A 72089-nucleotide genomic window follows, 5' to 3' on the forward strand; every position below is an offset into this window, starting at 1 on the left:
TTAAAAGACAGTGCAGGAGCTGTCCAATGGCGCAGTTGGTTAGCACACTGTCTAGTTCACTACTGAGTCATATAGACCATGCAGGTCCTGGCTTCAAGTGTTTGAGTTAACTCACCTTAGCTAGGGTAGCAATGGAGATGTTAGAATTGGCCTCAATATCCTGGAGCTAGGGTTACTGTGCAACTGTTGGGTCGTAATGTCCGATGGAAGAATAGCCTACCCAATGCCCATGGAACCAGTCTCTACATTAGTCAAATCTTTCAGGAGAGGAAGGGAAAAATACAAAAGAAAATATAAATAATCTGTAACTTTACCAACTTGATAGAGGAAAACTTGCGGAGCAGGGGGTGGAAAAAGAAGTCTTTACTTGGCCAACAGTTTTAAACTTTTGCCCTGCAAGGATGATTATATTTCAAACCATCTGTTGATGTTGGCCTTGGTCAGCTAATATCTGCTTTCAGCTGGAAAATGAATGAGCAGCAGTGAGGTACGCAGTGCTGTAGACTGGTGGGTCCTATGGGCAGTAAGAGTAGAAAAAGCTTGTTTGCAGTACAGTGGCAAGGGCAGAATCTTGACTTTTGTTCCCAGTGGATATGCTGTGCCTAACATTACAACAGTGACTGCACTTCAAAAATACTTCATTGGCTGTAATGCGCTTTGGGACGTCCTGAGGTCATGAAAGGCGCGATATAAATGCAAGTCTTTCTTACTTAACATGCAGTTCTATTCCAATGGAAGCGAGTAAGGAATAAAGAGATGTACAGGGGAAGAGGGGAATAACGCTGTTCTCCAACGACATTCTACATCAACAAGAACAATAACTTGCATTTATATAGTGCCTTTAACGTAGCAAAACATCCCAAGGCACTTAACAAGAGCGTCACCAATAAAAACATTTTTGACACTGAGCCACAGAAGGAGCTATCAAGATAGATGACTTAAAGCTTGGTCAAAGAGGTAGGTTTTAAGGAGCATCTTAAAGGAGGAGAGAGAGGTGGAGAGGTGGACAAGTTAAGGGAGGGAATTCCAGAGCTTAGGACCAAGGTAGAGGCCATAATTGGAGGAGCGCAGAGATATCGAAGGCTTTTAGGGCTGGAGGAGGTTATAGTGATCGGAAGAGGTGAGGCCATGGAGGGATTTGAAAACAAGGATGAGGATTTTAAAATTGAGGCATATCGAACAGGGAGCCAGTGTAAGTCAGCAAGCACAGGGGTGATGGATGAACAAAACTTGGTGCGAGTTAAGATACAGGCAGCAGAGTTTTGGATGAGCACAAGTTTATGTATGGTGGAAGATGGGAAGTTGGCCAGGAGAGCATTGGAAAAGTCAAGTCTAGAGGTAACAAAGGCATGGACGAAGGTTTCAGCAGCAGATGAGCTGAGGCAGGGTCGGAGTCGGGCGATGTTACGGAGGTGGAAATAGGTGGTCTTGGTAGAGAAACGGATATGTGGTCGGAAGCTCATCTCGGGGGCGAACATGCAAAGGTTGCGGACGGTCTGGCTCAGCTTCAGTTGTCAGGGATGGAAATGGTATTCAGGGAACATAATTTGTGGCAGTGACCAAAGACAATGGTTTCAGTCTTCCCAATATTTAGTTATTCTGTTGCACATATAAGAAGGTTTCCTTGTTTCTTTAAACTTCCATGACATGACAGGCACAGAGTATTAATCTAAACTGCACAATGTGCAACAAATTGAAGCAAATCTATAAGTCAGTGATCTGAGCATCTTTCATTTCAGGATTTGTGAGTACCCATAACTTCTAACTATACAGCAGTGTAACCCAGTCAGTGTAACAACTGCATCCCCTTGCAATCTGAACTGGACATTTGTGTCCTTCATACGTTTGTTTCCTCAATCCTTCCAAAGGCAGACCAAGTGAACCCTTGGAGACATGAGGCCAGATACAAATTGTTAAGCTGCTTTATTGCACAGCACTTGAACATACTGAGCAACAGTGATGATTGAATGCATATGCTCCCATCGCAACAACTTGTTTTTACGTAACAATATAAAATAATGAACTTGCTATGATTCTCCACATCACTGGGTCATCTTAGTAGACTTAAACAGAATAATTCATAATTACCAGCTGCATTTTACCCTTCTCAAAGCTTTTGTTAGGCTTCACTTACTCACAGCTTTCTTTTTAAAAAATCTGACTGCCTGCGTCCCTGTCTCCATCTGTTCATGGTCAAAAAGGACACCCTCTGCCAAGTTCCAAGGACCAGAGGGTTGCCAATACAGTGGATGGGAGCTGTTTATAATAACATAAGAAATAGGAGCAGGAATCATAGAATCATAGAATAGTACAGCACAGAAGGAGGGCATTCAGCCCATCGAGTCTGTGCTAGCTCTTTCAAAGAGCATCCAGTTAGTCCCACTCCCCCGCTCTTTCCCCACATCCCTGCAATGTTTTCTCCTTCAAGTATTTATCCAGTTCTCTTTTGAAGGCTACTATTGAATTTGTATCCACCACGCTATCAGGCAGTGCATTCCAAATCATAACCATTCGTTCCATAAAAAAAGTTTTTCCTCGTGTCGCCTCTGGTTCTTTTGCCAATCACCTTAAATCTGTGCCATCTCGTTAACGACCCTTCAGACACTGCAAACTGTTAAATCCGTGTATCTTAATGTAGTGTGTCCTTCAAGAAATAGACAGAGATTGCAGAGGAATAATCAACAGGTGTTTACTGGATGAGGGTTACTCTAAAACTAACAGTACAGATCCCTACTCAGCGTTATATACAGGTGTGGTCACTGCCGGTACTACAATATACAGGAGCTGTAAAAAGTAGTTCTCCCCTTAAAGGTACATACACTACAATTCCTCCCCTTTTAGATTAACAGTACCATAACATTCATTTAACAATTAACAATTTTAACATGCAACATTAACTGAAAATAGTCCATTTATAAATTCAGTCTTTGGGGCGGCTTCCTGATCCTTTCTGGATAGCGCCTTTCCTGAGTGTCTTGCTCTTGGTGCGGAGGCGATTCTGGCCCCCTGTCGTCGGTTGGTTCATCAGCTTCCGATGCTACTGTTTCTGGGGTAGATGCTACCTGTATGTCGGGTTCATTACCAGGTATGCGAGACATGGGGTTGACTCGTTCCTGTGACTCTAGGATCTGGTCGACATGGCATCTCACAATGTTCTCCCCAACATCCACTGTGTACATTAGTGGCCCCTGCCGTGTGCATATCGTTCCTGGTTGCCATTTCTCTGTTCGGTAGTCGCGTGCCAAGACTGGTTGCCCTACATTGAAGCTCCTTGTCAGCTTCTCATTGATGTGCTGGAATTGCTTATTCTCAACATCTCTTCGTACATTTGGTCTGAGCAAATCCAGACGAGATCTCAACCTTCAGTTAAAGAACATCATGGCCGGGGTCTGGTTGGTGACTGCATGTGTCGCATTTCTGTAGGCTAACAGGAAATTGTCCACCTTATGCTGCAGTGGAATGTCATCATTGCACATGGCCCTTACTGCCTTTTTAAAGGTTTGTACGAACCTCTCAGCCAATCCATTTGTGGCTGGATGATACGGGGCGGATGTGTAATGCCTTACCCCATTCCTTTTCATAAATTTCCGAAACTCTTCGGACACAAACTGTGGTCCGTTATCAGAGCAAATCTGCTCTGGCAAGCTGTTCTTGGCAAATATGGTCCGTAGGACTGCAATCGTTTTCTCCGTGGTGGTGGAGGACATTTTGATCACCTCAGGCCATTTTGAGTGTGCATCCATGGCTATTAAAAACATTGAGTCCATGAATGGACCAGCAAAATCAATATGCAACCATTGCCATGGAGAGGAGGGCCACTCCCATGGGTGTAGAGGGGCATGTGGTGGTGCATTTTGGACCTTCTGGCATCCTGAGCAGTTCTTTGTCAGGTCCTCGATTTGCTGACTGATCCCCGGCCACCACACATAAGCCCTAGCAAGGCTTTTCATTTTCACCCCTCCCAGATGGCCTTCGTGAAGCTCATTGAGCACTCTCTCCCTTAACTTGGTTGGAATTACCACTTGGGATCCACACATCAAGGTCCCCTGGCATACTGACAGCTGTTCTCTTCTGGATGAGAATGCTGGCAACAGTGAGTCGCCATGTGTTGGCCATCCCTTCACCGTCAAGTCATATACCCGAGACAGTGTCGGGTCATTTCGGGTCTCCTTCTCTATATCCGCGTTAGTTACTGGCAAGCGTTCAATTATAGTCGAATAAAATATTTCGACAGGATCCACTGCTGGTGCTTCCTCCGCAGTAGGCAGTGGCAGGCGTGATAGCCCATCAGCGTTTCCATGCTGTTTCGTGCCCTTATACTCTATTTCATATTGGTTCGCCCCTAGAAAAAGGGACCATCTTTGTAGCCACTGCGCAATCATCACCGGAACGCCCTTCTTTGGATTAAAGATGGAGACAAGTGGTTAGTGGTCGGTCAGCAAGGTGAACGTCTGCCCGTGCAGATAGTGGTTGAACTTTTTCACTCCCCACACTAGGCTGAGGGCCTCCCTGTCAATCTGGGCGTAGTTACGCTCGGCTGAGGTTAGTGACCGAGACGCAAAGGCTACTGGCCTCTCCGAGCTGTCCGGGAATTTGTGCGACAGCACCGCTCCAATACCATAGGGTGATGTATCACACGCCAACCGAATTGGTAGTGCTGGGTTGAAATGAGCCAACACCTCTTTTGATGTGATCAATTCTTTGCACTTCTGAAAAGCTCGTTTACATTCGTCATTCCACTTCCATGGTACCCCCGTTTGCAGTAGGGTGTTCAGTGGGTGTAGTACTGTAGACAAATTCGGCAAGAACTTATGGTAGTAGTTCACCAGCCCAAGGAACGACCTCAGTTGTGATACATTTTCTGGTGTTGGAGCCTTGACTACTGCCTCAATCTTTTCAGGGGACTTATGTAACCCCTCTTCATCAATAACGTGGCCACAATACGAGATCTGCTTCTGGAAAAACTCGCATTTGTGGCGATTAGCTCGGAGCCCATATTCCTTCAATCTAGTGAGCACCTGCTCCAGGCTGGCGAGGTGATCACTGTCATTTTTGCCCGTGACCAGGATGTCGTCCAAATAACACTGGGTCCCTGGAATCCCTTGCAGGACTTGATCCATTGCCCTTTGCCAAATAGCCGGAGCTGATGCTACCCCGAGCACCAGCCAGTTGTATTGGTAGAGACCTTTATGAGTGTTGATCGTGAGGTACTGTTTCGAGGCTTCTTCTACCTCCATTTGCAGGTACTCCTGGGCCAGATCAATCTTAGTGAAGCGTTTTCCTCCAGATAGCAAGGCGAAAATATCTTCAATCCGTGGAAGCGGATATTGTACCGTGTGAAGGATTGGGTTCACTGTCACCTTAAAGTCCCCACAGATGCGAACCTTCTTTGGTTCCCCAAGCGTATTACTCAACGACCTCTTCATTACAGGAACGATGGGTGTAGCCCACTTGCTCCAGTCCACTTTGGACAGTACTCCTGAACGTTCCAAACCTTCCAGCTCTGCTTCGACGGCTGGGCGGATTGCATAAGGTACCGGTCTGGCCTTAAAAAACTTTGGGCTTGCATTTTCCTCTATTTTGATCGTCGCTGTTATGCCTTTTAGTGTTCTGAGTCCTTCCTGGAACACTTCATGTGCATCAGTTAGCATTTTTGACAGTCGTCCAGGTGTGACGTCGTCATCCTTTTTGGCATCTACAGTCAGTGCTTGTATGGAATGCCAATCTAGCTGTATCTTCCGGATACATTCACGTCCTAGTAGTGGTGGTCCTCCATCTGGCAATACATATAGGTCCATTTTTGGTGTTTCCTTGCCGTTATATATAACGTTCACCCTTATTTTTCCTTTGGGGTAGACTTTTTGCCACGTGTACGTCTTCAAGACAATCTCTGTATCTCTCAAGGGTATATGTGAGAATAGCCGCTTGTAGTCCCTTCGGTTTATGACTGTTAGGGCTGATCCTGTGTCCAATTCCATTTTCACTTGGACTCCGTCTATCTTGAGCGTGACACAGATAGTTTGGTGATCCTCCATTTTGATTACATTATGTAGTTTCAGACAACCCAGCTCCTTGCTTCCGGAGTCTGTATCACTTTTCTGTTCGTCTGAACTACTCTCCATCACCTTATGTACCTTTTTGTACTTCTCCTGTGGAGATTTCTTGTGCTGGTTTTCTTTCCCGACCTGCAGACTCTTGCTATGTGTCCTACTTTTCCACACTGTCTGCACACTTGGTCCTTGAACCAACAATCCTTATGGTCATGTGTTGTTCTGCCGCAGCGATAACACTTCACTGCTCCATATGACATTTCATTTGTGCCATATTCTTGCGGTCTCCGTTGTAGCTCTGCAGCGCCCCGTGCGGCTGCTTCATGTGATACTGCCATGCTGAAATCCTTGTCCAGCGTAAGATCCTTTTCTGATAGAAGCCGTTTCTGGGTTCCTTCACTTTGAATCCCACACACAAACTTGTCCCTTAAAAATGGCGTCTCCCGCGCTCTCCCTTCTTCTCCGCTGCGGCTCAAAAATGGCGTCTCCCACGCTCTCCCTTCTTCTCCGCTGCGGCTCAAATGGCATCTCCCGCGCTTTCCTTTCTCCCCCATTGACGCTGCTCAGCCCTTGAACACTGGCTGCGCTCTGCGTTTTCCTGCACGCCTCTCTCGTTGACGCCGCTCGGTCCTGAACCCCGGCTGCGCCCCGTACGCTCTACCCTCTCTCTCTTTTTTTTTCCGTCGACGCCGCTCGGTCTTCAACCCCGGCTGCGCCCTGTGCGCTTTACCCTCTCTCTTACCCCATCGACGCTGCTCGGCCTTCCCTTGTGCCGTTGGTCGGCTCCAGCCGCCGCCGTCCGGGAAGGTTCTGCGCCGTACCTGCTGCCAGCCCATCTCGCTGGAGTCTCCGCCGGATGGTCGACGCCCGTGCCCCTGGAATCGGCCTTCTTCTGCAGAGTTGCAGGTCGGTTCGAATCGACTCGTTGCCAATGTTAAATCCGTGTATCTTAATGTAGTGTGTCCTTCAATCAAAAGGCAGAGGCTGCAGAGGAACAATCAACAGGTGTTTACTGGATGAGGGTTACTCTAAAATTAACAGTAAAGATCCCTACTCAGGTTATATACAGGTGTGGTCACTGCCGGTACTACAGTATACAGGAGCTGTAAAAAGTAGTTCTCCCCTTAAAGGTACATACACTACAGAAACAGTTTCTCTTTATTTACTCTATCTAAATCTATTATGATTTTAAACACCTCTATCAAATCTCCTCTTAGACTTCTCTGCTCCAAAGAGAACAACCCCAGCTTCTCTGGTCTATCCAAGTAACTGAAATCCCTCATCCCAGGAACCATTCTAGTAAATCTCTTCTGTACCCTCGCCAAAGCCTTCACATCCTTCCTAAAGTGCGGTGCTCAGAATTGGACAAAATACTCCAGCTGGGCCAAACTAGTGTTTTATATAGTGTTTAGCATAACTTCCTGGCTTTTGTACTCTATGGGCTCGATTTTCATCGGGCCATTGAGGCGGGATTGGAGGCGTGTGGGGGGTTAAAATTGCAAAAACTGGCGGGCGGGCCCAACCCCGCCTCCATCCCGACTCCAAGCAATTTTAATTAAATCGTGTCTACTGGTCCCATCTCCCAAGAGGCGGGATAGGCCATTAAGGCCCTTAACAAGCATTAAATTGCTTCTATAATGCCATTTTGATAGGCCTTGGTGATTTTAACCCTTTTCCAACGTGAAACACGCCTGTTCTGAAACACGACGGTGAAACCTGGCGGGAGCACAATTTGATTGCTGACTATTAGCTGCAGCTCCACCATTAAATAGGATATTTGATCAGCCATCATTTGCAGGTGGCAGGACTTTGTTGTCTCAGTCCTGGGGGAACTTTTAGAACGCATAACCACAGCTGTGGAAGGTTGGAGCCTGACACTCATCTCCAGTGTGACCTCCTGGGAAACCCCTCTCACCACCTTCACTGAGCGCTTCCTCAACTGAGGCATATACCAAGTAATCCTAAGCCCTCAAGTGGAAGTCCCATTCGCGAAATGACACACGCCACAACTACAGCAGTAGCCATCAGATTTTTTATTTACAGTATTCATCTGATGGCTTTTTAACATAAAACATCAAATTTCACCCAAGTGACTACCCTTGTGACTATTTGTGCAGTATCTTTCTCTTACGTGTGCTCCTACGTGGTGCTTCCCCTGTGGCTTCAGCAGATGTGGAGGCCCCTTGCTCACTTTCCTGCTGCTCCTGTCTCGACACCTTTGGCGGGCATCCTCTGGGGTTGCGAACTTGTGAGGGCTCGGCAACAGCCTGCTGCTCCTGCGGCTGTGCAGGGGTTGAGACGCCGATCTCAGATGGGTGTGGGCTCTGGTGGGGCTCTGACCGAGGGCTCTGCAGTGACATGGAAGTGTGAGCGCTTGGAGAGGAGCCCCCACTTCCTTGATGTCTGCCACCAACTTCCCTCTCATGGGTCAGGTCCCCCTCAGCACTTGCAAGTGGCTTGACAGCACCTTGCTGCACATCAGGGGGGCCATGGGGACCCGTATCTGCACTGGCAGTCCAACTCAGAAGGACTTCCATGAAGGTCTGGTTTCTCTGTTCAATAGATGACCATCGCTCCTTCAGAGATGTCATTCTATTCAGAACACTCACCATGTTTTCAGCACTCTGGCGACTTATCACCTCCATGGAGGTTGCTATCCTTTCTATGGTGATGCGTTCATGCACCAATGACTCTGACATGAATCAGTCATTCATGAAAGAAAGACTTATGAAATAATACTAAGCGGCCTACGGGTGGCGCTGTCCAGGGAGAGTATAAATACTCGGGCACGGGCCCAGCTTGGACAGGGCATTCTTAACAGGAACTAGTGAAGGACACTGTTAAGTCTGTGTGTTCTAGTTGTAATTACGAACACAGACTACAAGATTAAAGTTCAACAGGTCTTTACTGGTTGGAGGTCAGGACTATACTAAATACAATCTTACTACACAGTGCTTATATACCGGTGGTCACCACCGGTATTACGTATACAGCAGCCAGAGAAAGTAGTACATCTCTTAAGGTGGAACAGGCTTAAGTTCTCTTAAGGTGGAACAGGTTACATACACCACAATCCTCCCTTTTTAGCTTAACAGTCATATCCCCATTTAACATAACATAATAACATATATAACTTCAGGTATAAACAGTTCAAAGGTTCAGTCTCTCAGGAGGCCTTCTGATTCGGTTTGGATAACGCCTTTCAGTGGTCTCTGATTCCTGTTGCTGAGGTGACTCCTCTAGTTGGTCTCCCATGCATTGGGTGTTAACAACATCAGGTACATTCCCTGCCGAGGTAGATGCTTCAGGTTCATTAACGTCTTCCACAGTTGTCTCTGTCGCAACCATGGGTTCGACCCTTGCTCTCGATTCTACCAGTTGATCCGCATGACGCCTTATCACATTGTTACCAATATCTACTGTGTACATCAGAGGTCCTTGTCTGGCCCGAATTGTTCCGGACTGCCATTTTTCGTTTCCATAGCCCCTTGCCAACACTGGTTGTCCTACGTCGAAACTTCGAGTGGTCTTGTTATTAATATGCCGGAACTGTTTGTTTTCCACTTCCCTCCGCACATTTGGTTTTAACAAGTCCAACCTGGACCGCAACCTCCTGTTATAAAACATCATGGCAGGACTGATGTAAGAAAAAGGAGACTTACCATCAAGTAACTTTAAAGTAAGCTTTAAGTAACTTATAAACACACTATATACAAGAGAGGTCTTTACCATGCCTCTGGTAGAAGCCTCTTACAATACTGAACAGACCAGTATTTATACCAGTCCAACAGGAAGTGAGGTATGTACACAGTTCATAGTTCACAGTTCATAGTTCACAGGAAGTGATGACATAACTTCCCGGAAGTTAGCATTTTTATCACATTCTTCCCTCCTGCAGGATTAGGAGGCTGTGGTCTACCTTTTGGTCCGCAGCCGCCGAACAAGGAAGAGTCGCACCCGTTTGGATTCCCGTCGTAGAGGGTCGCTGGTCCGCTTACATGCGGTTGGCCATTGGTCAGAGTCTGTGTGGCCTGGATTGCCCTGTGAAGGGTCGGGGAGATCATGGCTTCGAGTACGAGCCCCAATAGGTTCAAAGTCGGACTGCCTCTGTTCAGAGGGAGGTGCAGAGCTGGTCTGTGGCGGATCAGTACTTTCATGCGCGGTACTGGGAGGGTCGCAACCTTGAGCACGGGGTTCTACCGGCACCAAGCTAGTTGGTGTCCGATCAGGATCCTGGAGAGGGGTACCCGATAGGTCCCAAGAGTTTCCTGGTGAAATGCCATCACCCGATGTCCCACTAGGTCCTGGTGGGCAGGGAGCCAGATCCCGTAATGATACGGTAGATTCTCGGCCGTCGGAATATCGTATGTTTGCATAGGTGGGGTTGGCATCGGTTAGTTCAACCTCGTCTACGAGAGGGTCATTTTTAGACGTCCGAACGTATCTTCGGAGTAATACAGGTCCAGGAGTAGTTAGCCATGACGGGAGTGATGTCCCATGAGATGAGCGACGCTGGAATCCAAAGAACCGCTCATGAGGTGTAGTATTTGTGGCTGTAGAAAGCAGAGACCGTATAGAGTGCAATGCATCCGGAAGCACTGTTTCCCATTGCTGGTCTGGTAGGCCCCGAGATCTTAAAGCGAGACGTACGGAATTCCAGATGATACCGTTATACCTCTCTACCTGCCCATTTCCGATGGGATGGTATGGTGTTGTTTTGCTTGTAGCAATTCCCCGTTCTGAGAGGTAGTCCTTGAGTTCCCTTGACATAAAGGATGGACCCCGATCTGAGTGAATATAAGCCGGCATGCCACAGAGAGAAAATACCTGCTCAAGGCAGCAGATTACTGTGGACGCCAGCATATTGGAGCAGGGGAAGGCAAACGGAAAACGTGAATATTCGTCGATCATGGTGAGCAAATATGTGTTCCGAGTTGAAGAGGGCACTGGGCCCTTAAAATCGATGCTAAGTCGTTGCATCGGTTGGGTTGCATGTATGAGTATACCAGCTGAGGGGCGGAAGAACTGAGGTTTTAATTCCGCACAAAGCCGGCATTCTGAGCATATTTTCTTTACATCTCCAGTGGAAAAAGGGAGATTCCGTGATCGTACGAAATGTAGCATGCGCGTAACGCCAGGATGACACAAACCATTGTGGACATCCATGAGAGTGGAGGATGACATAGTGGAGCAGAATGCCCGTGTGAGGGTGTCCGGGGCCACATTCTCCTTGCCAGGCCGATAGAGAATGGTATAACCAAAAGAGGCCAGTTCCATCCTCCAAAGTTGTATTTTATTATTCTTAATTTTGGTTCGTTTTCGATTATCGAGCATGAAGGCGACTGATCGTTGGTCCGTGATCAATGTAAAGTGCTGGCGAGCTAGAAAATGGTTCCACTTCCGTACTGCCTCTATGATGGCTGTGGCTTCTTTCTCAACCGGAGGATAATGTAGCTCGGCACCTTGTAAGGTCCTGGACATAAATGCTACAGGACGACCTTCCTGATTCAGAGTAGCCGAGATCGCCACCTCCGAGGCATCACATTCAACCACGAAAGGGAGATTCTCATCAATGGAGTGAAGAGCCGCTTTCTCCAACTGTTTTTTGAGAAGGTTAAAGGCTGCAACAGCCGCTGTTCCCAGTGGAAATGATCTAGCATGCAGCAAGGGTTGGATTTTGTCCGAAAAATGAGGAATCCATTTAGCGTAGTATGCAAACAGACCGAGAGCCCGACGTAAAGAAGCCGGATTCTTAGGTGACGGGAGCTCTTGGAGCGGGCGAAGTCTTTCTGGGTCTGGCTGAATGATACCATTGCCTACGCAGTAGCCAAGGATGTTGATGGTCGGTTGCGACTCAACAGATTTGGATTCATTCAGGGTCAAATTACGGCGATGGAGGGCATCCCGAAATTTTTGGAGGTTGGAGTCGTGTTCCTGTTGATCGTGACCTGCAATGGTAATGTTATCAAGATAGGGAAAAGTGTCCCTTAGGTTTTCCTGCTTAACCAGGCCATCCATTGCCCGTTGAAAGACAGCCACTCCATTAGTAACCCCGAATGGGAGGTGACGAAATTGGTACAGCCGTCCATTAGCCTCAAAGGCTGTGTACTGCTTATCTGAGACCTTCAAGGGTAACTGATGATAGGCACTTTTTAAATCGTAAGTTGAGAACACTTTGTATTCGGCCAGTTTATTAACCATATCATCAATGCGTGGCAATGGGTAGGCGTCCAAGTCGGTATATTGATTGATGGTTTGCGAATAATCGATGCATAGTCGCTGTTTGTGAGGTTTTAGAGGGTTCTTGACAATGACGACTTGAGCCCGCCAGGGCGACGAACATGGTTCAATGATATCCTCTGCTAGAAGTCGAGAGATTTCAGCCGCAATAAAAGATTGGTCTTCCTGATTAAAGCGCCGCGATTTCGTTATTATCGGTTGGCATTGAGGCGGAATACTGGCAAATAATGAGGGTTCATCAAGTGAAGCTGCTGATAATGCACAAAAAGGTAATTTAGATGGTATATTAGAAATAGTAAGTCCGGGTTTGGATCCACCAAACTCAATGGTGAGTTTCTTATGCTGTTTTTGGAAGTCCAGCCCTAAGAGGAGATCACTACATAAGTCTTTGAGCACCGAAAGTCGGGTGGAGGGATACATACGACCATGAAGTGTCATATCAACAACACAAAAGCCGGAGATTCTGGTATTAAGTGATGACTGGGCCATCGCAATTGCCTGGTCCGATGGGAAGACATGTAGTTTCAATTTCGCAACAATCTGTTCCTTAATGAAACTATCAGTACTTCCTGAGTCAATTAAGGCATCTAAGGTATGCCCTTTAATTGAAATTTTTGTGGCTGCCTGAGACAGGTTCTGTGGGCAAGCAGCTGTAATTGGTGTCGTTGCACAGAGAGTGGCTAAAACTCTCGGTGTGCTTCTTCGGGAGAGAGCTCGAGAGGAAGCTTGATAGGTCCTAGCTGGAGCATCTTGATAGGCCCTAATTGGGGCAGTTCGGTAGGTCTTAGCTGGATTGGCCCTCGTAGAGGCCCTTGATAGGCAAACTTTAGCAAAGTGTCCTTTTTTCCCGCAATAACTGCAGATTGCATTGCGAGCAGGGCAGGTTTTCCTAGGGTGAAAAGCATCTCCACAAAAGAAGCATTCCTTCCTAGATTGCCAAGAGGCTGCTAAAGTGGGGTCGTCCTCCTCTTCTTCATCAGAATTATCAGAATTAGATTCCCCCATGATAGGGTTCACCTGAGACCGCTTGAATTGTCTGGTTGCAGCTACAGCAGCAGATCGAGATCTGGGCAGCTGATAGAGGTCTGCATTTCTCTTTGCCAAATCCAGTGAACAAGCTAGGTCAAAAGCTTTTTGTAGCTCAAGTGTTTTACTTTCTAGTAGACGCTGGCGTATAAATGGAGAGGCAATCCCGCAGATGAAAGCATCACGAATCATTTCTTGGCGGTACAGCTCAGCTGAGGCTGCCTGAAAGTTACAATCTACGCTGAGCCTGCGAAGTTCTTGCAGGAATTCGTCAATTGATTCCCCTGGCCCTTGTCGGGCTGTGGCCAGTAGATGTCTAGCATAGACCTCATTTGGGGTCTTCGCATACAGTTTCTTAAGTGCCCGAATCACCTCTTCGTAATTATCCCAGTCATCAACATATTCGAACACTTTTGGGGTCACATAATTGACAAGTATCTTCAATTTAGCAGGAGCATCCACTTTACATTCATCCAGAAAATTCTCAAAAGTACGATACCAATGCTTCCATACCCTGCCAGCTGCTGGTGTATTCGGGTCCAAGTCCAGACGAATAGGTCTAAGGATTTTCTCCATGATGGGTGGTTCCCTGGATCCTTAACTTCCGAGTTTGTCTGAAGGTCTAGTATTTGTCAGTGTAAATACTAAGTTACTTAAATTGATGTAAGAAAAAGGAGACTTACCATCAAGTAACTTTAAAGTAAGCTTTAAGTAACTTATAAACACACTATATACAAGAGAGGTCTTTACCATGCCTCTGGTAGAAGCCTCTTACAATACTGAACAGACCAGTATTTATACCAGTCCAACAGGAAGTGAGGTATGTACACAGTTCATAGTTCACAGTTCATAGTTCACAGGAAGTGATGACATAACTTCCCGGAAGTTAGCATTTTTATCACAAGGACTTTGGTTAGTCACTGCATGAGCGGCGTTTCGATATGCCATTAGGAAATTGTCCACCTTGTGCTGTAGCGGAATCTGATCATCGTTCATGGCCTTTATTGCCTTTTTGAATGTTTGGACAAATCTCTCGGCCAACCCGTTTGTCGCCGGATGATATGGGGCAGAGGTATAATGTTTCACCCCATTCTTCTTTAAGAATTTTTGGAATTCTTCCGACACGAACTGTGGTCCGTTGTCTGAACAGATCTGTTTTGGCAATCCGTTTCTTGCGAATATTGTTCTTAACACCGCAATTGTCTTTTCTGAAGTAGTGGTATTCATCTTGATCACTTCTGGCCATTTGGAATGTGCGTCCACCGCAATTAGGAACATGGAGTCCATGAATGGACCAGCAAAGTCAATATGTACGCGTTGCCATGGGGCTGAAGGCCATTCCCATGGGTGTAGTGGTGCGATCAGAGGTGCATTTTGCACTTTTTGGCACCCAGCGCAGCTTTTCGTCAACTCCTCTATCTGTTGGTCAATACCCGGCCACCATACATAAGCCCTAGCAAGACTTTTCATCTTAACTCCCCCCAGATGACCTTCATGCAGTTCCTTTAGAACTCTTTCCCTTAACTTGGGAGGAATAATCACTCTTGTCCCGTACATCAAAGTACCATGGCAGACGGACAGCTGGTCTCGCCTTGCCGAGAATGTCGGTAACAGAGGATCACCACGTGTTGGCCATCCTTTCACTGTCACCTCGTAGACTCTGGACAGTGTCGGGTCATTCCTGGTTTCTCTTTCAATACTTGCATTGGTGACTGGTAAACACTCGATGATGGTCGAATGAAATAACTCAACAGGGTCAACTTTTGTCGTTTCTTCTTCTTCAGGTAGTGGCAGGCGCGACAGCCCATCAGCATTGCCATGCTGCTTCGTACCTTTGAATTCTATTTGATATTGTTGTGCCCCTAGGAAAAGGGACCATCTCTGGAGACGCTGTGCTGTCATCACTGAAACACCCTTCTTAGGGTTAAAAATGGATACCAACGGCTGATGGTCTGTCAGAAGAGTGAATTTTTGGCCCTGCAGGTAATGATTAAACTTCTTCACTCCCCATACAAGGCTGAGAGCCTCCCTATCGATCTGCGCATAGTTGCGCTCAGCGGAGGTCAATGATCTGGATGCAAACGCGACTGGCCTTTCCGTGCCATTTGGCAACTTGTGTGAGAGTATTGCCCCAATACCATATGGAGAAGCATCACAAGCCAACCGAATAGGCAGTGTCGGGTTGAAGTGAGCCAACACTTCCTCTGAGGTGATCAATTCTTTGCTTTTGCGAAATGCCTTCTTACAGTTTTCGCTCCATTCCCATGGTACCCCCTTCTGTAAAAGAGCGTTTAGCGGGTGCAGTACCGTGGATAGATTTGGTAGAAATTTATGGTAATAGTTAATCAATCCTAGAAACGACCTCAACTGAGAGACATTATCCAGAGCGGGAGCCTTTACAACTGCCTCTATCTTGTCAGGAGACTTATGAAGCCCCTCCCGGTCAATGACATGACCACAGTACGAGATCCGCTTCTGGAAGAACTCACATTTCTGCCGATTAACTCTAAGTCCATACTCTTTCAGTCTGTTGAGCACCAGTTCCAAGTTTGCGAGGTGTTCTTCATCACCATCACCTGTAATCAGAATATCGTCCAGGTAACATTGTGTGCCTGGAATTCCCTGTAATACCTGCTCCATGGCCCTCTGCCAAATTGCTGGAGCCGATGCCACTCCAAAAACCAGCCTATTGTACCGGTACAAACCTCGATGTGTGTTGATCGTGAGGTATTGGCGTGACTCTTCTTCAACCTCCATCTGCAAGTACGCCTGCGCCAGGTCTATCTTGGTGAAGTGTTTCCCGCCAGACAACGAAGCAAAAATATCCTCAATCCGCGGAAGCGGATACTGCACCGTGTGAAGCACCGGATTAACTGTGATTTTGAAATCTCCACAGATGCGAACCTTCCTTGGTTCTCCTGGCTTGTTGCTCGAAGGACGTTTCATAACGGGAACAATGGGCGTAGCCCACTCACTCCAATCTACCTTAGACAGTACACCTGAACGTTCTAGCGCTTCCAGTTCCGCTTCTACAGTAGGTCGTATTGCATAGGGTGCCGGTCTGGCTTTAAAAAATCCAGAGTTGGAGCAGTCAGCAGCCAGGCCCTCCAGGCCCAGAGCTGGTCCAGGCCATCCCCCAAGGGCATCTGCAGTCTCAGTTTCTGACAATCAGCAGCCTTCCCCCAGCCTTGCTGAAGCCACTGGGGTCCCATTGTGGAGGAGCTGCAGGGTGGGAAGGGGCGAATCTCGCAAGTGAAGCAGATCACCCTCAAAGGGCAAAAAGTAGGAGGTGTGGCAAAATGCTGTTAAATGTTTTATTGAAGGCCGAGGATCGTGGTCATTTTTTGGTTACTGTTTTGTTCATTGTCTCCAGGTTGTGAGAGCCAGTTATGTGTCTGACTGCTTTTTTGGGGGTTTCTCTCTATTACTTTGTCATGCGGGAAGGGCACACAGTTTGTTAAATAAAGAAGTGTCTTTATTCAGATTGTGCATGTTTGCTCATTGAACTATTTGTTGCCTTGACCGGCTTAGGGGTTGCGGAATGATTCCATTCATGTTCTTTCAATGGCAGAAGCCATTCCCTCAGAGGGGGCCTAGAACCGACTTGCAATAAGCCGCTGATGGACGGCCCTTGCACTTTGTGCCTCCCTCCCATCTTGGTGCTCCTCCTCCTCCTCCTCCTCCTCTGCTGGTGCTCCAATGTCTGGTGGCAGTGGCTGATTCCTGAGGATTGCCAGGTTATGCAGCATGCAGCACACTACAATGAAATGGGAGACTCGCTCAGGTGAGTACTGAAGGGCTCCCCCAGAATGGTCCAGACAGCGGAACCATTGCTTGAGCACGCCGATTGTGTGCTCAATTATGTTCCTGGTCGCTTGATGGCTCTCATTGTATCGTTCTTCACCAGGGGTGCTGGGTGCATGGAGCGGGGTCATCAGCCAGGTGCACAGAGAATAGCCCTTGTCCCCGAGAAGCCAGCCTCCTGGGTGAGCCGGGGCCTCGAAAAGGTCTGCCACAGAAGTGTGGCGCAGGATGAAGGCGTCGTGGCTGCTGCCTGGAAAGCGGGCATTGACAGCGAGTATCAGCTGTCTGTGGTCACACACCAACTGGATGTTCAACGAATGGAACCCCTTCCGGTTGCAGTAATCCTCGGCATTCTCTTGCGGCGCCCGCAAAGCCACATGCGTGCAGTCAATGGCGCTCTGGACCATGGGGAAGCCCACTATTCTTGCAAATCCCATTGCACGCTCTTGCTGCTTGTCCGGGGTCATGGGGAAGGAAATGTACTGATGTCTCCTTTTAAAGAGGGCATTCGTGACTTGACGGATGCAGCAATGCATCGCGAACTGGGAGATAGTGGCAATGTCCCCGGTAGCGGATTGGAAGGAGCCGGTGGCATAGAAGTTGAGAGCCACTGTGACCTTCACTGCCACCGACAGAGACGTCCTGCTCCTCAGTTGAGGCTGCAGATCTAGCTGAAGCAGGTGGCAGAGCTCAGTGACCACCTCCCTGCTGAATTGCAGCCTCCGAAAACACTGCTCCTCAGACATGTTGAGGTATGAGAACTGTTGGCGGAAAACCCTGGGATGGTAAGGTCTCGTGTGCTGACACCTGTTGGCCCTCCTCCATCTGGCCATGATTGGCACTCTCTCTCGGCATCTCTGAGTCCTCTCAAAGTAATGGAGAAGCCCAATGTATCCACCCATTGCAGCCCCCATAGTATGTGGCCACTCAAGGTTATGCCAGTGAAAAAGCAAACCAACTACAAAGTTCTGGTCAGAAGCCAAAAGTACCTCAGCGAGCGCTGACTCAATGCAGAAAGCTCTCTCCCTTTGTCTCTCTGAAAATCTCTCTCTCTCTCACAGAAGGAGTGGTCCAAAAATGGCTACCACAAAGAAGCGAGGAAGAGCCCCCTTTAAATAGCGCCGCCCCCCCCCCCCACAGCGACTGGGAACCGTTCCAGTCAACCAGTCGCTGGGAGCACCAGGCGGAAAGGAGGGGGGCGCCACTGAATTTCCGGTTCGGGGTGCCCCAAGGGCATTGCACCATGAAATGACATCAGGATCTGCGCGTGCAGCTGAGCGGGCGTTGCGGTTTTGCGCCGCCGCTAAATGTCCGCTCAATTTCGCAAGAGGCGCAGGTCTCACCGTGCCCGGGCGCTAGCCGCCTCGCACCCCACTTATCACCCTCTTAAGGTGTTAACGGGTGGCGCAAACAACTGAATTTCTCCCCCTCTGAGTTTAACTGAAACAATGGGGGTCATGATCAACTTCCTGACATGAATGGAAGATACACAAGTCCCGAGCAGGCAATCAGCCAACCGCCCATGAACAGTAATAGAAATCACATTGAATATGTGTTACAAAAAGCGAGAGAGGAGATAAGGAGTTATCTTCAATCTCACAACTCTGTACACCTCCGGTGATTGGATTACAGGTTGACGAGGTGTGAATGTCGGACAGTTCAGCAAACTGACAACCGTAACTGGTTGGGTGAGGCCCCGCATGGGGCCAGATGACTAAAAGAACTATAAGAAGGAACACACCATAGCTCTCTCTCTCTCTCTCTCTCTCTTTGAAGCTCTCTCGCTTGGTAGCTCTCTCTCTCGGAAGCTAGACCTGACTACAGCAACTGCCAGGTGTAAGAAGAAAGGGAAGACGGTCATCTCCAACTCCCAGCCTGCAATCGACGTCGGCCACGACCAGCCGGATGGGCGATTGTAAGTATCAGTTGACTCTACAAGGGGTTTGCACTGCATAGGCAGCTGCAGTCAGATAACGGAGGACGGGGACAGGTCATCTCCGATCCAGGCCTACAATCCCCAATGGTAGCGACCAGCCGTATGGGTGCTTGTAAGTTTCAGCTAAATCTCAACAGGGTTTTGTCTGTGTTTTGTTGGTTTTAATAAACTAACAGTTTTGGGTTGAACCTAAACCTTTGTGTCGTCTACCATTTTGTTCCTGTAAAACCCAGAGTCAAAGAACCCTTGTAAGGATGAGGAAACCAAATACCTTACAACCGTCTGACTCGGGGCCGCTCCAGCCTCACAGCAGTAAGCCCAGGAGAAACATTGCCGCAGCCGCAGTGGCAAGAGGGCAGTCGGTCATTGCCCACCAGTTTTGTGGTGCTACCGCCCTGTTTCCACTAGGCAGGAGGGCTGAAAACTCACCTCATTGCTTCCAATGAGGCTAAATTTACCCACAAGACCACAACCTCCTGAGATCATAGCTTCACACACAACTGCTATAATGAAGCTAATACAGGCTTGTACTGGAAGGCAATGTCATGTCTACAGATTATTATGAGGCTCTTGTGTGGAGGCAGCTCCTTCAATCAGAAAGCAATCATTCTTGGCAGGGAAACAGATGGCAGCTTGCCTTGAAAACATAATTGAGTACAAGAATTTAAAACAACCGCATATTTAGAAGTTTAAAATTATTGTTGGAGACGCAACACCACTTTAAAGTGTAACCTCAAATTCCCATGGTGACTTATTTGGTTAATGCACCTCTCAGTATGAAACTGAGCCACAAGAGCAAAATGTCACCATTTGTGCTGTTAGTTGATCTGAGCCAGGATAGCAGTAGTAGGGTTGGATTGGCCTAAGTGCCTCCTGGACTAGGGAAGGGGAGGAAATCACCTCGGGTTCCCACTCTTGCTCACAATCCAGTGACTTCTGTTGGTAAATTCTTGTGAATAAATGTCACACAAGGTCAGGATCAGCCTCAGCTGTGTGACCCCCCAGTTGAACAGCCTGTCAACACTCACCATCTACACTCACACATGAAGAACAAACACTTGAGTATGAACAGGAGTCACTTAATGCCTGTGAAAGGAATATGGACTTTCAGGAGAGATGGGGAGATATTTTAAAAAAAAACTCCCTCATGCACAGGAACTATAAAATATGAGTTGAACTCTATTCTAAGGAGGGGACTCTTTGATAGACTACATGCAGTCTGTTCCAGTAGTACTCTTAAAAATTGTCAAATTTATGATGGTGAATAAAAGAGACTAAAAGATCATCAAAAGTTTGCTCACGAGTGGAAACACTAACTGATAACCATTAGGTGCTCTTTTATATCACAGTGTTTCTGAACAGAAACTGGTTTACATTTTATTAAGAGAACTGTAACATGTTGACAGTCACCAGTAGTTCAGATGCACTTCATGGAATGGGGCCTCTCCCCTCCTCCCATTTGCTGACTCTAGTGAATAAAGGACACATGATGCTCTTCCGTATAAAACTTCAGATATATTGCACATGTTCTTCATTTTCCCATCTTCGTTGGCCATTCACCAAGTTCACATCCTCTGAAAAATTCTTGTGCTAAACATCAAACTGATAGCATCAGTTGTAAAATATCAAATCAAATGTGTCCAACCCAAGTACAGATACCATGCAGCAGACTGTAACTGACTGTAAAAACTTTTATAGATATGTGAAGAGAAAAAGATTGGTGAAGTCAAGCATAGGTCCCTTGCAGTCAGAATCAGGGGAATTTATAATGGGGAACAAAGAAATGGCAGACAAATTAAATACATACTTTGGTTCTGTCTTCACAAAGGAGGACACAAATAACCTCGCAGATATGTCGGGAAACATAGGGTCAAATGAGAGGAAGGAACTGAAAGAAATCAGTATTTGTAGAACAATGGTGTTAGGGAAATTGATGGGATTGAAGGCCGATAAATCCCCAGGGCCTGATAATCTACATCCTAGGTGATATACCTATCAATTCATCCAATGAAAAGCGACGAGTTAAGGTAGTAACTATAGGTTTTTATTGGCTAAATAACAGAGCCCACCCTCGTGGGTGATCGGGTCCAACAAGGAGGAATACCAGCCAGTCGACCACCTTTATACCTGGGCAAGCAGGCGGAGTCATGGGCGGAGTCAGCTGTGGTCAGCCCAGGTATAACAGCGTGACAAGAGGTGACCTTGTGTAGTGATACAACAGTGTAAACAGTGATAACCATAGTGTAACGATATAAACAGTGATAACCATAGTGTAACGATAGTGAACGATAAAAGTGGTTTACCACATTCACCCCTTGTTTAGATTTGAGTCCGGCGGGGTGAAGTGTGCTACCAGTTCGGGTATGTCAGTCTGTCCGGAGGCCTCGTAAGTCTCTCTGATCGGCGCAGCAGCGGCGGCGGTGATGCAGTATCCGATGTTAATGCTGGTGTCTGCGTGGTCGGCGAAGGCTCGTGGGGTTCCGGCATGCCGTCTACCTGGGGTGGATTTGGGGGGGTGGTGGGGGGTAACGGTGGTGTCTCAGGGGTGCCCGAGGGTGCAAGGTCTCGTAAGGAGACTGTGTCCTCCCGCCCGTCTGGGTATGCCACATAGGCGTACTGGGGGTTGGCGTGCAGGAGGTCCACCCTCTCGACCAGGGGGTCCGTTTTATGGGCCCTCACGTGCTTTCGCAGCAAGACGGGCCCCGGAGAAGTCAGCCATGTTGGTAGCGAGGTTCCCGTAGTCGACTTCCTGGGGAAAACAAACATTCGTTCATGGGGGGTGGCGTTAATGGCCGTGCAAAGCAGTGACCGGATGGAATGCAGCGCTGCCGGGAGGACTTCCTGCCAGCGAGAGGTTGGCAGGCCCTTAGACTTTAAGGCTAAGAGAACGGCCTTCCAGACAGTCGCGTTCTCTCTTTCCACCTGGCCGTTCCCTCGGGGGTTGTAGCTGGTGGTCCTGCTTGCAGCAATGCCTCTCGCTAGTAGGAACTGGCGAAGTTCCTCGCTCATGAAGGATGAGCCCCGGTCGCTATGTATATAGTTCGGGAACCCGAACAAGGCGAAGAGGTCGTTCAGGCATTTGATGACCGTGGTACTGGTCATGTCTGGGCAGGGGAAGGCAAAGGGGAAACGGGAGTACTCATCAACGATGTTGAGGAAGTACACATTACGGTCAGAGGACGGGAGGGGCCCCTTAAAATCGATGCTCAAGCGCTCGAAGGGGCGGGTGGCCTTGATCAGGCTTGCTCTGTCCGGTCTAAAGAAATGCGGTTTGCATTCGGCACAGGTTTGGCAGTTCCTGGTCATGGTCCTGACCTCCTCGATGGAGTAGGGCAGGTTGCGGGCCTTAATGAAGTGGTAAAGTCTGGTGACCCCGGGGTGGCAGAGGTCGTTGTGGAGGGTCTGCAGTCTATCAATTTGCGCGTTGGCGCATGTACTTCGTGATAGAGCATCTGGGGGTTCGTTCAGTTTACCAGGTCGGTACAAGATATCATAATCATAGGTGGAGAGCTCGATTCTCCACCTCAAGATCTTGTCATTCTTGATTTTGCCCCTCAGCTTGTTATTAAACATAAAAGCGACTGAACGCTGGTCGGTGAGGAGGGTAAATCGTTTGCCTGCCAGGTAATGCCTCCAGCGTCGTACTGCCTCCACGATCGCCTGGGCCTCCTTCTCGACCGAAGAGTGTCGGATCTCAGGGCACTGGAGGGTCCTTGAGAAGAAGGCCACAGGTCTCCCCGCCTGGCTAAGGGTTGCTGCTAGGGCGAAGTCGGGTGCATCGCTCTCCACTTGGAAAGGGATAGACTCATCCACCGCGTGCATTGTGGCCTTAGCAATGTCTCCCTTTATGAGGGAGAAGGCTGCGCACGCTTCTGCCGTCAGGGGGAAGGAGGTGGACTTCATGAGGGGTCTGGCTTTGTCCGCATAATTCGGCACCCATTGGGCATAGTAGGCGAAGAGCCCCAGGGTTCTCTTCAGCGCCTTTGGACAGTGGGGGAGGGGTAGCTCCATGAGGGGGCGCATTCTTTCGGGGTCGGGGCCGATGACCCCGTTCTCTACTACGCAGCCGAGGATGGCAAGACGCGAGGTGTTAAACACACATTTCTCCTTATTGTAAGTGAGGTTCAGCCGTTCGGCCGTACGGAGGAATTTCTCCAGATTAACATCGTGGTCCTGCCGGTCGCGGCCGCAGATGGTGACGTTATCTAGATAAGGGAACATGGCCTGCAGCCCGTTCTGGTCAACCATCCGGTCCATCTCCCTTTGGAAGACCGAAACCCCGTTGGTGACGCCGAAGGGAACCCTAAGGAAGTGGTAGAGGCGGCCATTCGCCTCGAAGGCGGTATACTGGTGGTCCTCAGGGCGGATAGGGAGTTGGTGATAGGCCGACTTAAGGTCGATGGTGGAGAATACCCGGTACTGTGCAATCTGATTGACCATATCAGATATGTGGGGAAGGGGATATGCATCCAGCTGGGTGTACCGGTTTATGGTTTGGCTGTAGTCGATGACCAGGCGGTTTTTATTGCTGGTCTTAACGACTACGACCTGGGCACGCCAGGGGCTGTTGCTCCTCTCGATGATGCCCTCCTTCAGGAGACGCTGCACCTCAGAGCTAATAAAAGCTCTGTCCCCGGCGCTGTACCGCCTGCTCTTGGTGGCGACGGGTTTACAGTCGCGGGTGAGGTTAGCGAACAGGGAGGGGGGCGAGACCTTGAGGGTGGATAGGCCGCAGGTGGTATGCGGTGGGCGGTTTAAAGGCTGCTGGTTGTCGACTGTGAGTGGGGGGAGGGGTCCACCGTATGCCAAAGTGACACTTTGAAGGTGGGATTGGAAGTCCAGCCCTAGTAGGGCGGCAGCGCAGAGCTGGGGCAGGACGAGGAGTTTAAAATTTTTATACTCCGTGCCCCTAACCGACAGGGTCACAACACAGTAGCCGCTGATGTCTGTAGAATGGGACCTCGACGCCATCGAGATCCGGTTGCGCGTGGGCCGGACAGTGAGGGAGTAGTGGCTCACCGTGTCTGGATGGATGAAACTCTCCGTGCTTCCGCTGTCGAACAGGCAGGTCATGGCGTGGCCGTTTACTTTGATGTCCATCATGCACTTGGACAGGTGATGCAGGCGAGCTTGGTCCAGTGTGACGAAGGCTAGTGTATGGCTGAGCGAGCTGCTGTAGTCTGCGGGTGAGGCGGTGGTCGGGTCTGGAGGCAAGGTGGCGGTCGAGTGTGGTGGACAAAATGGCGGCGCCCACGAGGTTGAATAAAATGGCGGAGAAGATGGCCGCCCCCACAACTCACATGAGGCACTGCTGGTGTCGGTGGCCTTGATCAAAGATGGCCGCCCCCACGACTCACACAAGGGGATACTGGCATCTGTGGCCTTGATGAAAGATGGCCGCCCCCACAACTCGCATGAGACACTGCTGGCATCTGTGGCTCTCCCCCTGCAGGCCTTAGCGAAGTGGCCTTTCTTGTGGCAATCGGAGCAAGTCGCGTTTCTTGCAGGGCAGCGCGTCCTCGGGTGTTTCGCCTGGCCACAGAAGAAGCAGCCGGCGGCCCGATCGCGGGGCTCCGATGTTGCAGCCGGTACCGGGGGTGGCGGTCCCGATCGGTTCTGGGACGCCGACGCTGAGGTAGGTCCCAGAGGTGGCGGTGCGAGGGGTATTGCGGCCGGGGTCGGGCTGGAGTCCCAGGGTCGCGCAGCACAGTACCTGGAATACGCCTCGAGGTCCCGATGGGCCACTTCCAGAGAGCGAGCGAGGGCTGCAGTTGTATTCAGGTCGAGGTCCTTTGATTCGAGCAGTCTTTGCCGTGAGTAGTCGGACCGAAGGCCTTTCACGAAGGCATCGTGGATATTCCCTTCAGTATTTTCTGCAGCCGTTACAGCTTTAAAGTCACAGTCCCTGCCGAGTGTTTGTAGCGCCCGTAAAAATTCATCTACAGACTCTCCTGGCTGTTGCGAGCGGGATCTTAGGAGATGTCTGGCATACATAGAGTTTACCGGGCTCCGGTACTGCTCTTTCAGCAGGTTGAGGGCGTCCTCGTATGTAGTAAGGTCCTGGATGATTGCAAATACTTTAGGGCTCACTTGGGCGGTCAGAACTCTTAGTTTGGATCCCGGAGGCACGCCGGATTCTCCCAGGTAGGATTCAAAACAGCTCAGCCAGTGTTTGAAGTCGATGGCTGAGTTCGCTGCCTGTGGATTTAGATCCAGGTACGGCGGTCGGAGGGCTCGCAGCCAGGCCGGCTGCTGTGGCTGTTGTAGCTGGCCGTTTGGCTGGTCGTTTGGCTGCTCCGATCCACTCATTTCAAAATTTAGCCAATAAAATTGATATACCTATCAATTCATCCAATGAAAAGCGACGAGTTAAGGTAGTAACTATAGGTTTTTATTGGCTAAATAACAGAGCCCACCCTCGTGGGTGATCGGGTCCAACAAGGAGGAATACCAGCCAGTCGACCACCTTTATACCTGGGCAAGCAGGCGGAGGTCATGGGCGAAGTCAGCTGTGGTCATCCCAGGTATAACAGCATGACAAGAGGTGACCTTGTGTAGTGATACAACAGTGTAAACAGTGATAACCATAGTGTAACGATATAAACAGTGATAACCATAGTGTAACGATAGTGAACGATAAAAGTGGTTTACCACACTAGGGTACTTAAGGAAGTGGCCCTAGAAATAGTAGATGCATTGCTGATCATCTTCCAAAATTCGATGGACTCTGGAAGAGTTCCCATGGATTGGAGGGTAGCTAATGTTACCCCACTATTCAAAAAAGGTGGTAGAGAGAAAACGGGGAATTATAGACCGGTAAGCCTGACATCGGTAGTGGGGAAATGATAGAGTCCATTATAAAAGATGTAATAGCAGAGCACTTGGAAAACAGTGACAGGATCGGACAAAGTCAACATGGATTTACAAAAGGTAAATCGTGCTTGACTAATCTACTGGAATTTTTTGAGGATGTAACTGGTAGAATAGATAAGGGAGAACCAGTGGATGTGGTGTATTTGGACTTTCAGAAGGCTTTCGATAAGGTCCCGCATAAGAGATTAGCGTGTAAAGTTAAGGCACATGGGATTGGAGGTAAGGTACTGACTTGGATAAAGAACTGGTTGGCAGGCAGGGAGCAAAGAGTTGGAATAAACGGGTCTTTTTCCGAGTGGCAGGCAGTAACTAGTGGGGTACCGTAGGGATCGGTCCTAGGACACCAGCTATTCACAATATATATTAATGATCTAGACAAGGGAACTAGATGTAATATCTCCAAGTTTGCAGACGACACAAAGCTGGGTGGGTGTGTGCACTTTGAGGAGGATGCCGAGAAACTCCAGTATGATTTGGACAGCTTGCGTGATTGGGCAGAGGGCAGAAGCATAGCAGATGCAGTATAATGTGGATAACTGTGAGGTTATCCACTTTGGTGGCAAAAACAGGAAGGCAGATTATTATCTGAACGGGAGAAGGGGAAGTGCAACGAGACCTGGGTGTCCTTGTGCACCAGTCACTGAAGGTAAGCATGCAGGTGCAGCAGGCGGTTAAGAAGGCAAATGGTACGTTGGCCTTCGTAACAAGAGGGTTCGAATACAAGAACAAGGATGTCTTGCTGCAGTTGTACAGGGCCTTGGTGAGACCACGCCTTGAGTATTGTGTGCAGTTTTGGTCACCTTATCTGAGGAAGGATGTTCTTGCCATGGAGGGAGTGCAGCGAAGATTCACCAAACTGATACCTGGGATGGCAGGAATGACGTATGAGGAGAGATTGGGTTGATTGGGCTTATAGTTGCTGGAGTTTAGAAGAATGAGAGGGGATCTCATTGAAACTTATAAAATTCTAACAGGACTGGACAGACTGGATGCAGGAGGGATATTCCCGATGGCCGGGGAGTCCAGAACCAGGGGTCACAGTCTAAGGATAAGGGGTAAGCCATTTAGGACAAAGATGAGGAGGAATTTCTTCACCCAGAGAGTGGTGAACCTGTGGAATTCTCTACCACAGAAGGCAGTGGAGGCCAATGCATTAAATATATTCAAGAAGGAGTTGGATATATTTCCTAAGGCTAAAGTGATCAAGGGATATGGGGAGAAGGCAGGGACAGGGTACTGAATTTGGAAGATCAGCCATGATCTCATTGAATGGCGGAGGAGGCTCGAGGGGCTGAATGACCTACTCCTGTTCCTATCTTCTATGTTTCTATGTTGGGACTGTTCAATTTTACTTCAAGCATTGAGTAAACAATTGAATATCATTGATCTGTACATTATAGGCTTAACACAGCAGTAAACAACTGCTAAAAACACCCACTCAGCCAAGTATCAGAGGTGGATCAAATTAAGTTGATACTGCATAACAACATCCTTGAATATGCATTCGATACCAGCACTATAAGTCACACTTAGACTAGGATTTAATAGCACGAGAAGATTTTAAAAAAGAGATGTGAAATATATTTACTTATAACATCCAACAGAATTTGCAATTAAAATGTGTGTCTAAACCTGGAGAGGAGTGCGAGTGCAACGTAAAAGTTGAGAAAATTATTTAAAGTTACAAGCCAAGGACTTTGAACAAGAATATATTAATGATAGCGAAACCCACAGAATAAAAGATCACCATATGTGGCTTAAGTTTCCAGAAACTTCAATAGTTGCAACAAACTATTGAACAAACTGCAAATTTCCAATTTGTTTATGAAATGCAAATCAATAGCTGGCAGAATTGGAAAATATACTGGACAAAAAAAAGTGATTAAAGGAAAACTACAGTATTCAGTCAAATAATTAGAGAAACATTACAAACAAGACAAATCTTTCATATACTTGATTGAGTTTTTTGATGAGGTAACAGAGAGGGTTGATGAGGGCAATGCGGTTGATGTGGTGTACATGGACTTCCAAAAGGCCACATAAAGTGCCACATAATGGGCTTGCCAGAAAAGTTGAAGCCCATGGAATAAAAGGGACAGTGGCAGCATGGATACGGAATTGGCTAAGTGACAGGAAACAGAGAGTAGTGGTGAATGGTTGTTTATCAGACTGGAGGAAGGTACACAATGGGGTTCCCCAGGGGTCGTACTAAGACCACTGCTTTTTTTGATATATGTTAATGACTTAGACTTGGGTGTACAGGGCACAATTTCAAAATTTGCAGATGACACAAAACTTGGAAGTATAGTGAACAGTGAGGAGAATAGACTTCAAGAGGACATAGACAGGCTGGTGGAATGGGCGGACACATGGCAGATGAAATTTAACACAGAATAGTACGGTGATACATTTTGGTAGGAAGAATGAGGAGAGGAAATATAAACTAAAGGGCACAATTCTAAAGAGGGTGCATGAACAGAGAGACCTGGGGGTATGTGTGCACAAATCATTGAAGGTGGCAGGGCAGCTTGAGAAAGCAATTAAAAAAGCATCCTGGGCTTAATAAACAGAGGCATAGAGTACAAAAGCAAGGAAGTTATGATGAACATTTATAAAACACTGGTTCGGCCTCAACTGGAGTACTGTGTCCAATTCTGGGCACCACACTTTAGGAAGGATGTGAAGGCCTAAGCGAGGGTGCAGAAAAAATTTCCAAGAATGGCTCCAGGGATGAAGGACTTCAGTTACGTGGATAGACTGGAAAAGCTGGGGTTGTTCTCCTTAGAGCAAAGTGAGAGGAGATTTGATAGAGGTGTTCAAAATCATGAGGGATCTAGACAGAATCGATGGAGAGAACCTGTTCCCATTGGCGGCAGGGTCGAGAACCAGAGGATACAGATTTAAGATGATTGGCAGAAGAACCAAAGGCGACATGAGGAAAAAAAATTTAATGTAACGAGTGGTTAGGATCTGGAATGTACTGCCTGAAAGGGTGGTGGAGGCAGATTTAACTGTGGCTTTCAAAAGGAAATTGGATAAGTACCTGAAGGAAAAAAATTTGCAGGGCTACGGGGAAAGGGCGGTGGAGTGGGACTAGCTGAAGTGCTCTTGCAGAGAGCCAGCACGGGCTCGACGGGCTGAATGGTCTCCGTCTGTGCTGTAACCAGTATATGATTCTATTCTATGATTCTACTTCAAAATATTATATACATAAACCTATAGTTAACTTCACTACAATACTTGGTAAAGCAAAATATTAAAAACATTAATAAATAAGTTACTTCTTTATACTGTGTACCATCTTACAATTCACTGTTGACTACTTTCAAAATATGTACATAACTAATAAAGGAATGAAGATTAAACAGTGCACTCCATTATAATGTTATTTGTGTTCTTAATGTATTTAATACCTGATCAGCTTAAAGACTTTGAAGGACTCATCACTTGAAAAGTCTGCCGCAGGATATCAGCAACAGGAAGACTGGACATAGGTTTCAACAAACTTTTCAAACTGTTCCTTCAAAAGAACAAGGCGTTCTGAAAGCCAACATCCTGGACCTGCGAGGTTTCATTACTTTGGTTCAATAAACAATTTAGTCAGCCTACTATTCCTAATCAAACTGCATGTTACTGTGTAGTGACATCTCTAACTGTACCATGTCTTGAACATTTTGAATTGTCTGATAAATAAATCAATAACATATTGATGGGCATTCAGATGACATCATAAACCATAAGACTGAAGTTTGAATCAGCATCGGGTTTAAAAATGAGCTGATTGATTTATTTGGAGTAATGAAGCAGTGTAGCTCCAACAACACTCAAGAAGCTCGACACCATCCAGGACAAAGCAGCCCGCTTGATTGGCACCCCATCCACCACCTTAAACATTCACTCCCTCCACCACCGGCGTACCTTGGCTGCAGTGTATACCATCTACAAGACGCACTGCAGCAACACGCCAAGGCTTCTTCGGCAGTACCTCCCAAACCCGTGACTGTAACATTTGTAGGAATTATTAACGGGGATGGGGTTATTGTCTCTGGCCAGTCAGAAGCCTCTGAGCTGCTCCAGAGCCCCGTGCGGTTTCGAAGTGCTCCCCTTTCCTGGTTCTGACCGCCGGACTTATTCGGTAGCGATGTAGACAGAAACGAGACTCGTGGTTGGGTGCAAAACAGACCAGTATTTATTGAAACAAAAAGAAAACAACTTAAAATAATGAATACAACACACCTGTGCTCGATACAGCACTTTTACTTAACACAGTACACTTATTGTCCACTACAGCACTCTTTTGCTTAGTGCAACACTGTTACTTAACAGGGGAGGAGAAAACGGACACAACGAGGGAAAATTGACTAAAATCGCAATTTAACAAAATCCCCCTTAATTCCCACCCGTGAATACCTATCTAAGTTGCCTTGTGATGGGCCAGAAAAACTATGCTGGCCAGTGAAATGCCTGCTCCATACCCCTGCAGTCTTAGATTCTTCACCACCCTGAAATGGAGATACCCCAGTATTTAAAAGTAACTGCTGGTATTCCACTCCCTTGGGCGGGCTCCTGAGTTGTAGATAGGGCACGGAGGTGAGGCTGCAGAGAGAGAGCGAGATGGCTTCCTGAGAAGCTATCTTATACCCCATTTGGGGCTGAAATCTTCCTGCCCAAATCTGGATGTATCTGGGCTAAACAAAAGGGATCCAAACTGCCCCCATTGACTGTGATGGGGTTTGGATGAATTACCCATTCGTTTAAACTGGATTGAATAAAGCTGTCTCAGTTTGAAAAAAAAATGTCTGTTTCCTTAATTGCTGGGTAAACAGCCCTTGGATGTTAGTGTAAACAAAGCCATTGTCCTGTGGTCAGTGCAACCGCAATTCATTGACAGCTTTAAGTGGTTAAGCCTTTGTGTCAACATTGTAGACTTCCTGTAAACAAACATCGATTGTCCTGCGGTGAAACTCCCTAAACTGCCTTTGATTGACAGTTTAAATACCTCATTGCTTCAGAGGCTGGGGTTTTTTCTAAAACCTTTGTCAGCCATCTTTGATTTTCCTTTCCATATGCACACAGGCTGTGTTGTGTCTTTTGCCACGAGGCCGGACAGCCATCTTTGATTTTCCCTTTTCACAGACACCCAGGTTGCCTTTCAAGTCCTTTTTGTCAGCCTGTGCTTTGAAGAGAGACTGTCTTTTGTCTTCTGCCACGAGGTCTGACGGCCATTTTGATCCCTGGATTTTTAAAGGTATATTCTACCCAGGTATTCTTTAATCAAAAATAAATCTTCGGAGCTGTAGAAAATTTCAAAATTATTGCGAAATCCTACACATTTGCATATTGAATTATCATTGGCCCGCAGGAATCTGTAAGGAATACCTATTATATTCACATGTGATCACATGCTGAGTTGTCATTGGCCTGCAGGCATCTATAAGGACTACTATTGTTTTGGAAGACCCAGGCTAGGGGTCGTAACTCCATCTTGTCCCCACTGTGCTGTATGATTGAGATCACAGACCTGATGCTTCATAAAAGAGTTTAAACTGTAATACTCCGTTGTCCTGCAATTTATTATTTTTGTACAAAGTGCGCAAAACAAGACACACATTACTTGGTAAAGCAAAATATTAAAAACATTAATAAATAAGTTACTTCTTTATACTGTGTACCATCTTACAATTCTCTGTTGACTACTTTCAAAATATGTACATAACTAATAAAGGAATGAAGATTAAACAGTGCACGCCATTATAATGTTATTTGTGTTCTTAATGTATTTAATACCTGATCAGCTTAAAGACTTTGATGGACTCATCACTTGAAAAGTCTGCCGCAGGATATCAGCAACAGGAAGACTGGACATAGGTTTCAACAAACTTTGCAAACTGTTCCTTCAAAAGAACAAGGCGTTCTGAAAGCCAACATCCTGGACCTGCGAGGTTTCATTACTTTGGTGCAATAAACAATTTAGTCAGCCTACTATTCCTAACCAAACTGCATGTTACTGTGTAGTGTCATCTCTAACTGTACCATGTCTTGAACATTTTGAATTGCCTGATAAATAAATCAATAACATATTGATGGGCATTCAGATGACATCATAAACCATAAGGCTGAAGTTTGAATCAGCATCAGGTTTAAAAATGAGCTGATTGATTTATTTGGAGTAATGAAGCAGTGTAGCTCCAACAACACTCAAGTAGCTCGACACCATCCAGGACAAAGCAGCCCGTTTGATTGGCACCCCATCCACCACCTTAAACATTCACTCCCTCCACCACCGGCGTACCGTGGCTGCAGTGTGTACCATCTACAAGATGCACTGCAGCAACTCGCCAAGGCTTCTTCGGCAGCACCTCCCAAACCCGCGACCTCTACCACCTAGAAGGACAAGGGCAGCAGGCATATGGGGACAGCACCACCTCCAAGCTCCCCTCCAAGTCATGCACCATCCTGACTTGGAAGGATATCACCATTCCTTCATCATCGCTGGGTCAAAATCCTGGAACTCACTCTGTTAAGGCAATCCAGAACAAGGAGATATAATGTTAGAATTTGAGTTAAGCCAGTTAAAAGTGAATCCAGAAAAAAACTTCACAGAAAAGGTTGTCAGAATGTGGAACATGCTGTCCCAGATGGCCACAGATGTAAAGTGAATTCAGGTGTTTAAAAGGGAGATAGAGACTTACATGAAAAGTAAGGCCATTAAGGAATATGGGAAAAAGGCAGCGAATTGTAATTTAAAAAGAAAGAGCTGCCATGACTGACAGAAATAGTGGAGCAGACTCAATGGGATTAATGGAATATTCATGTTTCAAAGTTACTGAACCCCAAGGTGTTCAATGTCGTTCCAATTCCCTTCACTTTTTAAAAAATTTATATATACTGGCAGGTAAGAAGGAATAACAATTGTGATTATCCACCTATTGATTGGGACAGAGAGGGAGTAATTGGTGAAAAAAGAATTAAATTCCTAAAATATGTATGTACTGGCCGCACTAGACGTGCTCCTATCTAGTTATCCAGCAAGTTAAACATTTATTCAAAATAATTCTTCATGAAGCCGTTTGCTGTTTGAAGCCTTTACTTGAACCATTTTTGTGAAACTGTAAACAAAGACAAAGTATGTTTTGTATATAAACTGAGTACTATACATTCGATATTACATAAGATATAACATATTTACAACAGTAGAATAGACTAATTGTATAACTAACTAACATTTGGACTAACTTCTGTAACTATCAAATATTAACCTATTATAAACATAGTGTTATCAAAATACTACTCTGACAACATTGCTATTATGCTAACAAACAAAGATACTCACAGATATTGTGCTTGGCCTAACATATGTAATCAGATTACATTGGATTGTGAAACCCTCATGGAATCCTCCATTACTGCCAGGTTCTTCCTGGAATTCTACTTCCTGGGATTCTACTTCCTGGGTTGCACAGGAAGAAAGGTACGAAGGTCAAATGACATAGAAACATAGAAACATAGAAGATAGGAGCAGGAGTAGGCCATTCGGCCCTTCGAGCCTGCTCCGCCATTCAATGAGATCATGGCTGATCATCCAAATTCAGTACCCTGTCCCTGCCTTCTCCCCATATCCCTTGATCCCTTTAGCCTCAAGAAATATATCCAACTCTTTCTTGAATATATTTAATGAACTGGCCTCCACCGCCCTCTGTGGCAGAGAATTCCACAGGTTCACCACTCTCTGGGTGAAGAAGTTCCTCCTCATTTCAGTCCTAAATGGCTTACCCCTTATCCTTAGACTATGACCCCTGGTTCTGGATTCCCCGGCCATCATAAACATCCTTCCTGCATCTAGTCTGTCCAGACCTGACAGAATTTTATAGGTTTCGATGAGATCCCCTCTCAATCTTCTAAACTCCAGTGAGTATAAGCCCAATCGACACAATCTCTCCTCATACGTCATTCCTGCCATCCCAGGTATCAGCCTGGTGAATCTTCGCTGCACTCCCTCCATGGCAAGAACGTCCTTCCTCAGGTAAGGTGACCAAAACTGCACACAATACTCAAGGTGCGGTCTCACCAAGGCCCTGTACAACTATAGCAAGACATCCTTGTTCCTGTGCCTCACACAGGAAGAAAGGAACAAAGGTCAAATGACCTCTGTTTCATACGAACACTGCTAACACATAACCACCACCAGAGGGTGCTATCTGCACATAAAATAATCCATCAGTCCAGAACACTCCCCGTCTGGGGTCGTTAACGACTCCACATAGTCCGAACTCTACTTGTCACTGGAGTCCACTGGCGACAAAAGAAGAACCACCTCAGAGACAGTCCATCGGTGTCGACGATAGGATGCAGCTTCTGTAGACTGCTGTGAGGGGGTAGGTTGCGTTCTGCTATGCACAGTTCCAATCTGGGTATGGTGAGGTCTGGCTGAGGCGCCAACTTGCCTCTATCAAAGATGAAGCCTACTTTGCTTTGTCCATCTTGAGTGGTGACCTTCAGATAAGCCACACTTGCAATGGCCTTAGCGGATGCGCCTGCAAAGACGCAAAGCTCTTTGAATTGGGCATTTAAGGGAGAGAAAGACGAATAGCAGCGAGGTATTCGGATCTCCTGTAAGTCTTCGAGTGAGTCTCTCCATCTGTCCCACTCTGCTTCCATCTCTTCAGGGAGAGGTGAATCCCACTCTTCAGCACATGTGGAGAGTTCCCTGAGGAGCAGCCTGCCTTGTATGGTGACAGGGGCTAAGAAGCCGAGAGGGTCCTATAGGCTGTTGACTGTAGAGAGCACTCCTCTACATGTGAAGGGTTTCTTGACGTCTAAGACTTGGAACGTGAACGTGTCTGTTGCTATGTTCCACGACACCCCTAGGCTACGCTGTAAGGGGAGGTCATCAGTGAAGAGGTCTAGGTCCTTGACGTCCTTAGCACGATCTTCAGGGGGGAATGCCTCCATCACTGCTGGTCTGTTAGAGGCTATCTTATGCAGCCTGAGGTTGGATAGTGCAAGTAGTTCCTGGGCTCGTCCGAGGGTACTGATGGCCTCTGCTTCGGTCGGGAATGACTTCAATGCATCGTCGACATAGAACTCTTGTTCGATGAACCCTCTCACATAACTGCCAAAGTCGTCGTCTTCTTCCTTGGCAGCCCTCCTTAGTCCGTATATGGCGACAGCAGGGGATGGGCTATTCCCAAAGACATGGACACGCATTCTGTAGTCCACAATGTCTCTATTGGGGTCATTGTCCCGATACCACAGGAAGCGGAGGAAGTCTCTGTGGTCTTTGTAGTGTCCGCGGATCAACAACACACGGACTGCAGGAGAACAATAATAACAGGTATTTACTGAACAGAGGGTACGCTGAAACTGAAAGTACAGAAGCCTGCTATGGCTTTATATACAGGTGTGGTCACTGCCGGTACTACAGTATAAAATCAGTTCCCTCTTAAAGGTACATACACAACAATTCCTCCCCTTTTAGATAAACAGTACATAACATTAATTTAACAATTAAATAATAACTAATTACAATTACAATTTTCTCTGTACTATATGCATCAACTGAAATAATCATTTATAAATTCAGTCTTTGAGGAGGCTTCCTGATCCTGACTGGATAGCGCCTTTCTCGAGTATCCTGTTCTTGCGGCGGAGTCAATTCTGGCTCATTGCCATTGGTTGGTTCCTCAGCTTCCAATACCACTGATTCTGAGGTAGACGCAATCTGTACTTCGGGTTCATTACCAGGTGCACATGCTCGTGGTATGGTTTTGGCTTGTTCCTGTGACTCTAGAATCTGGTCAGCATGGTGTCTCACGATGCTCTCTCCGACGTCCACTGTGTACATTAGTGGTCCCTGCTGTGTGCATATCGTTCCTGGCTGCCATTTTTCTGTTCGGTAGTCGCGGGCCAAGACTGGTTGCCCTATCTTGAAGCTCCTGGTTGGCTTCTCATTGATGTGCTGGAATTGCTTATCCTCAACATCTCGTCTTATGTTTGGTTTGAGCAAATCCAGGCGACATCTTAGCCTTCGGTTGAAGAACATTATGGCTGGAGCTTGGTTGGTGACTGCATGTGTCGCATTCCGGTAAGCAAACAAGAAATTATCCACCTTGTGTTGTAGTGGTATGTCGTCGTTATACATCGCCTTTATTGCCTTTTTAAAGGTCTGAACAAACCTCTCAGCCAATCCATTTGTGGCTGGATGATATGGGGCAGATGTGTAATGTTTTACCCCATTATTCCTCAGAAACCTCCGGAAATCCTCGGACACAAACTGTGGCCCATTGTTGGAGCAAATCTGTTCTGGCAAGCCATTCCTGGCGAAGATGGTCCGTAGGACTGCAATAGTTTTCTCCGTGGTGGTGGAGGACATTTTGATGACCTCTGGCCATTTCGAATGGGCATCCACGGCGATTAAAAACATTGAGTCCATAAATGGACCGGCAAAATCAATGTGTACCCATAGCCATTGAGATGAGGGCCACTCCCATGGGTGTAGCGGGGCCTGTGGTGGAGCGTTTTGAACCTTCTGGCATCCTGTGCATCTCTTGGTCATATCCTCAATTTCTTTATCGATTCCCGGCCACCACACAAACGCCCTGGCTAGGCTCTTCATTTTTACCCCTCCCAGATGACCCTCATGAAGCTCATTGAACACTCTATCTCTTAACTTGGGTGGAATTACCACTCGGGATCCACACATCAAGGTCCCCCGGCACACTGACAGCTGTTCTCTCCTTGGCGAGAATGCTGGCAACAGTGAGTCGCCATGTGCTGGCCATCCCTTCACCGTCAAATCATAGACCCGAGAGAGTGTCGGGTCATTTCGGGTTTCCTTCTCTATACTTGAGTTTGTAACAGGTAGACATTCGAATATGGACGAATGGAATATCTCAACAGGGTCCACTGCAGGTGCTTCCTCCACCGTAGGCAACGGTAGGCGCGACAGCCCATCAGCGTTTCCATGCTGTTTCGTACCCTTGTACTCTATGTCGTATTGATGTGCCCCTATAAAAAGGGACCATCTTTGCAGCCGTTGCGCCGTCATCACCGGAACGCCCTTCTTTGGGTTAAAAATGGAGACCAGAGGCTGATGATCAGTCAGTAGGGTGAATTTCTGCCCGTGCAGATAGTGATTGAACTTCTTCACCCCCCACACCAGGCTGAGGGCCTCCCTGTCAATCTGAGCATAGTTACGCTCGGCTGAGGTTAACGAGCGCGATGCAAAGGCTATTGGCCTCTCTGAACCGTCAAGGAATTTGTGTGACAGCACCGCTCCAATGCCGTAGGGAGACGCATCACATGCCAACCGAATCGGTAGTGTTGGATTGTAGTGGGCCAATACTTCTTTTGAAGTGATTAGGCATTTACATTTCTGAAAGGCACGCTTACACTCATCACTCCATTTCTATGTTACTCCAGTTTGCAGCAGGGCGTTCAGTGGGTGCAGAATTGTAGATAAATTCGGCAAGAACTTATGATAGTAGTTCACAAACCCGAGGAACGACCTCAGTTGCGACACATTTTCCGGTGCTGGAGCCTTGACTACTGCCTCAATCATTTCTGGGGACTTATGTAACCCCTCCTCATCAATCATGTGGCCACAATACGAGATTTGTCTCCTGAAAAACTCGCATTTGGGGCGGTTGACTCGTAGCCCATATTCTTGTAATCTAGTGAGCACCTGCTCCAGGTTGGCAAGGTATTCACTGTCATTTTCGCCCGTAACCAGTATGTCGTCCAAATAACACTGGGTCCCCAGGATCCCTTGCAGGACTTGTTCCATCGCCCTCTGCCAAATAGCCGGGGCTGATGCTACCCCGAATACCAGTCGGTTGTACTGGTAAAGAACTTTGTGTGTGTTTATCGTGAGGTATTTCCTAGATGCTTCTTCCACCTCCATTTGTAGATACGCTTGGGCCAGATCAATCTTCGTAAAGCGTTTCCCTCCAGATAGTGAGGCGAAAATATCTTCTATCCGTGGAAGTGGATATTGTATTGTGTGCAGGACTGGGTTCACAGTTACCTTAAAGTCCCCACAGATGCGAACCTTCTTCGGCTCCCCAGGCGTGCTGCTCAATGATATCTTCATTACAGGAACGATGGGTGTGGCCCACTCGCTCCAGTCCACCTTGGACAGCACACCCGAACGCTCCAGACTCTCCAGCTCTGCTTCAACGGCTGGGCGGATCGCGTACGGTACCGGTCTGGCCTTAAAAAATTTTGGGTTTGCGTTATCTTCGATTTTTATCGTTGCCGTTACTCCATTTAGAGTCCCAAGTCCTTGTTAGAACACCTCTTTTGCGTCAGTTAGAATTTTTGACAGTCGTCCAGGTGTGACGTCATCATCCTTTTTGTCAGTCACAGTTAGCGCCTGAATGGAATGCCAATCCAATTGTATTTTTCGGATCCATTCACGTCCCAATAATGGTGGTCCTCCATCTTGTAGTATATGTAGATACAGTTTCTGAGTTTCCTTGCCGTTGTATTTAACTGGCACCCTTATTTTTCCTCGGGGTAGACATTTTGCCCCGTGTATGTCTTCAATACAATGGACGTGTCCTTCAAGGGCATGTGTGAGAATAGCCGCTCATAGTCTCGTCGATTCATGACAGTTAGGGCTGATCCTGTGTCCAATTCCATCTTTACTTGGGACCCTTCTATCATGAGGGTGACCCAAATGGTTCGGTGATCCTCCTTTGCGATCACGTTGTGTAACTTTAGACAACTTAGTCTCCTGCTCCCGGAGTCATTATCACTCTCCTGATCTTCTGAACTACTGTCTGTCATTTTTTTTACTTTCTTGTACTTTTCCTTAGTAGTTCTTTTAGTGTTGGTTTTCTTTCCCGACCTGCAGACTCTTGCTATATGTCCCACTTTCCCACATTGCCTGCATACTTTGTCCTTAAACCAGCAGTCCTTCTGATCATGGGTTGTTCTGCCGCAGCGATAGCACTTTTCTGCTCCATATGCCATTTCGTTAGCGCTGTATTCTTGTGGTTTCTGTTGTATTTCCGCAGCTCCCCGTGCTGCTGCTTCGTAGGATACTGCCACGCTGAAAGCCTGTTCTAGCTTCAGGTCCTTTTCTGAAAGTAGTCGTTTCTGGGTTCCTTCACTCTGGAGCCCGCAGACAAACTTATCCCTTAAGGTGTCTGCCAGTCCTGCTCCGAACTGGCAGTGCTTCGATAACTTGCGTAGTTCCGTAAGATAGTCAGCATTGCTCTCATCTTTGTGCTGGTTTCTTTTATGGAACTTGAATCTTTCTGCTATCAGCAGCGGTGTAGGGTTTAGGTGTTCCTGTAAGATATTAACAATCTCTTCAAAACTTTTCTCCATTGGTTTAGCTGGGGTAATTAAATTCCGCAATAGGCCGTACGTTCTCGCGCCCATCAAATTTAATAATACCGACACCTTCTTTCCATCGGCCACCTCATTTGCCCTGCATTACACTTCAATTCTTTCCACATACATGGTCCAGTCTTCTATTTCGTTGTCGAAAGCAGTGATACTGCCACTCTTCGGCATCTTGGGTGGTTTAAAATGGCGCCTCCCGCGCTTTTCCTTCTTCCCCAATGGATTAAAATGGCACCTCCCGCGCTTTTCCTTCTTCCCCAATGGAATAAAATGGCGCCTCCCGCACTTTTCCTTCTTCCCCTTGCTGCCAACGCTGCTCCTAGCGTTCTACAGGGTAATGGTGGTGCCCCGCGGCTTTGGCGCGTCTCTCTTTTCCTTCCCCTCATTTTATTTTCTCTACGCTGCCCGGTTCTTGAGCACCGACCGCGCCCTGTGCGCTCCACCCTCTCTCTCTCTCTCTCTCTTTTCCTTCCGACGACGCTGTACGGCCCCTTTGCCGAGCCGCTCGATCGAGCTCGAGCCCGCCGCAGTCCAGAAGGGTCAGCGCACTACCTGCTACCAGCACGATTTGCTGGAACACCTTGACTGGGGAGCCAAGCCCAGCTCTCCACAGCCTCCCCTGCAATTGTCCAAACTCCGATGGATCACTGGGCGGTTGCCCATGGTCGACGCCCGTTGCTCTGACTTCGACCTCCAAGAAGCTTCTTTTCAGGGAAAGCTCCCTGTGAGGTGATGCAGTACTGCAGGTGAGTTCGAACCTGCTCGTCGCCAGTGTAGTGTCCGCGTATCAATAACACATGGACTGCAGGAGAACAATAATAACAGGTATTTACTGAACAGAGGGTATGCTGAAACTGAAAGTACAGAAGCCTGCTATGGCTTTATATACAGGTGTGGTCACTGCCGGTACTACAGTATAAAATCAGTTCTCTCTTAAAGGTACATACACAACAGTCTTCTCTCACCATGAAGCAATGAAACATGTGCTGGATATCGGCAGTGATGGCGACGGGCTCTTTCCTGAATCTCATCACCACTCCCAAGAGGCTGTTGTTAAGATCGGGCCCTGTGAGGAGTACGTCGTTGAGAGAGACTCCCTGAAATGGTGTACTGGAGTCAAACACCACGCGGATCTGTTCCGGCTTTTTGGGGTGATAGACTCCGAAGGAAGGGAGGTACCAACACTCTTGGCCTTCCTGGAGTGGAGGAGCTATCTCTGCATGATCGTTGACAAGCATTTTCTTGACAAATTCTAGGAAGTGTGCTTTCATCTTTTCAGATTCCTGGTGACATCCTGCAGGGTACACATTAACGAGGCATATCTTGGAGCATGCTCTTGCACTCACTCCTTCTCCACACACCTCGGTGCACCTGGATGTAAATCTCCGGACCAGCAGCTCCCTCTCTCTCCCCGCCATGCTCTGAAGCGGGAGGAGACGTCTCTGACTTCCAAGGAGCTGGGCCTGTGTGTAGTGCTGAAACGTGCCGATCACTTTCGCCTTCTGTGCATTTTGCATATACCTTGCAGTTCTTGGCGAGATGGCTCGTGGACGAGCAGCACTTGAAACATATAGAGTTCTCTTTGAGGTATTGTTTCCGATCTTCCAGGGACATCTCCCTGAAGCCTCTGCACTTCTTTAAAGGATGGGGCTTGTTGTGGATAGGGCATTGTTTGCTGATATCCTCAGGTTTCTTCTGAATCTTTGTGTGCTCAGTTGAGGACACTTGCATTTTGTGGACAGATATTGGTGTCCTTCCATGTCTGTCGAACTTGTCTCTTCTGGCAAGTGCTGGGTGGGAGTAGAAGAAGTTGAAGCTGGGGTCGTTCCTGGCTTTGGCCTCTTTACGGATGAATTTAACGAACGCAGAGAATGGTGGGAACGCCACGTTGTGCTTTAGCTTGAACTTTGATCCAAACGTTATCCACTTCTCCTGCAGGTTAAATGGAAGCTTCTCAATGATGGGACTTACCCCTCTGGAAGTGTCCAAGTACGATAGACCGGTAGGTAGCCATCCTGCTTTGCGGCTTCGAGTTCCGACAGCAGATCTCCAAGGTCGCGGAGCTTCTGGGGTTCCTTACTCGTCAACCTCGGAAAGTTCTCCAACCTGTCAAAGAGAGCCCTTTCAATGGCTTCGGGCGAGCCGTAGCTTTCTTCCAGCCTCGCCCAAGCCTTCTTCAACCCCTCTGGCAGCTGTCCCACATTGGCCGCTTTTATCCTGCAGGCCTGTCCGGCGGACTCTGGGCCGAGCCATTTGATAAGGAGGCCGAGCTCTTCTCCTGCCGACAGGTCTAAGCTCGATATGGCATCGTGGAAGCAGGACTTCCAAGCCGGATAATTCTCCGGCCTGTCATCAAACTTGATTAACCCCGAAGTCACCAGCTGGGTGCGTGCAAGGTATTTGGCAAGGTCGTAGGTGCTGGGACCTGTGCCAGGGTGGCCTTGGCTAGGGGCTCTGTTGGGGGTCTCAAGGAACTGAGAGGGGATTTGCCTCTGACTTTCTCTATTCAGCGTCCTATTCCTCTGCACCGTGTCTTCCGTTCTGCTGGGGGAGACTCTGCGGCTTGAGGCACGCCGTCTGCTTTGACCTTTATTGGCCACTTGTGGCATGTTATACGAAGTGCTTGCATCTGTAGAGATGTGCGGGCCTTCATCCCTTTCTCCTGTAAACTGTATGTCGGCATGGTCGCTCTCGTAATCTATGGTGCGCTGTCGTGGACTCTGCTACGGAACGGGAATTAAAGGTTTGTAAGCTGTCTTGGGAACAGCTCCCTCCAAAATTGCCTCGAATACTTGTGTCTCGGCTAATGCAGCATCTATCTCTTTTTGTTGCTGCAGAGCATCTAATGTGGCTTGGAGTCGGGCCTGTTCAGCTTGTCGTTCAACCTGGTGACGAGCCAGGTCAGCTTGGTATCGGGCCTGTTCAGCCTGGAGTTCAGCTTGGAGACAGGCCTGTCTTACTTTTATTTCTATTTCACTGTCCGCATGCGCAGCTCTGGCTTGAGATGCTACTAGCTTAGCCCGTGCTTTGGTGATGGCTATGCTTACTCTAGAACCACCCGATGACCGTGAACCAACTTGCGATCTATAGTAACCGGAGCTTATAGACCGATTGTCACGTTCTACAGTTTCGTCTGCCTGTTTAAGGTCTTCTACTTGCTGCAAAGCATTTTCGTTATTATCTTCTGACATGTTGATGTGAGGTAGGTGTGCTCTATGAGGTTAAGGCTTACACTGGGTTCCTCCTGCTCCGCTCTTCACAGCTAGCCGTATTGCTATCTTTTCACTGATATCTTTTCACTGATATCTTTTCACTGTACTGGCCGTGCTAGACATGCTCCTATCTAGTTATCCAGCAAGTTAAACACTTATTCAAAATAATTCTTCGTGAAGCCGTTTGCTGTTTGAAGCCTTTACTTGAACAACTTTTGTGAAACTGTAAACAAAGACAAAGTATGTTTTGTACATAAACTGAGTACTATACATTCGATATTACATAAGATATAACATATTTACAACAGTAGAATAGACTAATTGTATAACTAACTAACATTTGGACTAACTTCTGTAACTATCAAATATTAACCTTTTATAAACATAGTGTTATCAAAATACTACTCTGACAACATTGCTATTATGCAACAAACAAAGATACTCACTGATATTGTGCTTGGCCTAACATATGTAATCAGATTACATTGGATTGTGAAACCCTCATGGAATCCTCCATTACTGCCAGGTTCTTCCTGGAATTCTACTTCCTGGGATTCTACTTCCTGGGTTACATAGGAAGAAAGGTACGAAGGTCAAATGACCTCACACAGGAAGAAAGGAACAAAGGTCAAATGACCTCTGTTTCATACAAACACTGCTAACACATAACCACCACCAGAGGGTGCTATCTGCACATAAAATAGTCCATCGGTCCAGAACAATGTACAAGACTCATTTCACAAGGGCAGAAGTACTGCTAGATCTAGTTATATGTAATGAAACAGATTAGGTAACTGAGCTTAATGTGGGTGATCACCTTAGAAGTGGTGAAAAAGTTTAAGATCCAACTGTAAAGGGAAAAAGCCAGCACAAAATCTAGAATTCAAAATTGGACTAGGGCAGGTTTTGGAAAGATGAGTACTATACTAACTAATGTGAGGCAGATGGAGAAATTGGCACAAATGACTGTAAACCAACAGTTAGATTTTTTTTTTTTAAAAGGTTGCAAAGGTACAAAGTACAATCCATTAAAAAGGAAACTGTTAATAGTTTTAGCCGTGGCTCAGTTGGTAGCATCCTCACCTCTGTCAGAAGGTTGTGGGTTCAGAGACTTGAGCACATAAATCTAGACTGACACTCCAGTGCAGTACTGAGGGAGTGCTGTACTGTCGCAGGTGCCGTCTTTCGGATGAGAGGTTAAACCGAGGTCCCGTCTGCTCTCTCAGGTTGATGTAAAAGATCCTATGGCACTATCTTGAAGAGGAGCAGGGGAGTTATCCTCGTTGTCCTAGTCAATATTTATCCCTAAAACAGATTATCTGGTCATTATCACATTGCTGTTTGTGGGAGCAAATTGGCTGCCGTGTTTCTTACATTACAACAGCGACTACACTGCAAAAAGTACTGTAAAGCGCTTTGGGACGTCCGGCGGTCGTGAAAGGTACTATATAAATGCAAGTTTTTCTTTCTTTAGGATGTCATTGATAAATAAAGAGGTTGGAAATCAATTAAAATGGAAGAAGAGGGCCTATAAGGACTATAAGAGTAATAATAAGAAAATTACAGGAGAATATGAGAAAATAAGAAAAGAGCATCAGAGCAGGATAAGGAAAGAGAAGAGGGAGTATGAGGAAAAATTTCAAGAAACATCAGAAGGAACTATAGTATTATACAAGTATATCAGTAAAAAGAAAATAGTTAAAAGTGAAGTGGGACCTCAGAGAGGAGAGGATTGTCAATTTGTAGATGCTGATCTTTGGTCTTTACTAAAGAAAAGGATATTAGAGGAGGTGAATTTTGAAGTGGTTGAGAATGAGATGAGCAATATGATGATGGATGAAAGGAAATTGATAGATAATTTAGTTAGGCTAAAGGAAGACAAAGCGCCAGAGTCCAACTGGATATATTCTAAAATCCTAAAGTAAATGAGGGAGGAACTTGGGGAGGCCCTAGAGGTTGGCCCAGAAATTCGGGTTGGGGGCTTCCCGCGGGTGCAAGCCCCCGACCTGCACTTACCTTGCGCGCCGGCCGTTGAGCTGTGGGCCCCCGCGGAATTCCGATCCAGGGCCTGGTCCAGCTGCCGGCGCGCAGTGCTTGCATGTCCCAGGGACGCAGTTAGTGCGATGCGTCCCCTGGGATCACGTGGGCCATGGGCAGCCAATCGGAGGAGGGAAAAGCCCATTCATAAGATTGACAGGAAGACCTGTCCAAACTTATAAATACTACGGCCCCAAAATAGCAGTAAACCTTCAAATAAATGTTTTAAAAAATCACTCTTTTTAAATAAACTATAAATTACATTAATAATTATTTTAAACAATAATTTAAATTTTTGAAAAAAATAATTTTATATTCTAACGGGGCTAAAAATAAACTTACCTTGCTTTAAAGTATTTAAAAATAACAAACCTGTGGAAAAAATGTTTTAATTTTAATTAATTGACCACTTACCTTGTAAAAAGCAGGCCTTACGCCTGCTTTTTACATTTCTAAATCCTACAGGCTTACCCTCGCGTGAAAACCTGCAAAAAAAACGTAAGATGATGCGCACGCGCAGCCTCCCCTGCGCGCGCATTCGACCTCTGAACCCCTTCGTTCAGAGGATCGGAAGTGCCGGTTTCCCGCGCATGCGCAGTGCATGCAGAAAGCCGGCACTTCCATTCGGCCTACGGGTGAGTACCCCGTGCGTACTCACCCGTGGAGACCCGAATTTCTGGGCCATTATATTTCAGGGATCAATTGGGTGTGGATGTGTGCTGAAGGACTGGAGATTTGTCAATGTAGTACCCATTCTTAAAAAGGGAGACAAAGCTAATCTGGATAATTACTGGCCAATTAGGTTAACAACTGTAGTCAGAAATGTTTTAGTGTCTTTATTAAGGCTGAGATTACCACATATCTAGATAAAGAGAAAATGGTTAGAAGGAGCCAGCACAGATTTCAAAAGGGACATTTTGTGCTCGACAACCTTTATATGGGGAAATGAGGGAAATGCAGTGGATGTAGTGTACGAACACATTAAGATAGTCTTTGACAATATATCACATGGTAGATTACTAGAGATGTGTAAGAGGTATGGAATAAGGGGGAGGATAGCAAACTGGATTAAAAATTGGTTAGAAGGGATAAAACAGAGTAGGAGTTAAGGGCAGTTTTTCAGAGCCGTTGGCAGTGGGTAGTGGTGTCCCACAGGGTTCATTCTCTTCACCGTGTTGAAATTTGCAGATGATACCAAGGTAGGAGGTATTGTTAATTCTTTAGAAGACCAAAGCAAACTGTGAAGGGATATTGATAAATGAGTAATTGGATAAAAAGATGGACTTCAATGTCAGTTAGTGCAAGGTGTTGCATTTCGGCAAAACAATAACAGTAATTATACTCTGAATGGAAGTAGGCTCAGTAATGTGAAAGAGCAGAGAGCTTTGAACTTTTGAAATCTATGTAATTCTATGTATTCGATGACTCACTGTGAGAAACCATAGGTGATGCATAGAGAGCGGCGGCGGCGGCGGACCTGCGAGGAGTGAGGCAGCGGCGGTGTTAAAAACAGCGGTGAGGCTCAGGTAGGCTTCAGAGCAGCGGCGGTGGTAAAAGCGGCGGCGAGGCTCAGGTAGGCCTCAGAGTGGCAGTGGTGAGGCTCAGGTAGGCCTCAGAGTGGCAGCGGTGATAAAAGCGGTGGCAAGGCACAGGTAGGCTTACCAATCTCAGAGCTCCGAGCTCAGAGGGAGGGAGAGAAGTAAAAAGTAATCGAAGTGTGATGTCACAAGAAAGTAGATAAGTGATTGGTTGGTGAGTATTTCTTTCTTTTTTAAACTTAAACTCTGTGGTTTATAGTTTCTAAGCTCTCTGTGGTGTAGCGGGGACTGTTGGTAAACTAGGGCCCTTAAGTATATCATTTAACTGTAGTATAATTGGTGGGATTGATTTGATTTCATTTAATTTGAATCAATTAAAGGGTAAGTCACGGCAGGAGAGCTCGGCCCCGTGGTATGCTCCTCCTGCGCTATGTGGGAATTCAGGGACACTTCCTGTGTCCCTGACGACCATATGTGCAGGAAGTGTATCCAGCTGCAGCTACTGGCAGCCCGCATTGCGGCGCTGGAGCTGCGATTGGATACATACTGGACCATTCGCAATGCTGAGGATGTCGTGGATATAACGTTTAAGCAGTTGGTCACACCACAGGTAAAGGTTGCACAGGCAGAAAGGGAATGGGTGACCAACAGGCAGAGTAGTAGGTGCAGGCAGATAGTGCAGGAGTCCCCTGTGGACATCCCCCACTCAAACTTTTAATACTGTTGAGGGGGATGGCTTATCAGGGGAAAGCAGCAGCAGCCAACTTCCTGGCATCAGGGGTGCTTCTGCTACACAGGACGGGAGGAAAAAGAGGAGTAGAGCTATAGTAATAGGGGATTCTATTGCAAGGGGAAAAGATAGGCATTTCTGAGGCCGCAAACGAGACTCCAGGATGGTGTGTTGCCTCCCTGGTGCAAGGGTCAAGGATGTCTCAGAGCGGCTGCAGAACATTTTGGAAGGGGAGGGTGAACAGCCAGTTGTGGTGGAGCATAAAGGTACCAACGACATAGGTAAAAAATGGGATGACGTCCTAAAAGCTGAATATAGGGAGTTAGGAGGTAAATTAAAAAATAGGACCTCAAAGGTAGTAATCTCAGGATTGCTACCAGTGCCACATGCTAGTCAGAGTAGAAATAGAAGGATATTTCAGATGAATACGTGGCTAGAGGAATGGTGCAAGGGGGAGGGATTCAAATTCCTGGGACATTGGAACCGGTTCTGGGGGAGGTGGGACCAGTACAAACCGGATGGCTTGCACCTGGGCACGACCGGGACCGATGTCCTAGGGGGAGTGTTTGCTAGTGCTCTGGGGGAGGGTTTAAACTAAAAAGGCAGGGGGTTGGGAACCTGAGCAGGGAGACAGAGGAAAGGGAAACAAGGATAAAAGCAAAAGATAGGAAGGAGAAAAAAAAAAGCGGCAGTCAGAGAAATCTACGGTTTAAATCAAACATGGCCACAGTAAATACAATTTCTAATAGGTCTAAGAGCGTTAAAAAAAAAGCCTGAAGGCTTTGTGTCTTAATGTGAGGAGCATTCGTAATAAGATGGATGAATTAGCTGCGCAAATAGAGGTAAACGAATATGATTTGATTGGGATTATGGAAACATGGCTCCAAGGTGGCCAAGGCTGGGAACTCAACATCCAGGGGTATTCAATATTCAGGAAAGATAGGCAAAAAGGAAAGGGGGGTGGGGTAGCATTGCTGGTTAAAGAGGGGATTAACACAATTGTAAGGAAGGATATTAGCTCTGATGATGTGGAATCTGTATGGGTAGAACTGAGAAATACCATGGGGCAGCAAATGTTAGTGGGAGTGGTATATAGACCTCCAAACAGTAATGCGGAGGTTGGGGATGGCATTAAAAGGGAAATTAGAGAAGCGTGCAACAAGGGCACAGCAGTTATCATGGGTGACTTTAATCTACATATAGATTGGGCTAACCAAATTAGTAACAATGCTGTGGAGGAGGAATTCCTGGAGTGTTTATGGGATGGTTTCCTGGACCAATATGTCAAGGAACCAACTAGAGATCAGGCCATCTTAGACTGGGTATTATGTAATGAGAAAGGATTAATTATCAATCTTGCTGTACGAGGCTCCTTGGGTCAGAGCGATCATAATATGATAGAATTCTTCATTAAGATGGAGAGTGAAGTAGTTGACTCAGAGACTGGGGTCCTGAATTTAAATAAAGGAAACTACGATGGTATGAGGCGCGAGTTGGGTAGGATTGATTGGGGAATGTCACTCAAAGGGTTGACGGTGGATAGGCAATGGCAAACATTCAAAGACGGCATGGATGAACTACAGAATTTGTTCATCCCAGTTTGGCATAAAAATAAAACAAAAAAGGTGACTCAACCGTGGCTAACAAGGGAAATTAGGGATAGCATAAGATCCAAGGAGAGGACATATAAATTGGCCAGAAAAAGCAGTAAACCTGAGGATTGGGAGCAGTTTAGGATTCAACAAAGGAGGACAAAGGGATTAACTAAGAAGGGGACAATAGAGTATGAGAGTAAGCTTGCAGGAAACATAAAAAGTGACTGTAAAAGCTTTTATAGATATGTGAAGAGAAAAAGATTGGTGCAGTCAAGCGTAGGTCGCTTGCAGTCAGAAGCAGGGGAATTTATAATGGGGAACAAAGAAATGGCAGACAAATTAAATACATATTATGGTTCTGTCTTCACAATGGAGGACACAAATAGCTTCCCAGAGATGTCGGGGAACATAGGGTCTGATGAAAGGAAGGAACTGAAAGAAATCAGTATTTGTAGGGAAATGGTGTTAGGGAAATTGACGGGATTTAAGGCCGATAAATCCCCAGGGCCTGATAATCTGCATCCTAGGGTACTTAAGGAAGTGGCCATAGAAATAGTAGATGCATTGCTGATCATCTTCCAACATTCGATGGAATCTGGAACAGTACCCATGGATTGAAGGATAGCTAATGTTACCCCACTATTTAAAAAAGGTGGTAGAGAGAAAACGGGGAATTACAGACCGGTAAGCCTGACATTGGTAGTGGGGAAAATGCTAGAGTCCATTATAAAAGATGTAATAGCAGAACACTTGGAAAACAGTGACAGGATCGGACAAAGTCAACATGGATTTACAAAAGGTAAATCGTGCTTGACTAATCTACTGGAATTTTTTGAGGATGTAACTGGTAAAATAGATAAGGGAGAACCAGTGGATGTGGTGTATTTGGACTTTCAAAAGGCTTTCGATAAGGTCCCGCATAAGAGATTAGCGTGTAAAGTTAAAGCACATGGGACTGGGGGGGAAGGTTTTGACTTGGATAGAGAACTGGTTGGCAGACAGAAAGCAAAGAGTTGGAATAAACGGGTCTTTTTCCGACTGGCAGGCAGTGACTAGTGGGGTACCGCAGGGATCGGTCCTTGGACCCCAGCTATTTACAATATATATTAATGATCTCGATGAGGGAACTAGATGTAATATCTCCAAGTTTGCAGACGACACAAAGCTGGGTGGGTGTGTGTGCTGTGAAAATGCCTAGAAACTCCAGGATGATTTGGACAGGTTGGGTGATTGGGCAGAAGCATGGCAGATGCAATATAATGTGAATAAATGCGAGATTATCCACTTTGGTGTCAAAAACAGGAAGGCAGATTATTATCTGAATGGCAATAGATTGGGAGAAGGGGAAGTGCAACGAGACCTGGGTGTCCTTGTGCACCAGTCACTGAAGGTAAGTATGCAAGTGCAGCAGGTGGTTAAGAAGGCAAATGGTATGTTGGCCTTCGTAGCGAGAGGGTTTGAGTACAGGAACAAGGATGTCTTGCTGCAGTTGTACAGGGCCTTGGTGAGACCACATCTTGAGTATTGTGTACAGTTTTGGTCGCCTTATCTGAGGAAGGATGTTCTTGCCATGGAGGGAGTTCAGCGAAGATTCACCAGGCTGATACCTGGGATGGCAGGAATGATGTATGAGGAGAGATTGGGTCGATTGGGCTTATACTTGCTGGAGTTCAGAAGAATGAGAGGGGATCTCATTGAAACTTATAACATTCTGACAGGACTGGACAGACTAGATGCAGGAAGGATGTTCCCGATGGTCGGCGAGTCCAGAACCAGGGGTCACAGTCTAAGGATAAGGGGTAAGCCATTTAGGACAGAAATGAGGAGGAATTTCTTCACCCAGAGAGTGGTGAACCTGTGGAATTCTCTACCACAGAAGGCAGTAGAGGCCAATTCATTGAATATATTCAAGAAGGAGTTGGATATATTTCTTAAGGCTAAAGGGATCAAGGGATATGGGGAGAAGGCAGGGACAGGGTACTGAATTTCGATGATCAACCATGATCTCATTGAATGGCAGAGCAGGCTCGAGGGGCCGAATGGCCTACTCCTGCTCCTATCTTCTATGTTTCTATGTTTCTTCTATGAAATTTATAGAGGTTACAACACAGAAACAGGCCACTTGAATACGCTGCTGTAAGCTATGTAACATACAATATATTATCAGGGCCATTTTTTTATGATGATTGAATTAGTTGTGTTTGCATAAAATATTATTGTAGGAGTTTTAGTGATATTTAAACTCAAGTTCCATGATTATGCACCTCTATGTAGAAGCCAAACGATTGATTTCAGGGTTGGGATCATGCAAGGATATCTTGGACCTTCCCAACCCTGAGCTTGCCTCTTCCTCACAGCATCGGCATCTCCTGTAATCCCACTCCCCCACCAACCCCCCTCCACCCCCAAAGCACTGCCATTATGCCGAGGACCATTCCCTTGTGTCTCTGTCCTAATTTCTGCTCCTGCCCACCAGCCCTGACGTCACTCACACCGGTTTTGGGTGGGAGATAATGGCCCAGATATTCCAATCCCTACGGGTGTGTACGCGCTGTGTACCCACCTGTAGAGACATCGGAAATGCCGGTTTCAGGCATGCACAGTGCATGCGCTGAAAACCGGCATTTCCGATCTGTCAAGAATCCTCTTGACAGATCCTCTGGCTGCCCTGGAGAAAGGCCTCTGCGGGCGGATAGTTCCGCTTTTTGGAGACCCTCCGCCCGCAGAAAACCCTTACAATCCTTGCGCCTGGTAAAAGCAGGCGTAAGGCCTGCCTTTGCCAGGATAAGAGTATAAAAAAGTTTTTTTTTTTAATTTCACTGATTTATCATTTTAAAATACTTTTTCAAATGGTAAGTTTATTTTTAGCCCCGTAAAAAACTTTAATTATTTTTTTCAAAAAATTAAATTTTTGTTTAAAATACTTAATTTATTGTAATTTTAAGTCATTTTAAAAATGTGATTTTTTAAAAGAATTTATTTAAAGTTTTACTATGTTTTGGGGGTGATCTCCATTCATATATTTGACAGGTCTTCCTATCAAATGTATGAAGGGAGATTCCTTTCTGTGATTGGCTCCCCATGGCCCACATGATCCCAGGGACGCTGCAAACTACATGCGCCTCTGGGATATGTGGGCCCTGCACACTTCAAGTTTGGAGAGGCCCAGGAGCGGAAGCGTTTACATCCCGGGAGCACTCAGGTAAGGGCGTAGATTTTCCAGATTGCAGGCCCCCGCCCATGCGATCGGAAATTACGGGCCAAAGCTGGGAGTTAAAATGACCCAGCCCTCACGCCGAACTCTCCACGGGGTTTCTCTCCTACCCTACACTGCATCTGCCCTTGGAGTTAAAATCAATCCTTTTAAATCAGAGGGCTAGATTACTAGCAAATTGGAGCGCTTTTCCTCAGCAGTGATTATATGGAAACCTGCATTATTTAAAATAGGTGCTGTGGAGTATTTTAAATGATACAGGCTCCCCAGTGCTGCAAAAGGCCTTTCACCAAATTCCACCGCCCCCCCCTCCCCCCCCCACCCAACACCTTTGTGACTGGATGCCCCCTGCAACATAGACCGAGCCAGGGACTCAGCTTTTAGGAGTGCAGGCAAAGACCATGGGACTCAAGTTTGGGGACCGATCATGACTGCAGGTACGGCGAAGGATGTGTGTCTGGCAGGTAGCAGTGGGGGGCGGGGTGGGGGCAGTGATATCTGGGACATGGTGCCAATAGGGCCTGATTTCAGCCGAACGCAGTCAAGTGACGCCGTGGACAACAGCAGCATTTATCTTGGAGAAGTAATTAACTAACAGCATGCTTGGATATTAAACTTGGAGAACACAGTCAGACATAAGTGAAACAGATAGGCAAGTTTAATCATGGCAGAAAAGTGACAGACAGTCATGATGGAAATAGGTGTGCTAGGAAAGTGTTCCAGAAATAAAAGTGACTCACAGAAAGTGCACACAGTTTTATGCCTTTTTAAAGTTATCAGTGGTTGTCTTGTTTATTGTTTTGCTAGCAAAGTTGGTGCAGATCATGCCACCAAATCATACAATTTGAACTGAAGAAATAATAGATTTTATTTCTGCTGCATTTTATGAGAGTAGAGTATCCTGTATATGTCGCAGTCTTAACATATATAACTAGCTGGAGTGCCCGGCGGTTCCGAGGGTTTTTTGAGGGCATATAAATGAGTTTGTCTGTCTGTCTGTCTGTCTGTGTGGGAAGGAGAGAGAGAGAGAGAGGGAAAGAGAGAGAGAGAGGGAAGAGGAGAGAGAGAGATGGAAGAGGAGAGAGAGGGAAGGAGAGAGAGAGAGAGAGGGAAGGAGACAGAGAGAGAGAGGGAAGGAGAGAGAGACAGAGAGGGAAGGAGAGAGAGAGAGGGAAGGAGAGAGAGACAGAGAGAGAGAGGGAAGGAGAGAGACGGAAGGAGACAGAGAGAGAGAGAGAGAGAGGGAAGTAGAGAGAGAGAGAGAGAGAGAGAGAGAGGGAAGGAGAGAGTGAGGGAAGGAGATAGAGAAGAGAGGAAGACACCCCGGGGAAGGGGCTGGACTCAGAGCCCGGCGGGTGAAGAAGGGCGGCCGCCATTTTGTGAGGTCGGCGGGAAGTTTGAAATGCGGCGGCTGAAGGAAGGAAGGAAGAAGGCGAGCTCTCCCTCCCTCTCCCACCCCTTCACACTTTCCCTCCCTCACCCTGTCTCTCTCCCTCCCCCTCTCTCTCCCTGCCGCTCTCTCTCTCCCCTCTCTCTCTCTCCCCCTCTCTCTCCCTGCCCCTCTCTCCCTGCCCCTCTCTCTCTCCCTGCCCCTCTCTCTCTCCCTGCCCCTCTCTCTCTCCCTCCCTCACCCTCTCTCTCCCTGCCGCTCTCTCTCTCCCCTCTCTCTCTCCCCCTCCTCTCTCTCCCTGCCCCTCTCTCTCCCTGCCCCTCTCTCTCTTCCTCCCTCCCTGCTCTCTCTCTCTCTCCCTCCCTCTCCCTCCAACTCACCTCGGTACCAGAACGGAGTCAGTCCTGTTGTGTCTGTGTATAATAAGACACAGACTGCAGGAGAATGGTACAACAGGTGTTTACTCAAAGTGGCTCACATGGGAACTGATCTGTACAGATTACTACTCAGTGCTATATACAGGTGTGGTCACTGCCGGTACTGCAGTATACATGAGCTGTAAAAGATAGTTCCCCCCTTAAAGGTATATACATTACAATTCCTCCCCTTTTAGATTAACAGTACCATAACACTCATTAAACAATTAAATATCAAACTAATTACAATTAACACTTATAACATGCAACATTAGCTGAAAATAGTCTATTTATATATTCAGTCTTTGGGGAGGCTTCCTGATTCTTTCTGGATAGCGCCTTTCCCGAGTGTCTTGCTCTTGGTGCGGAGACGATTCTGGCCCCCTGTCGTCGGTTGGTTCATCAGCTTCCGATGCTACTGTTTCTGGGGTAGATGCGACCTGTACGTCGGGTTCATCACCAGGTACGTATGGGCGAGGCATGGGGTTGACTTGTTCCTGTGACTCTAGGATCTGGTCAGCATGGCGTCTCATGATGCTCTCCCCAACGTCCACTGTGTACATTAGTGGCCCCTGCCGTGTGCATATCGTTCCTGGATGCCATTTTTCTGTTCGGCAGTCGCAGGCCAAGACTGGTTGCCCTACATTGAAGCTCCTTGTTGGCTTCTCATAGATGTGCTGGAATTGCTTACTCTCAACATCTCTTCGTACGTTTGGTCTGAGCAAATCCAGGCTAGATCTTAACCTTCGGTTAAAGAACATCATGGCTGGGGCCTGGTTGGTGACTGCATGTGTCGCATTCCGGTAGGCGAACAGGAAATTGTCCACCTTGTGCTGCAGCGGAATGTTGTCATTGTACATAGCCTTTATTGCCTTCGTAAAGGTTTCTACGAACCTCTCAGCCAATCCATTTGTGGCTGGATGATACGGGGCGGATGTGTAATGCCTTACCCCATTCTTTTTCAAGAACCTCCAGAACTCTTCGGACACAAACTGTGGTCCGTTGTCAGAGCAAATCTGTTCTGGCAAGCCATTCCTGGCAAAAAATGATCCGTAGGACTGCAACATTTTCTCCGTGGTGGTGGAGGACATTTTGATGACCTCAGGCCATTTCAAGTGCGCATCCACGGCTATTAAAAACATTGAGTCCATGAATGGACCAGCAAAATCAATATGCACCTGTTGCCATGGAGATGAGGGCCACTCCCATGGGTGTAGAGGGGCCTGTGGTGGTGCATTTTGGACTTTCTGGCATCCTGAGCAGCTCTTGGTCAGGTCCTCGATTTGTTTATCGATTCCCGGCCACCACACATAAGCCCTGGCTAGGCTTTTCATTTTAACCCCTCCCAGATGACCCTCATGAAGCTCATTGAGCACTCTATCCCTTAACTTGGGTGGAATTACCACTCGGGATCCACACATCAAGGTCCCCCGGCACACTGACAGCTGTTCTCTCCTTGTCGAGAATGCTGGCAACAGTGAGTCACCATGTGCTGGCCATCCCTTCTGTGGTAAACCACTTTTATCGTTCACTATCGTTACACTATAGTTATCACTGTTATATCGTTACTCTATGGTTATCACTGTTCACACTGTTGTATCACTATACGAGGTCGCCTCTTGTCACGCTGCTATACCTGGGCTGACCACTGCTGACTCCGCCCATGACTCCACCTACCTGCCCAGGTATAAAGGTAGTCGACTGGCTGGCATTCCTCCTTGTTGTATCCGATCACCCACGAGGGTGGGCTCTGTTATTTAGCCAATAAAAACCTATAGTTACTTTCTTAACTCGTCGCTTTTCATTGGATGAATTGATAGGTATATCAATTTTATTGGCTAAATTTTAAAATGTCGACAACTGAGCAGTCAAACGACCAGCCAAGCGACCAGCCAGACGCCCAGCTACAACAGCCACCGCAGCCGGCCTGGCTGCGAGCCCTCAGACCACCGTACCTGAATCTAAACCCACAGGCAGCAAACTCAGCCCTCGACTTCGAACACTGGCTGAGCTGCTTCGAAGCCTACCTGGGAGAATCCGGCGTGCCTCAGAAATCCATGCTAAGAGTTCTGAATGCCCAAGTGAGCCCGAAAGTATTCGCACTCATCCGGGACCTTAAAACATACGAGGACGCCATCAACCGGCTGAAAAGACAGTACCAAACCCCGGTAAATTCCATGTATGCCAGACACCTCCTAAGATCCCACCCGCAACAGCCAGGAGAGCCCGTGGAGGAATTTTTACGGGTGCTACAAGCACTCGGCAGAGACTGTAACTTTAAAGCGGTAACGGCGGCAGAAAATACTGAAGACAATGTCCGCGATGCCTCCGTGAAAGGCCTGCGGTCCGACTACTCACGGCAAAGACTACTGGAAGCAAGGGACCTCGACCTGGACAAAGCTGCAGCCCTCGCTCTCTCTCTAGAGGTGGCCCATCGGGACCTCGAGGCATACTCAAGGTACTGTAACTCGCGACCCTGGGACTTGGGACCGACCCCGACCTCGATACCCCCCGCAGCAACCCCCCTGGGACCTACCTCAGCGTCGGCGTTCCGGACCCAATCGAGACCGCCACCCCCGGTACCGGCTCCGACATCGGACCCCCGCGATCGGGCCGTCGGCTGCTTCTTCTGCGGCCAGGCGAAACACCCGAGGTCGCGCTGCTCAGCCAGGAACTCTACCTGCTCAAACTGCAGGAAGAAAGGCCACTTCGCTAAGGCCTGCAGAGGTGGATCATCAGAGGCCAGCGGTGCCTCATGCGAGCTGTGGGGGCGGCCATCTTCCTTCAAGGCAACAGAGGCCAGCATCCCCACATGTGAGTCATGGGGCGGCCATCTTTGATACAGGCAACCGACACCAGCAGTGCCTCATGTGAGTTATGGGGGCAGCCATCTTCTCCGCCATTTTGTCCAACCTCGTGGGAGACGCCATTTTACCCACCACGCCCGACCGCCACCGTGCCTCTAGACCCGACTACCGCCTCAACCGCAGACTACAACAACTCGCTCAGCTGTACACTAGCCTCCGTCACACTGGACCAGGCCCGCCCGCATCACCTGTCCAAGTCGATGATGGACATCAAAGTAAACGGCCACGCCACGACCTGCCTGTTCGACAGCGGAAGCACGGAGAGCTTCATCCACCCAGACACGGTGAGCCACTACTCCCTCCCTGTCCTGCCAACGCGCAACCGGATCTCGATGGCATCGAGGTCACACGCCACAGACATCAGCGGCTACTGTGTTGTGACCCTGTCGGTTAAGGGTACGGAGTATAAAAATTTTAAACTCCTCGTCCTGCCCCAGCTATGCGCTGCCGTCCTACTAGGCCTAGACTTCCAATCCCACCTCCAAAGCGTCACGCTAGCATACGGCGGACCCCTCCCCCCACTCACAGTCGACAACCAGCAGATTTTAAACCGCCCACCGCGTAACACCTGCGGCCTATCCACCCTCAAGGTCCCGCCACCTTCCCTGTTCGCTAACCTCACCCCCGACTGCAAACCCGTCGCTACCAAGAGCAGACGGTACAGCGCCGGGGACAGAGCTTTCATTAGCTCTGAGGTGCAGCGTCTCCTGAAGGAGGGCATCATCGAGGGGAGCACCAGCCCCTGGCGTGCCCAGGTCGTGGTCGTTAAGACCGGCAATAAAAACCGCCTGGTCATCGACTACAGCCAGACCATAAACAGGTACACCCAGCTGGACGCATACCCCCTTCCCCGCATATCTGATATGGTCAATCAGATTGCGCAGTACCGGGTATTCTCCGCCATCGACCTTAAGTCGGCCTATCACCAACTCCCTATCCGCCCTGAGGACCACCAGTATACAGCCTTCGAGGCGAACGGCCGCCTCTACCACTTCCTTAGGTTTCCCTTCGGCGTCACCAACGGGGTTTCGGTCTTCCAAAGGGAGATGGACCGGATGGTTGACCAGAACGGGCTGCACGCCACGTTCCCCTATCTAGATAACGTCACCATCTGCGGCCGCGACCGGCAGGACCACGATGTTAATCTGGAGAGATTCCTCCGTACGGCCCAACGGCTGAACCTCACCTACAATAAGGCTAAATGTGTGTTTAACACCTCGCACCTTGCCATCCTCGGCTGTGTAGTAGAGAACGGAGTCATCGGGCCCGACCCCGAAAGAATGCGCCCCCTCATGGAGCTACCCCTCCCCCACTGTCCAAAGGCACTGAAGAGAACCCTGGGGCTCTTCGCCTACTATGCCCAATGGGTGCCCAATTATGCGGACAAAGCCAGACCCCTCATGAAGTCCACATCCTTCCCCCTTACGGAGGAAGCGTGCGCAGCCTTCTCCCTCATTAAGGGAGACATTGCCAAGGCCACTATGCATGCAGTGGATGAGTCCATCCCCTTCCAAGTCGAGAGCGATGCATCCGACTTCGCCCTAGCCGCCACCCTTAACCAGGAGGGGAGACCGGTGGCCTTCTTCTCAAGGACCCTACAGGGCCCTGAGATCCAACACTCGTCGGTCAAGAAGGAGGCCCAGGCGATTGTGGAGGCGGTACGACGCTGGAGGCACTACCTGGCAGGCAAACGATTTACCCTCCTTACCGACCAACGTTCGGTCGCTTTTATGTTTAATAACAAGCTGAGGGGCAAAATCAAGAATGACAAGATCCTGAGGTGGAGAATCGAGCTCTCCACCTACGATTATGATATCTTGTACCGGCCAGGTAAGCTGAACGAACCCCCCGATGCTCTGTCACGAATTACATGCGCCAGCGCGCAAAGTGATAGACTTCAGACCCTCCACAACGACCTCTGCCACCCCGGGGTCACCAGACTTTACCACTTCATTAAGGCCCGCAACCTGCCCTACTCCATCGAGGAGGTCAGGACCATGACCAGGAACTGCCAGACCTGTGCCGAGTGCAAACCGCACTTCTTTAGGCCGGACAGAGCAAGCCTGATCAAGGCCACCCGCCCCTTCGAGCGCCTGAGCATCGACTTTAAGGGGCCCCTCCCGTCCTCTGACCGTAATGTGTACTTCCTCAACATTGTTGATGAGTACTCCCATTTCCCCTTTGCCTTCCCCTGCCCAGACATGACCAGTACCACGGTCATTAAATGCCTGAACGACCTCTTCGCCTTGTTCGGGTTCCCAAACTATATACATAGTGACCGGGGCTCCTCCTTCATGAGCGAGGAACTCCGTCAGTTCCTACTAGCGAGAGGTATTGCTGCAAGCAGGACCACCAGCTACAACCCCCGAGGGAACGGCCAGGTAGAAAGAGAAAACGCGATGGTATGGAAGGCCGTCCTCTTAGCCTTAAAGTCTAAGGGCCTCCCAACCTCCCGCTGGCAGGAAGTCCTCCCGGCAGCGCTGCATTCCACCCGGTCACTACTTTGCACTGCCATCAACGCCACCCCCCATGAACGAATGTTTGCTTTCCCCAGGAAGTCGACTACGGGAACCACGCTACCAACCTGGCTGACCTCTCCGGGGCCCGTCTTGCTGCGAAAGCACGTGAGGGCCCATAAAACGGATCCCCTGGTCGAGAGGGTGGACCTCCTGCACGCCAACCCCCAGTACGCCTATGTGGCATACCCAGACGGGCGGGAGGACACAGTTTCCTTACGAGACCTCGCACCCTCGGGCACACCGGAGACACCACCTTCACCCCCCCCCACCACCCCCCCAATTCCAGACCAGGTAGACGGCATGCCGGAACCCCACGAGCCTTCGCCGACCATGCAGACACCAGCATTAACACCGGATAATGCAACACCGCCGCTGCGACGATCAGGAAGGCTTACGAGGCCTCCGGACAGACTGACATACCAGAACTGGTAGTACACTTCACCCCGCCGGACTCAAATCTAAACAAGGGGTGAATGTGGTAAACCACTTTTATCGTTCACTACCGTTACACTATAGTTATCACTGTTATATCGTTACTCTATGGTTATCACTGTTCACACTGTTGTATCACTATACGAGGTCGCCTCTTGTCACGCTGCTATACCTGGGCTGACCACTGCTGACTCCGCCCATGACTCCACCTACCTGCCCAGGTATAAAGGTAGTCGACTGGCTGGCATTCCTCCTTGTTGTATCCGATCACCCACGAGGGTGGGCTCTGTTATTTAGCCAATAAAAACCGATAGTTACTTTCTTAACTCGTCGCTTTTCATTGGATGAATTGATAGGTATATCACCTTCACCATCAAATCATATACCCGAGACAGTGTCGGGACATTTCGGGTTTCCTTTTCGATACAAGCGTTAGTTACCGGTAGGTATTCAACGACAGTCGAATGGAATATTTCGACAGGATCCACTGATGGTGCTTCCTCCGCAGTAGGCAGTGGCAGGCGTGATAGCCCATCAGCATTTCCATGCTGTTTCATGCCCTTATATTCAATCTCATAGTGGTGCGCCCCTAGAAAAAGTGACCATCTTTGTAGTCGTTGCACAGTCATCACCGGAACGCCCTTCTTCGGATTAAAAATGGAGACAAGAGGCTGGTGATCAGTCAGCAAGGTGAATTTCTGCCCATGCAGATAGTGATTGAACTTTTTCACTCCCCACACTAGGCTGAGGGCCTCCCTGTCAATCTGGGCGTAGTTATGCTCGGCTGAGGTTAGTGATCGTGACGCAAAGGCTATTGGCTTCTCTGAGCCGTCCGAGAATTTGTGCGACAGCACCGCTCCAATGCCGTAGGGTGACGCATCACATGCCAACCGAATTGGTAATGCTGGGTTGTAATGGGCCAATACCTCTTTCGATGTGATTAGTGTTTTGCTCTTCTGGAAAGCTCGTCTACATTCGTCACTCCACTTCCATGGCACCCCAGTTTGCAGTAGGGTGTTCAGTGGGTGTAGTATTGTAGACAAATTTGGCAAGAACTTATGGTAGTAGTTTACCAGCCCGAGGAACGACCTCAGTTGTGACACATTTTCCGGTGCTGGAGCCTTGACTACTGCCTCAATCTTCTCTGGGGACTTATGTAACCCCTCTTTATTGATAACGTGGCCACAATACGAGATCTGTTTTCTAAAAAACTCGCATTTGGGGCGGTTAGCTCGGAGCCCATATTCCTGCAATCTAGTGAGCACCTGCTCCAGGTTGGCAAGTTGATCACTGTCATTTTCGCCCGTGACCAGGATGTCGTCCAAATAACACTGGGTCCGTGGGATCCCTTGCAGGACTTGTTCCATTGCCCTCTGCCAAATAGCCGGAGCTGATGCTACCCCGAATACCAGCCTGTTGTATTGGTGTTGGGTGTTGATTGTGAGGTATTTTTTTTGATGCTTCTTCTACCTCCATTTGCCGATACGCCTGGGCCAGATCAATCTTAGTGAAGCGTTTCCCTCCAGATAGCGAGGCGAAAATATCTTCAATCCGCGGAAGTGGATATTGTACGGTGTGAAGGACCGGGTTCACTGTTACCTTAAAGCCCCCACAGATGCGAACCTTCCTTGGTTCCCCAGGCGTGCTGCTCAACGACCTTTTCATCACAGGGACGATGGGTGAAGCCCACTCACTTCAGTCTACCTTGGACAGTACACCTGAACGTTCCAGACTCTCCAGCTCTGCTTCGACGGCTGGGCGGATCGCATAAGGTACCGGTCTGGCCTTAAAAACTTTTGGGCTTGCGTTTTCTTCAATTTTAATCGTCGCTGTCATGCCTTTTAGTGTTCCGAGTCCATGCTGGAACACTTCCTTCACGTCAGTTAGGATCTTTGACAGTCGCCCAGGTGTGATGTCATCATCCTTTTTGTCAGCCACAGTCAGTGCCTGTATGGAATGCCAATCCTGTTGTATTTTCCGGATCCATTCACGTCCCACTAATGGTGGTCCTCCATCTTGTAATACATACAGGTCTAGTTTTGGTGTTTCCTTACCGTTATATATAACGGTCACCCTTATTTTTCCTTTGAGGTAGACTTTTTGCCCCGTGTACGTCTTCAAAATAATTTTTGTGTCTCTCAAGGGTATGTGTGGGAATAGCCGCTCGTAGTCCCATCGGTTTATGACTGTTAGGGCTGATCCTGTGTCCAATTCCATCTTTATCTGGACTCCTGCTATCTTGAGAGTGACCCAAATGGTTCGGTGATCCTCCATTGTGATCACATTATGCAGTTTCAGACAACTCAGTTCTCTGTTTTCGGAGTCGTTATCACTCTTTTGTTCATCTGAACTATTCTCCGTCATCTTATGTACCTTCTTGTACTTTTCTTTGGTAGGTTTCTTATTGCTGGTTTTCTTTCCCGACCTGCAGACTCGTGCTATGTGTCCTACTTTTCCACACTGTCTGCACACTTTGTCTTTGAACCAGCAATCATTCTGGTCGTGTGTTGTTCTGCCGCAGCGATAGCACTTCTCTGTTCCATATGACATTTTGTTTGTGCCATATTCTTGCGGTCTCTGTTGTATCTCTGCAGCGCCCCGTGCTGCTGCTTCATATGATACCGCAATGCTGAAAGCCTTTTCCAGCGTAAGGTCCTTTTCAGATAAAAGCCGTTTCTGGGTTCCTTCACTTTGAAGCCCACACACAAACTTGTCCCTTAAGGTATCTGTCAGTCCCGCTCCAAACTGGCAGTGTTTCGATAGTTTGCGCAGTTCTGTTAAATAATCAGCATTGCTTTCATCCTTATGCTGGTTCCGTTTGTGAAACTTGAATCTTTCTGCTATCAGCCGTGATATAGAATTAATTGGTGCCTGAGCGAACTAAGTAATATACAAAGTCGACGCGTACCCAACTTAACTCTCTGCTTTAAATAAACCGGACACGGACACCAATCAAAGGAGAACAGTATTTATTATACTACAGAGCTCTGGGAGAAGCGTTAACACCTTATGGATGTGATCGCCAAACTTCTCAATTTTGCAATAGCAGCCGTGCTCCTTTTATACCATTTAAAAACAGGAAAGATACCATATTACATTTGACCAATCGGGCACTTTAGCATTCTTTAACTTTGGCCAATCCAATAGCTTAGCAACCCTTAATCACATTCTATCAAAAACAAGTTGATCATATTATTATACCGTTAGCAAACAACTTAATTATATTACTGTTCTGTGCAAGTGACATCACACGTTTGGTGTAAGCATATCAAGTCAGCTGCCTGTTGTGCCAGTGTCTGCAAAATGTTAATGAATGTCCAGAATTTCAGCAGGCACTACGGTGCCATTTTAAAATTTCCTCCAACAGCCCTCCTTTTGGTCCTGGAGCACGATCCTCTTGCTCCCAGATGACCATCGTTCTTCGTTTCTTCACAGGGTTGGTTTACAACCACTGACTCGTCTCGTGAGAACCGGCCGTTCCAGCCACGTCATCATACGTTTCTTCTTCTTCACCCATATTTCTGGGCAGGAGGTCGGTGTATTCTTTGACAGAAGCTACTGGCAGCACAGCTTTCACAGCAGTTTGACAGCACATTTTAATGATACTCAATGCACAGCACAGCAGTATACATATCACAACCATGATCAATATCATTTGCACTAGCCACGCACCCCAGCCTGATCCTCCCAGTAACCAATCAAACCATCTGCCTCCAATATTGGATTGATGGAGCAAAGCTACTTGTTTTTGAATATGGTCCGCTAGGTTGGTAATATTTTCAGAACTGCCTGGGATGTATGTATAGCATTCTGCTCCGATCATGGCACGTGTACCTCCCTGTGCAGCTAGTAGGTAATCTAGTGCCATTCTATTTTGTAGGGCGACAGTTCTTAGGGCTACCATTTCGGCACTCATCTCTCTCAGGGATTCAGCCGTGTCATTGGCTACTCCCTCAATTATGGTTGCCAATAACCATATTTCTTGAGAAGTAAACATTATTCCAGCCGTGGGGAGCATAGCTCCTAGTACCATCTGCCAGGTGGGAAGTTCTCTTTTAGTATGACTATGCTTGTGGTGGTCTTTCAATTCCTTTATGTGGTGTATATATGGTACTACATACCCCAAATAGCATGATCCTGCCCAATTCTCTGGTAGCCAGGGGTATGCTCTATGACTGCATATGAAGTATGTCCCATTATAGGCTGTCATTATCTGTCCCGGTTGTTCGGGGTTTATGTTGGCGCAGAAGACGGTAAAACCCATCTGGTTGTCAGTATTTGTTCGCCTGGTCCCATTCCATGGTTTATTATTGGTCAAATTCATCAAATTGGTGGTATTGAACCATCAGCTTTCCATGGAATTTCCTGCATTATATGTGGTAAAATTTTGTATACAATGACCTTTCCCCACATCAATTCTGATCCCTTCAGTCTGTTCTGTGCCGCGCTCCCAACATATTTCCCCGATCGGCTGGCCCTTTCCTGACGTATTGGTAAGAACTAAAAAGGGGGGTTCTTTCGTATAATTATATGTTAGCTTATACCATTCTTTAAAATTTTCTAACGAATATCCTCCCCCCCGGAACTCATTCCTTAGGCTAGTCCATTTCTGTTCCCAGGTTTTTCCGAAGGTGGATAAAGTGGTATTTTTCTGTTTCGTATGATTTCTATTAGTTATCCATTCTGCCATATCTGTGAGGTTCAAGGGTATTGGTCGCAAGGGTATCCCTCATTTCGCATGAGTGGGAGTATGGCTACATACCCAACAGGCATCTATCCCACTCCATTTGGCATACTTATATGACATATATAAAAACGTATTTACATGCAATCCCCGTTTTCTACGCGGGTCTGTCGCCGCATCTCCCGTGATAATACGTATCAACGCAACTATACACAGTAACTTATACATGTTTTTGATGCAATATTCTTCTTCCAGTTATTGCCGAAGGGGTCTCCCTCCTTTTTTTTCTGTGGACCAGATTCAGAACAGTGGGGGTAATTATTCACGTTCATGTCCTTTATATAACTTCAACTGAGTCCAATGTTTCCATATGCCCTTTCCCCTTATGTCCAGACAGGCACAGGTGTCTCCACTAATTATAATTTCATATAGCCCATTCCATTTCGGTGCAAACGCTGGTTTTCCTGGTAGGACCTTTAGCATCACCCTACTCCCTGCGGAAGGGACCTGGGGTGCTATGGTGGGATCATCATCCTGTTTTTCCTGATTATCTCTCACGTTTTTTCGCATTCCCTTAAGTTGGGAACTTAATTCCCTTACAAATCGTTTTAATTTATCCTTTAATGGGCCGACATCGGCTCCACCTGTTATGATGCCTTCTGGTAATTGCATCGCTTGTCCTGTCATTAGTTCATAAGGGGTTAATCCTGTAGTTCTGTTTGCCGTAGCACGCAACTTCATCAGAATGATGGGCAGGACTTCTGTCCATGTTTTTCCCAATGTTTCCATGGCCTTTGCTAGGCTATTTTTAAGCGTTCTGTTCATCCTCTCTACCATCCCCGAGCTCTGGGGGTGGTAGGGTATGTGGAATTTTTGTTTAATTCCCATTAACTGACATGTTAATTTCATCATACTTCCAGTAAAGTGTGTTCCTTGGGATTACTTCTTCAGCTAATATCCTGGCTACCGTCAAGGCAGTGCAGTTTCTGGTAGGGTATGCCTCCACCCATCGGGTAAACTGATCAATTATTACTAAACAATAGGTTTTCCCGCGAGAATTTGGAAGGGGTCCCGTGAAGTCAATCTGCAATTGCTCCCACGGTCCCTTTGGCCTTGGTTGGTGTCCCATCTTAATTTTGATGGGTCTTCCCGGGTTATGTTGGGTACAAGTGAGGCACCTTTGGCAATACCTCGCTATGTCTCGTCCCATTCCCTTCCACCACCATTCCTTACTAATAATCCCCGTCATGGCTTCCTTGCCCGAGTGGGCAAGCCCATGGTTGATCTCCAACAGCGTCTGTTGTATACATTCTGGGGCGACAACCTTACCTTCCTTTCTCCATACTTTATCCGTTCCTTTGATGGCACCCTGTGCTTCCCACTTACTCTTTTCCTGATCCGTGGAGTCCTCGTGTAACTCTGCTAAGCTCACCTCATCTTCCTCTTTATATAAGGCAGCTATGGGTGCTTCTATCATTGTTTGTTCTAAAGCGTCTTGCGCTGCCTGATCTGCTGCTTGGTTTCCCCGGTGGTGTGGCCATTCTGGACTACTCTGATCTGGTTCTTTCTGGTGTGCCTTAATTTTAATTATTGCTACCTGCTTTGGTTTTTCACTTGCCTCCAGGAGTCTTTTAATTCTCTCCTGGTGTTTGATGGGATTACCTCCTGTGGTTATAAACCCTCTTCTACCCCAAGATGTCATGTAGTCATGTACTACCCCAAAGGCATACCTACTGTCTGTGTAGATATTTACTACCTTTCCTTCAGACCTCTCTAAAGCTCTTGTGAGGGCTTCTAACTCAGCCACTTGGGCTGATAGTCCTCCGTCTATCCTTCCTGATTCTAGGGTTTCCAGTTGTTGGTTAACTACTGCCCAACCTGTCCGGGGTAGACCTTCTACATATTTTCTTGACCCGTCGACATACAACTCCTCGTCGACTTGTTCCAGAGGAGTGTCCTTAATTTTGTCTTCCTCTAGATTCATATCTACATCTCCACAATTATGGGGTTCTCCTTCCCCTAATATTCCTTCAGCTGGATTTTCGCCAATGTCTCTAACAATGGTTAGAGCTTGTGTAGGTGGGAGGAGGACTGCCTCCCATTTTGTTCTTCGTAAATTTGATACAGACCTTAGTTTTCCTGTGTTAAGCATTTCCACCAAGATATGCTTGGTGTGTAAGATGATGTTTCCTGTCATTACTATAGGTTCACTGATTTTCACCGCCCAGGCTGCGCAGTCCAAAGCGGCTATACATCTAGATAAACCTGCAACCACGGGTCCTTCCGCGGTTGAGTAATATGCTATGGGTCTGCGTTTATCCCCATGTGTCTGGGTTACTACTGCCGAATAAAATCCTCCCTCGTTATTACAATGGATGTGAAAGTCCTTGCACATATCCGGGAGTCCCAATCCTGGGGCTGAGATTAAAGCTGCCTTTAACTGATCATAAGCTTCTTCTTGTTCTGATTCCCATTCTATGGATTCAAGAGCGGGTTTTCCTCCCTTGACTAATCTCTGTATGGGTTCTGCCAATTTAGCAAACCCTGGGATAAAATTTCTACTGTAATTAAATAATCCCAAGACCTTTCTAACTCCTCTTACTGTTACGGGCCTTGGCATTTTCTGCACCGCATCTTTTCGGTCGATGGGCATTTCCTTGAGTCCTTGGGAGATCAAGTGACCCAAGTATAGGACCTGAGGTTGTCCTATTTGTGCCTTCTTGGGGCTTATTTTTAAGCCGGCTGATTCTAAACCTTCTAATATTAGGGTAAGGGCCTCTTTGTGTGACTCTTCCGTGTCCGAAGCAATTAATATGTCATCTACATATTGTAATACTGTGCTTGACTCTGGGATGGGAATTGTTGCCAACATATTACTCATCACCCGGTGAAATATAGCCGGGCTGTTATGAAACCCCTGCGGTAAACGGGTCCAGGTATACTGGCAGCCGTCCACTGTAAAGGCAAATTTTTCCTGTGATTCCTGGTCCAAAGGCAGGGACCAGAATCTGTTGGCTATATCCAATACTGTAAATATCTTATGTTCCGGGGACAAGCCATTCAAGATTGTAGCCGGACTGGCAACAATTGGGTGTAATTTCGGAGTCACTTTATTTAGAGCCGTGTAATCTATGGTGAGCCTAAAGCTCCCGTCCGGCTTTCCTACCGGCCAGGTAGGTGAGTTAGTGGTGCTTGTTGTTTCTCTCAAGACTCCATTTTCTACGAAACCCTTTACTATTTCTTTTACAGCCTTTTTAGCTTCTGGTTTTATTGGGTATTGCTTATGTGGGGTATGTTCCGGTCCTGGAGTACTAATTGGTTTTATATTAGCCTTTCCAGTATCTAATTTATTCTGAGCCCATACTCCGGGAACATTTTCACAAATTAGTCCATAAATCCCTCTCTCTGTTTTCCAATCCCTAGTGGTAACAGTGGCTATTCCCACTGTTCCCAGGTTGTTAGCTATTTTTGCTAGTTTTTCTTTTCTGCCGTCAGGTCGGGGCCAGGTTATTTTCCCTTTTCCACAATCTATGAGAGCTTGATACTCTTTCATAATATCATTTCCTAATATAGTTCCCTCATGAGACCTGTGCACATAGAATCTCATGGGCAAGTACATGTTTCCTACGTCTACCAATTGGGTAGTACTTAAAAAGGCTTGGGTTAGGTTTCCGCTCAACCCTCGTAACCATGTTGACTGGTGAGTTGTTGGGAGTGGGAGATCGGTGACAGATACGGAGGCGCCTGTGTCCACTAGCATTTCACATTATCGGCCCCCTACTAGTGCAGACACGTAAATGCGTCCCTCCTTTTTGGCCTTAATGGGGGCCATAGGACTTCACTTCTGTTCTTTAAACTTTTGCCACTGCTTCCATTCCTCCCAATCTTTGTCGCTCATGGTTTCTCTACTAGGTCCTGGGGTGGGTTTCCCGTGTTTGCTAAAGCATGTGGCTTCAAAGTGGCCTGGTTTGCCACAATAACCACAGGAATTTTTAACTCCCCCTTTGGATTCTCTGCATTCCTTCGCAAAGTGCCCTGCCTTGCCACAATTATGGCAGGTTCCTCTTTTTGGTTTAGCGCCTTGGTCTGACGTAGATACTGCCCCTATCTTTTCTTGTTTTACGGATTTATTTGCGTCCTGTTGGTTAAGTTGTCCTTCCAGTCTAGTTGCCCATCGAACCGCCTCGTCATAGCGTTCGTGTGAAACCAACCCGGTTTTAAGGACCGCTTGGTGTCCAGCTGATAGTCCATCTTTGTATGCTTGTACAAAGCCTGGATCATCTCGCGTCATATCTCCTGCTATTCCTGAGCTCTCCTCATAAGTAAGGAACAATGGCCTAGAAATTCAGTTGCGTCCGCCAGCCGTTAGCGCCATAAGAGGGGTAGATTTCCAGCGCTAGGCACTTAGCGCCCGGGCGCAGGCCGATCTGCGCCTACGCCCAACTTCAGTTGACATTTAGCGCCGGCGCAAAGTGTTTGCGCCCGCTCAGCTGCGCGCGCAGCTTATGACGTCATTTCGTCGTGCAACGCTGTTTGTGCGCCCCAAACTGGAAATTCAGTGGCGCCCTCCCAATGTGGGCGTGGCGCTGTTAAGAACTGTGAAGTGGAACGCAGCAGAGGCCCTGCGGGCCTCGGGGAGCGCTAATTAAAGGGCACTTACACTGAACTATAAAGGCCAGCCATTTTGCTGCAATGACTTTAGTGCTTTGGATTTCTGGACAGAGACCAAGGAACAGACCTTCCTGATTTGGGACAACATAGGAGAGGTATTTTTGGCTTCTGGCCAGAGCTTGGAACTTTCACTCATTGTGATTTCACTGTTTGCAAGTTTATTATGGGGGCTGCATGGGGTTCCAACCCTCAGTTCCAGCATTATGTGCGAAGGGCTCGCAGACGCTGTGTGAGAGGGCCAGCCATGCCTAGACGCAGAGGGGCCATCAGGCGTCGGCAACATAGGCCTTACCCACTCAGGGAATACCGGCAGCAGGTGTCCTATCTCACCATGACTGCCGCGCATTGTGTTAAGAGGCTGCGCTTCAGAAGGGAGGTGGTTGCAGAGATCTGCCAGCTGCTTCACAGAGATCTGCGTCCACAGCTGATGTGCAGGACGTCTCTGTCGGTGGAAGTGAAGGTCACGGTGGCTCTGAACTTTTATGCAAGCGGATCATTCCAAGCCGCTGCTGGGGACATAGCGAACATTTCCCAGTTCGCCGTGCATCGCTGCATCCGGCAGGTCACCGATGCCCTTTTCGCAAGGAGACACCAATTCATCTCCTTCCCCATGACCCTAGAGAGGCAGGAGCAGCGTGCAGTCGGATTTGCCAGGATCGCCGACTTCCCCATGGTGCAGGGCGCCATTGACTGCACGCATGTGGCTATGCGGGCACCCATCGACAATGCCGAGGATTACCGCAACCGGAAGGGCTACCATTCCCTCAATGTACAGCTGGTGTGTGACCACAGGCAGCGCATCCTAGCTGTCAATGCCCGCTTTCCAGGAAGCAGCCACGATGCATTTATCCTGCGCCAGACTACTGTGGCTGACATGTTCGAGGCACAGCCTCCACCAAGGGGATGGCTTATTGGGGACAAGGGCTACCCTTTGTGTACATGGCTCATGACCCCGCTCCACGCGCCCAGGACCCCTGCGGAGGAGGCATACAACGAAAGCCATCAAGCCACAAGGAACATCATAGAGCAAACGATTGCCGTCCTCAAGCAACGGTTCCGCTGCCTGGATCATTCCAGCGGATCTCTACAGTATTCGCCGGATAGAGTCTCCCAGTTCGTCGTCGTTTGCTGCATGCTGCACAACCTGGCTATCCGCAGGACTCAGGCACTGCCACCTCACGTTGGACCACCACCTCAGGAGGACGAGCAGGAGGACCATGAGGGCGAGGAGGAGGAGGAGGAGTACCAGCCCAGGAGGGAGCCACAAGGTCCAAGGGCCGTCCGCCGGCAGCTTATTGAACGGCACTTCTAGGCCCCCTGTCAGGGAATGGCTTGTGGCAATGAACGCACCTGAATGCAGCCGCTCCGCAAGCCCTCAGCCGGTTAACGCAACAACCACTTGAAACATGACACCTGGACAAGCTGAATAAATAAAAAGCTTTATTTAACAAACTCAGGGCCCTTCCCACATGAAACAGAGAAACAGACAAGACCCCCAAAAAACAGTCAAAAACATATCTCACTCCCACAACCTGGGGAGGAATAACAAAACTTGTCAATAACATTTGCCTTCATCCTCGGCCTTCCCAAAATAAGCCCCCCCGCCTCCAGAACACAACCACCCCCATATAAAAAAACATTTGCCTTCATCTTCGGCCTTCCCAAAATAAGCCCCCCCCCCAGAACACAAACACCCCCATATAAAAAAAACAGTTGGCAACACACTCTACTTGGTGTGCCGAGAGGGCGAGTCCTTGTGCAGGCTTCTCCAGCCCCTGCTCGACCTGTTGCTCCGCCTCAACCTGGGCCCTGTGGGTGTGGCAAGGCTGGGGTAAGGCTCCTGAGGGGCACACTGCGTGACGGCAGATGCCCTTGGGGGTCGGCCTAGACGAGGTCCGGCCCTGGAGGGGCCGGCTGCTGACTGCTGCAGCTGTGGCTGGGCAGCATCAGTCTCTGCATCAGCTCGTCGCACCTTGGCTGGGGGAGTGGCAGTGGCGGCTGCAGCAATGGGGGCAAGCTGGCTGATGCCAGGCGCTCGCTGGTTGCCAGAGACACTGGCACTCGGCCGGGCTGGCACTGCAGCAAGCACAGCAATCTGGTGGAGGCCAGACCGCTGTGCTGCAGCAGGGCGGCGGGTGCCCTGGCGATGCTTCCGTGACACCGCGAGTGTGGCAGAAGTGAGTGCCCGAACTGCCCTGGTCTGTGCCCGCATCAGATCAGCCAGTGTCTGCACGGCACCACTCATGAACTTGCGACTCGCGTCCTGTGCTGCCGCGAGTTGGTCGACACCCCTGGCCTGTGCTGCCGCGAGTTGGTCGACACCCCTGGCCTGTGAGTCCCCAAAAGCGGCCACACTATGAGCCAGGGACTCAATGGCCTGAGGCATCTGTCCCACAACCCCCATGAACTCGTTGTGGCACCGCTCCAAGGCCGCGGACATTTCATCAAGGAGGCGCACCTCCTGGGCGAGGACCGTCTCCGGACTGGAGGGCGGACTCTCCCTCTGGGGAGAAGGCCGCCGAGCTGCCCGACCCTTCCCGCGTGCCTGGACGCCACTGGGCCCAGCAACTGCCCTCCCCTGCAACACTTCCCCCCTCTGGGGAGAAGGCAGCCGTGCTGCCCGACCCTTCCCGCGTGCCTGGACGCCACTGGGCCCAGCAACTGCCCTCCCCTGCAACACTTCCCCCCTCTGGGGAGAAGGCAGCCGTGCTGCCCGACCCTTCCCGCGTGCCTGGACGCCACTGGGCCCAGCAACTGCCCTCCCCTGCAACACTTCCCCCCTCTGGGGAGAAGGCAGCCATGCTGCCCGACCCTTCCCGCGTGCCTGGACGCCACTGGGCCCAGGAGCTACACCCCCCTGCAACACTTCCCCCTGGCTCCCCTCCATTGCCATCCCCTGGCGCGGATGAGGGTTCCCCCGATGTGCCACCTTCCTCTTGGTCCTCGTCGTCCTCCTCTTCCGAGGGACTGGCACTCTCAGCTTCATGGACCTCCTCCTCACCAGCTGAAAGCAGGAAGGCACAAGAGTAGCTTTAGAGTGAGGACAGGGCGTCAGCGAGGGAGGCATGAGTGGTGGCATTATGCGCATTGGTCGGACAGTGGCAAAGGATGTAGATCTGAAGCGCAAGGGGAACGAGAGAGGTCCAAACGGTCATGTCCTTACCATTGGGGCCCAGCACAGGGTCCGCATCACCAATAGCAACGGGGCCAACCACCCGGCCACGCATGAGTCGAGCCACGCGCTCCTCCAGCTCACTGAGCTCCTGGAACTGGGCACGGCCTCCCCCGGTGACATTCCGGCTCTTCATATTCTGGGCCAGCTTGGCCTGCAAGAGAAAGGACGGCCTCTAAGTACAGTGTGGTGCCCTGTTGTTGTGTGCACTGCCTCCCATGGTGGAATAGCTTGGCCAGTGTGGTGCCCTGTTGTTGTGTGCACTGCCTCCCATGGTCGAATAGCTTGGCCAGTGTGTAAAGTGCAGAAAGTGCTATTGATGATCATGCC

The sequence above is a fragment of the Somniosus microcephalus genome, chromosome 1, assembly GCF_052327205.1.
Source record: "Somniosus microcephalus isolate GS21.2 chromosome 1, FLI_Smic_1.0, whole genome shotgun sequence".
In the NCBI taxonomy this organism is placed as follows: domain Eukaryota; kingdom Metazoa; phylum Chordata; class Chondrichthyes; order Squaliformes; family Somniosidae; genus Somniosus; species Somniosus microcephalus.